At 44.1% G+C, this 72,089-nt stretch overlaps 2 protein-coding genes across 2 annotated transcripts; one reads left to right on the forward strand and one right to left on the reverse strand.

Moving 5' to 3' along the window:
* Window positions 1-21,908: 21,908 nt before the first annotated feature.
* LOC123186669 (vacuolar iron transporter homolog 5) lies at window positions 21,909-23,159 on the reverse strand. The gene has a single exon (XM_044598385.1). It carries the CDS (start codon window positions 23,060-23,062, stop codon window positions 22,430-22,432), a length of 633 nt encoding a protein of 210 aa, XP_044454320.1. The 5' UTR covers window positions 23,063-23,159; the 3' UTR covers window positions 21,909-22,429.
* Window positions 23,160-33,225: 10,066 nt separating this feature from the next.
* LOC123191146 (SKP1-interacting partner 15) lies at window positions 33,226-34,926 on the forward strand. Its single transcript, XM_044603927.1, has one exon. The coding sequence runs from the start codon at window positions 33,313-33,315 to the stop codon at window positions 34,549-34,551; it is 1,239 nt and encodes a 412-aa protein (XP_044459862.1). The 5' UTR covers window positions 33,226-33,312; the 3' UTR covers window positions 34,552-34,926.
* Window positions 34,927-72,089: the final 37,163 nt, after the last annotated feature.

Genomic DNA, 72,089 nt, shown 5'->3' on the forward strand with positions numbered 1-72,089 from the left:
ATTACTGACTTACTTTATGTTGCGTATCTAATCTTTGTTGCGATTGTCTCTGAACAGAGCTCATACATGGATTCCTAAAAGCTCAACTTCCTCCATAAAAATCCGATGGCTTTCAAGTATTAAAAACTAAAAGTAGACAATGAGAGCTCGCATGCAATTTATGGTAACCACCTTGTCTTCTTTGTCTACATCGATATTTTCTTATTTCTGAAGAATCTGGAAGGCGAGTGTGTGGCATGCATATTCCCATGTGATGTCCACATCATACCAAGTCTCTCCGCGTTATAGCCTACGTGGCAGCTTTGTTATGACAAATGCTCCAACCCTCTTTCTTCCTGGTACTCCCCTTGTTCTTCTTCTCGTCCCTTGAAGCAAATTGATCCTTCTTCTCTTTACCTGCAGCTCAACTGTTGAAAAAAATGAATGTACATGCCTCCAGCAATGTGTAGTCAAGCATCACTACACAATTTCATTAATCGATGCTATTTTATGCGTGAATTCTTACCTTGCATTATTGTTTTAGCTACAGTTGTCTTACTTGTTTTTGTTAAATTCTTGCGAACATACCTAGCTGCCTTCTAATGGGTCATATGCGATAATTATGCTGATAGGTGACTACTAGGTGATTACATCCCATTGTAGATGTTTTGTGTGTGTTCTGCTGCTTTAGCATATGACAAAACATTAAATGATTTGGCAAGTTAATATAATTGTATGATGTACTTCCTCATGCAGACTCCGCTTGTGTTAATGGAGAGGGGAGAAACCCTTGTTCAAAATAAAGTTTCGGTATGTACAACTTTTTTAGGCTAGATGAAGTTAGAACAATATAATGCCCAAACAAGCATCACTAACAAGTGAGATCGGAAATAAGATTCGAGGAAAAACTATTGGTTGACACTTCATACATTCTAGAAATCCCTACAAAGCAAGCGTCACCAATAAGAGAGCATGGAAAAAGGATTTGAGTATGACCTACTCGTTGATTAAGTTACACCTGGATATTATAGTCTTGTACTTCAGAATCAATTCTTAAGTTATTCTGTCTTTTTGTAATTCAAAATATTAAGATTTGTAGGTATATAACAATACTATGGGGAAAATATATGTATAATCACATAATGTTGTGTGTTTCTTTGTTTTGATTAAAAGTGAAATACATTGTAATAAAATAGATTTTAACTAAGTAGCTTAGCAATAATGTAACTTAACAGCACTAGAAGATATATATATTAGAATATGCACAACAATAAAAAATAGCACATGGAAAGATAAATACTTTTTTACACATATGGAAAAGATAATTTGGGATGAAGTAAAAAAGTTTGGTATAAATTACATATGATGTGCGCAGGGACCATTTCAGCCCAATCCGTTGCCTCCCATCCGCCGGCCTACAACAGTATAATCCCAAGCATAGTGATACATACCGAACAATGGTTCTCTTTCGGTCATGTTCATCTATTGAAGTGTAAAGTGTTTCCCAATGTGAAGACGTCAAGACTTTCTGAGAGTTACTTTTCATGTATATACATATTTCTCCAAATTCCACCTGAATTCTATAAAGATACCGGTTGGAGCGTTGTTAAATGACACCATCTTTGTCATCATTTGTGAGGCCAGTCGATTTGGTTTTGCGCAAATATTGACCTTTTGTGGGATGCATGCTTATGGAACTCAAGTTCGACTTACCGATCTAATGGGTGATATCATTAGGGATTCTCATGATTTGTCGGTAGGGACACTATTGATATGGTTGTCTGAATTAGAAGAGTCATTGTGCATGGCTGAGAGAGCACGTTACAAGACTGCTGGTGAACTTACGCTCAAAATGTCATGCTCAAGGTACCCAACGGTAACTTTTAGTTGGATATGGTCGCTGGAAGATGTCTATATGCTTTGATGTTTGACAGTGAGATTGTTAGGAATATCCGTATGTGGCTTCGCAACTATGATAGAAAATTCCCAAGTAAGTACTTATGTATGTCTTAGACTAACTCTTTAACTTCCAAGTTTATTGTTCTAATGTGTTGATTATGTCCCGATTGTCAGATGTTTCCTACTAGCTGCTTGATGATGGATCCTCCTGAATATTTAATCTGTTTGATGATGACTCCTTCTGAAGATTTCATCTCCGATGTTGTCTAAGTCCTTTTTGCCCCCTAGCTAGATGACACTGATTGTTAGTTGTTTCCTATTGACTACTTCTTGATGGCTCCTTCTGAAGATTTAATCTGTTTGTTCGTCGCTCTTTGTGAAGGTTTAATCTCTGATGATGCCCCTCTCGTTTTTGGTCGCTCTAGATGACACTGATTGCCACATGTTTCACATTGACTGCCTGCTGATGACTGCTTCTATAGATTTAATCTGTTTGGTGATGGCTCCTTGTGAAGGTTTGATCTCTAATGATCTCCTATCCTCTTTGGACGCTCTAGATGACACTGATTATCAGTTGTTTCCTGTTGACTATTTCATGATGGCTCCTTGTGAAGATTTAATATCCGATGGTGTCCCTCTCCTTTTTGGCTACTCTAGATCACATTGGCCTTGTTGGTTGTGCGCTTTGTCCCTTATGTTCTAGTTGATTCATACTGCTCGAGGCTAGGAGTTTATTGAAGTACTAGCGTTTCGTCATGCCTACTACCTCTATGCTCACTGTCCTTTATGTGTTGTATTTGATATTATTGAAATGATCACTTTGTCCTTTACGGTGGTCCAAGGATATTGAAATACTAACTTTGTGTTATACTAGTAGTTTCTACTTCTTTGTGTGTATCCGGCTACAAAGAAGTTAACTCGCTACTATTTCCGTTTGTCGATAATGGGTAGTCATGAGCCTTTTTATGTACCTATTTTTGCTGGCTGCGTTGTTATTTGAACGCCGTTTATTGCTGCAATTTTGCCGTTGATCAGCGAAAGAACCTACATCATTCCAACTTGATGCACGTCCACTCAGCTATTGATCTGCATCATTACAAATTATCATGATACATGTCCACTCAGCTGACTTGTACTGCTAAATGTATGGCATGTCTACAAATAGAATACCTTGCCCTAATCAAACACATTGTCCTTGTATGTCAGTAATGGAAAATACGACTACATCAGACATGGAACATTAGTTGTATTGCACCCTTGTTTCTTATATGTATGTAATCGAAAATATGATGGCTCCGTGTGTTTCACCCGTACATCAGACATCGTAGACACCAATATATGTGACTTGCACACTGGTCATCTTGTTGCACTATGAGCAGTTGTTGTTACATCTTAAATGTGTTGCTCCATACAATAGTTCTTACCTCTACTTGAATGTCATGCACGCTCCACCGTCCATTAATTAAGAAGTTTGCATTACCCACACCCTAAAAAAGTAGGTTACTACTCTCTCGGCAAAAAAATCCTATTTTTTGGCCTCCATGGCCACCTAAAGTAGAGCTTCATTCTTGATATTGGCAAGAAGAACCATTGGCGGGGCGCTCTTGTTTTGGGAGATTTGCGCATTTCTTTCATTCCAAATAGTCCAAGAGAGAAAGGGAGGCCATCGCTTTTCAGTTGGGGATGGCTGCGTCGGATAGGTGACCCACCATTCTTTGATGGAGCGCATCAAGTGACAAGAGGAGGTGTCAATTCTCGCAAGTTGTAGCCAATCGTTGATCATGCTCCATAACCTAATGGAGAACCGACATGGTTTCTTGTTCGCACTTGCAGAAGGGATAAAGGCCACAAGTTTGGCTAATCTATCAGGAGGCCAAGCCTATTTTGGATAGTAAACCATGCAAATAAGTTCACCTTCGGAGCGCCTATACTTTCCATACTGTGTGCTCCTTGGGAGAGTAAAATATTCCAAAGAATTGTGTTGTGTAAGCGGATTTCGCGGAGCATTCTTGCACTCGGTGAGCTTTCCACAATGTCGTCCTTGGCATCTAAGTTGAAGCCATGAATGGTTGTCCAAAGCACAATGAACTGGTGAATGTGGGCCATGGAGAAGCCTGACCAATATAAACATCAACAACTTCAAATTGGACTCGTTTCCCCTCAACAAATAAAGGCTTGGGTTCAAGGTCAGATGCTTTTTGGGCTTATTTTCTAAAAAATCTTCATTTTGATCGAAAAAACCCGGGGTTAGGCGAATGCATGATCTTGACCTTGGAAACCCAAGCGTCATCCTTCAATGCCTCGTGGACCTTTGGTTGTTTTAGTAAGTTAGTTATATGTTCTTTTAGTAACTGCAATCTAACTGTTTAGTAAATAGAAGATTGAGCTTGTTTAGCAAAACATGGCACTAGTAAATGCTAATGCTTTTGGTTGGCTCATCATACGAAATATATACATGTTTATATTTTGTTGCATTCATCTTAATTACTAAAATGGGTTATTACTAAATGCAAGCGCCTTCAGTTGACCTATCTTACAAAATACATGCATGTTGCTCAGTTGCCGCCTTCAGCTTGATGTCAAGGGCGCAAAAGTCTGAAGAGAGTGTTGATCAATAGCCAATGCCATTACACTAGTTTTTATACCGATAATGGTTTATACACTCTTGCCTTTGAGAACTGTCTTTGCACAATAGAGTTAAGCCTGCAGTAACTATATAATGGATCAGTCCAAGCCACTTTCTTCCGTGTCGGCATTGTGGTAATAGGTAGTGAAGGCCCTGCCTCTCCCACCCTAGTTGTGTTGCTTGATTCTCGTGATTGTGATGGTGGAAGATGCCAAGGCATGTTACCTTGATCAGCCAAGGCATGTTGTTTCTGTTGAACTGCAAACAGTGAGAAAGGATTCTAAAGAATTGGAGAAACCCTGAAAAAGTTGTCATGGAAGCATACTCGGAGTCTGGTGATGTTTATGTGCAAGCTCATGTCATGGTTAGGCCTAAGTTTTGTGCCATTAGAATAAATGTGAGCTTAATGGCTCTAAGGTAAGATTACCATGGCTTGGTCAGCTATTGTTACTTGTTAGCAGTCCTAGCACCAAAATGGTTATTTTGTGAGAGGGATATGATTGATGATGCTGAGGCTTGAATGTTATGAAGTACTCCCTCTGTCCCAAAATATAAGAACGTTTTTCACACTACACTAGTGTCAAAAGCGTTCTTATATGGGACGGAGGGAGTATGATGCTTTGCCCAAGAGGTTCTTCTAGTCTCTGAACCTCTTGCTTCCAGAATCAACTCATCCCTGAAACTCTCAAAGTTTTATGGGAACAAGGAACTTGAAAAGTTTAGATATGGCATGCAGATCATAAGAGGAACGAATAGAGCAGCATGATAAACTAACCAAAGAGTCATCATCCGCATCCAATTACCCAACAAAAAATACTGTACTGTCACCCAGCCTGGAAATATAAGGTTCATTCCTATCTTCAATGCAACACGTACTCAAACAATGGGAAAGTTAATTGTCCAAGCTTAGCAGATCATATCTAGACTGACTATTACTACATCAACATCACATACACTTATCCGTGTGATTACAGGTCTCACCACCATTTCAGAACGCCAAGTTGGAAGAGCTTTGGCTCATCCCTTTAATCCCAAGAAATATACATCATACAGGCTTGATAGCAGTATCATGGTCACAACAAGTCACAGGAGCAGAGGCGCCACAAGCGCGCCGTTGCTCCTTCCATGTGCCAACTGCACAGATCATGCTTCTTCTATAGAACAGGAGACTACAGACAGGTGTGGAGGGGAGTCAGAAAGAAAGCACCCGGTAAGCACCATGTCGACCAACAACCTTAAGCAGCCCCAATCGCTCGGGCACAATGCAAGAACTCGGCCGGCACGCTTGCTGCACTGGCTTCTTCTGCTCGCGTGTCTAGAGAAACGTGCGTGCAGACTCTATGATGTCAGTACCGAAGAGATCTGGTCAATTCTCCACACGTTGTACTTGTCGTACACTTTTTCGTGGTTGTCGCTCCACCATAACTCCGCTTGATGCTCTGCGAATCTTCTTCGGCTACAAGAGAAACGCTTACAGGTCAGGTTACTTAAAGACAACTTGCAAGCCATGGGCGTGGTTATTCATTTCAGGATGGAAACGCCTACCTGAACCGCACTCTTTTCAGCTCTTTGGTTCCATCATGGAGAGAAACCAGTGTCAGCTACACCCCAGGTTCAAACTGTTCTATCCACTCTGACTCAACCTGATTACTGGGTGAACCAGAGTCCCTCGTGTTCCAGCCTTGCAGGTTTATCTGGAACCTTTCTGGGTATCTGCCAACTAAGGGCATCTCCAGCCGTTCGGCCTCCCAGGACGCCTAAAAATCGCCCCCTAGGGGCGCGCCGGCGCTAACCCGCGCACTGGGGGCGTGATGCCCCCCAGTCGCGGCGCCCACTTTTTTTTAAAAAATTCAAATATGGCGCAAACACGACTGAAATTTAACGCAAACATCGGCGAGTTCGTTCAAACTTAAACATATTTTACAAAAAAAGAAAAAAAAAACTTCGGCGGGCTACCCCCGCCGTCCCCCTCGCCGCCCGCCCACGCGGTTTACATGGCGAGGAGGCGGTAGAACCGCGTGTAGTCGCCGCCATCGTCGTCGTCGTCGTCGTCATCGTCGTCGTCGCCGCCACCCCCGCCTGCGCCTCCGTCGTCCCTGCTGCATCCCTCCCCCGGTTGGTGCGGCGGGTTGGACGGTCCGGGGGCGTCGTCGTCGTCATCGCTGTCGAGGACGACGACACCGTGCTCGTCCTCGCGCCCACGCTTGCGGGCGGCGATCTCCTCCAGGGCCCGGCGCTGCCGGACCATCTCGTCGCGGAGGTAGTCGTCCCGCGCCCACCGCAGGGCGTCCTCGTCGGAGATGCCGCGCCGGGCTATCTCCTCGTACTCCGCAGGGAGGCCGCGCTCCGGCTTGGGCTTGACGAGGATGAAGCGGCCGGTGGGTGGGGAGGCGTTGGCGCCGCCGATGCGGACGCCGGAGCTGCGCGTGCGGGCACTGACCGGCATGCCCTGGGGCTCCGGCTTGACGGGACGGAGGCAGGGCGAGCCGCCGGACGACGAGGAGGACCCCCCGGTCTCCATGCGCCTCGGGGTCCAGGAGCTTCCCCGACGGCGTGAGAAGGACGGTGGATCGGGGTACTCGAGGCGCGGCGTGTTGCCGCCCTCGATGTACTCGAGGACGGCCTCCAACGTGCGCCCGGGCACGCCCCACCACCGGCACCGGCCGTTGGAGTTGAGCCTGCCGGAGGGCTCGACACCGTTGGTGGCCTCGAGCTGCTCGGCGTGACGGCGGCGGAAGTAGGGTTCCCAGAGCGGGCTGTCGGGGACGTACCGTGGCCCCTCCCTCGCCACCCGCGGTAGGGACGCGCGGATGCGTGCGATCTCCGCCGCCGCGCCACCCCGGTGGGTGGTGGTGGCACCGGCACGCCGGCGGCGCTGATCCTCCACGCGCTAGGCACCCGCATGTCCGGCGGGACCGGGTACCCGGCCTCGTAAAGGAGGCGAGCCTCATCTTCGTGGAGATGGCGGCGGCCGAAGCCATTCGCCGCCGCGCCGTCACCAGGGAAGCGCTCGGCCATGGGTGGAGACGGCGAGAGAGAGGAGAGGGAGAAACGACGGCGAGAGAGAGGAGAGGGAGGAACGACGACGGCGAGAGAGTGTGGTCGCCGAGCACGCTTGTCCGCGTCTTATATAGGCCGAGACGCCACCCGTACGCGTGGCCGCCGTGTGTACGCGTGGCGGGCGAGGGAGGGCGAGGGATGCGCGTCGTCCGGCCTTCATTGCGCCGCCCGTGAGGCATCAATGGCGCAGGCTGACCGGCGCGGCAGCGCGGCAGCTTTGGCATTGATTCGCCGCGGGAAATGAGGCGATGAGGACGACGAAGGGGCGAGAAGAGAGCCGTGTCGCTGACGCGGCGGGCCCGCGGCTTTTTCGCACCAAAAAAGTTCGCCCGGCGCCCCCGGGCGCCCCCCAGCGCGCCGGGTTCGGCTTGGGTCCGCCGGCGCTGTTTTCGGCCCAAGCCGGCGAAAATCGGGCTCCTGAGGGCGCGACTGGGCCGATTTTTCGGCGCCGGCGCAAGAAAAACGCCTGGGGAGGCCTGCCTGGGGGCGCGGCTGGAGATGCCCTAACGCACATGGTGAGAACTTCCCCCGCGTCGTCCCCCCCCCCTAGAGCGACTCAGGCGGCCAGAAACCTAGCCGCCGCGGCCGCAAACTCCCTCCTCCCCTCCCTCTGCCGTCGTTGGAACGCGCCGCCGGGCTAAGCCCGGGGGCCGAGGGTGGTGGCGGGGGATCTCCTCTCTCGCGCGTGTTGAGTATAACGTTTATTAGGAAAGACGAAATAGACTAGGATTTGTTCTGACTTGTCTTGTACTCCAAGTAGATGATTGTACTTGTATATGCCCACGAGGCTCAAGCAATACAACGAAATATTCCACCAATCCCTCTCTCCCTTTAACATGGTATCTATCGCAAGTCGATCCTAAACCCTAGCCGCCGCCGCTTCCGCACCCACGCGCCGCCCCCGGGACGGTCGGCCTTCATGAAGGCCGCCGGGGGCCGCCCCGCCCGTACCTAGGGTTCGTCCACCGGCCGTGTTGGCCGGCTGCCCTAGAGAGTCTTTTTCCCGAGCCCTTGCTCCGGTTTTTTTGCTCTCTCGCCGGTCGTTTTGATCGGCGTTTTTCTTTTTGTTTTTCTAATCTAATCTTGATCGGTTTGCGTCGCCTGCCGCCGCCGCCGACCCTCGTGCGCCTCTACTCCGACCCCGGCGCGACCAGCCGGCCTCTCCTCTGACCCGGTGGCCACGCGCGCCGAGGCGGCCCGTCTGGGCCAGCCGCCGTCCGCGCGTCGGTCCGCCCGTTGCATTGCGCCGGCCGTCACCGCCCTGCTCTGACCGGGACACCTACATCGCCCCGACCCGGCGGCCTTGCGCCATGCAACGGCCAATCATAGTCGTCGCTCGCGCGCCGGCCCGCCCATCGATCCACGTCACCCGCCTCCGCCGCGTCTGCACAGCGGCCCAGCGGTCTACCTCGTCGGCCTCGTTCTCAGCTGCGTCGGGACGACTACGTCAGGCTCGTCGGCTGCCTCAACTCGGACGCCGCTGCTCCGTTGGTCGCTCGGGCCTTGCTGCCCGGGCGCCGGCGCTGCTTTGGCCGCCTGGGTGCTGGTGCTGACAACCTCGTCCGCGACGTCCCACGGCGTCCGTCGTCGCCGGCTTCATCTCGGACTCCGTCGCCACCACACCTCCACCGAGCGGCGTCCCCGACCTCGCGCTCGATTGGCTTGATCACCCGCTCGCCGCCGTGATCCGCCTCATCTACACCGCGCGACCGACCTGGCCCGTCGGCTATGCGCGCCTCCACATGTCCCGTGAAGATCATCCCCGAGTTGAGCGCGCCTCTCCACCGATCGAGCATAGGGCTGCCGCTACGTCGCCCCGTCGGGCTGCAGCGTCGCCGCCCCGTGGTTCTCCTCGCGGCTGCATCGACTCGTGCATCGCCGCTGCGTCGCCCCGGGTCGTAGTGTCGCAATACGCGGTCCCCCCGCCGCCCCAAGGCCATCCCCGCAGCTGCACCGACTCACGCTCCGCCGTTGCGTCGCCCCTTCGGGCCGCAGCGTCGCGGCGCACGGTCCCCGCCGTCGCCCCGACCTGCCTACCGCCGCTGCTCCGCCCCTTCAGGTCGTAGCGCCGCGGCCCGCGGTCAGCTCCGCCATCACCACGTGTCGACCTCCCGTGGTATGGCAACGCCGTCTTCCTTGGCGCGGGAACGCCACCGTCCGCGTCGGTCTTCGTCACGCTGTCAGGGTTCTTTGCCTACTTCGAGCACCGCCGCCACACTTCTAACCTAGCCGCCGCCAGCGTCGTCAGGCCGCCGCCGCCGCTCTTCTTTGGCCGCTGCCGCGGCTACCTCTGTAGCTGCCGCCGCCGCCCGTCCACCCCGTTCGTCTTCATCCAGCACCAGCCTGTCGCCAGCGTCGTCGTCCTCTACTCCGACCACTTCGTCTACTCCGACCACCCTTGGTGACATCGGCAACGCGCCGATGGACGCCGCAATCGTCGTCGAGTTCTTCTCTGCTAGCCTCTCCGACTTCTTCGACATGGCGTACAGCTCGTGCAGGTCCCAGTGTTCGCGCGCCCGATGATGGCAACACCGCCGCGTGCCTTCGTCCACGACGTGTCCCCGGGCCTGGCAAGCCTGGTGCGGCGCTCCATCAACTTCGTCTTCGTCTATCTATGCATGCCCGGTGTTGGCAACACCGGTGCGTGCCTTCGTCCATGATGTGTCCCCGGGCTTGGCAAACCCGTCGAGACGCGTCGTCAACAACATCTTCTTCCCGGCGCAGCACTACTTTGACACCACTGCGCCCATGCTAACTCGGCGCCCCCTTGCGCCCGCGGCTCCATGGCGACTTCCTCGACACCGGCCACCCCTACTCGACATCGACCACGGCATTATTCGCACGGCTACCTCGACCACGGCTCCACCACCCACGCTCTTGGCTACATCGACAAACGGCACAAAGGGCTACCGCCTGCTTGAGCAACCTCGTTGGTTTCCACTCCAGCCACGACTCCGCGATGCGTCAACCGTTACGACTGTGGGGGGGTGTCCGTTAGCTTTCCTTCGGATTCTTCTCCAGTCTCACCGTCTGCGTCCCTACCGTTGTGACTGCGGGGGATGTTGAGTATAATGTTTATTAGGAAAGACGAGATAGATTAGGATTTGTTCTAGCTTGTCTTGTACTCCAAGTAGATGATTGTACTCCTATATATATATGCCCACGAGGCTCAAGAAATACAACGAAATATTCCACCAATCCCTCTCTCCCTTCTAACAGCGCGTCTCCGGGGTGGGGCGGACCCCAAGGCGTGTGGTGGCGCGACCGATCTGGGATCTGCGGCGCGGCGGATGGCGGCAGGCGGCGGCAGGCCGGCCCGTCCTCGGACGGCGACGGCTTGGCGCGGCGGAGGCCAGGGCTGCGGGCGCTGCTGATGGCCCTTCGGGCGCCGGCGGTGGCTGTGGTTGGCGGCGGTCGGCTTGGCTGCGGTGGCGTGCATGCTGTCTTCAGATCGACGACGGCGGCGTGAAGGGCCTGGTGGTCTCGTCGACGGCACCTCCGATCAGATCTGTCCTGACCGGTGCAGCCGACGGTGGTGGTCATCTCTTCCGTCAGAGGTGGTCAGCCTGAGGCTGGGTGTTCGGATCTCGGGATCCGTCATATAGCACCAGCTGCGAGTCGGGAGACGTAGTTGCCGGTGAAAACCAAGCCGACAGCGGGCGATGGCGGCGTTCCACGTCGTTACCTTGATGAAGGCATCGTCATGTGACTTCCGTCGACCCACTCGTATTGCTCCGGGGGAAACCCTAGGATCTGGTGTTCTAGACCGGACGATGGCGGCACTGCGGTGTCGTTTCTCTCTTAGGAGCGTCGTTTTGTGGACCAGCGCTGGAAGTCAGAGGCGGGAGGTGGAGCGGCTTTGTCTTGCATGGAGCTTCGATGGAGATGTCAAGTCATGCCTGACCGACAGGTGCTACGCTTGGTCATGCCTGGTCCGCAGGTGCTACGCACGACAGATCCTCCAAGGGCTTCAAGTTGTGTCGGCTGGTGGTACGTGGCAGCACGGCGCTGAGGTGTATCAATGGCGACCGCGACATGTACAGCTGTTTGCGCGCAGGGAGGAGGTGCCGTTGGACGCCATGATGGCGTCGACGATAGCTGGACCGAGCAAGGTTGATGCATCAGTACAGTTCTGAAGATGGAGCGGTGGCAGTTGGCGGCGACGGCCTTTGAGAGCACGCCGGACCAGTCTGTGCCCCAGACTCGGCAATTGGCTAGGTTGGGGTCTCAGGTATTAGATGTTAGGCTTGGCTGCGATGTCTGTTTGGTATTAGGCTCAGGCTATCTGCGCCCCTTCATCAACTGGATAGGTGTAACGACAGTTCGTTGCTTAGACGGCGGCTTTAATCTTACTATTGTATGACTTTGTAAGATCTTGTAAAAATAATTAATAAAGTGGCCGTATGCATCGCCCAGATGCAGAGGCCGGGGTCATCCTCATTTTTTTTTTTAAATTCTGGCACCTTTCCGTTTCCCGCCGGTCAAAATCCTCTAACCGTGGACGATACCCCGCCATCCCATCCCACCGTTCGTCCTCTGCTGTGTGGCTGGAAAATCTCTGCTTTTGTTGAAGTTTTCAAACATGTTCTCGTGGGTTTACCTATTTGATGGGCTTGAGGAGGGACCGGTAAATGTGGTTACCACGGCACTACCATAACCAAGGAGTAAACATCACCTGTTTCTGTAACAGCACAAGTATGGAATTTACCACAAAGCCATTATTTCAACATTGCAGGTTGACAATGACTCGAGTAGATGTGGTTGAAAAATGCTTGTGCCAGCCCCAGGACCAAGCCGCCCACTGCATTCTTCTCCCCATGTAAATACCTCTTCTGCCTTGTAATAAGTGCAGCATGCTTCACACCACAAGCCAGATAACTGACATCAAGCATTACATTTGACTTTAGAGGAGTGCACCATATTGTTCAGAAAATATATTGACATCAGCAAAAAGACTTCGAAAGTAAAATATGACCATATTGTTCAGAATATCTTACAGATCTTAGTCCTGACAGAACAGTGGACACAGAAGCTAGTTTTAAACTTTTCTCTTGGTTGCTTGAGACCGAAACAAGAGTTGATTCATCCTGTGGAGCATATAGAAGGAACCATTTAAATACATATAATAACAGTGCATAGAACTCACGTTTTTCAGTACTTGTACAAATTCATCCATTAGAAATTCAAAAACTCAAACTCATTCGAAAACTACATTTTGCTAAAAAAAAACTCATTTGAAAACTATGTTCAGGTGGTAAGCCATGTTACGTCCTCTGCTCGGCGCTACTACTAAGTTTTGTTTGCCCATTTTCCGGATCAGTTCGTAAATTTCCACACTATCCATAGGCATTTTACTCCTCTAACCGGGACCTAACCGATGCTCAATAGACCATAGTGGAATGAAAAAATTACTCGGCTGCCGCAAATCTCCCTATATTTACTCCACCGCTCGACGACCGAGTAAAAAATCTCTCCCTCTCTTCCCCTCCTCTGCGTCCTCTTTTCTCCCCCTCGCCCCGTCGCCGGTGCGTCCCCCACCCTTCCCCGCCGCCCCTTCTCCTCCCAATGGTTGGACGCGGTGGCCGGAAGTCCCCGCTGCCGATCCGCAGTATGAACCGCGCCGCCACGCCCGCGGGTCATCGTCTAGCGGCGCATCCTCCTGCCCCCACCCGATTCGCCGACTCCCAGAGCTCCCCCCGCCGCGGCTGCCACAAAGGACCTACCTCTGCGTCCGGCAACACTCGTGGGGGACATGGGTGGCGGAGATCACCGACCGGGAGACCACAAGTGGGTCGGGTTGTTCCACATGGCGGAGCTCGCGGCAATGGAGTATGACCGGTGGCAAGTCCGCTTCCACGGCCGCGATACGAGGCTGAACTTCTTGTTCAGGACAGCGTCGATCCACCTCGTCCCGACGGAGCCGGGTGTGGTGAGCGCGGCGATGGTGAGGGAGCGCCTCGGGGCGGAGACCGCCGACGAGGCGTACATGGAGGGCCGCCACCACCAGCACCCAGAGCTCGTGGAGGCAGAGCGGGCAATATTCACCGACAATGCCAGGGATGTCATCGTCATCTCCCCCGACGAGGTACAAGGCGGCGAGGAGGGCAGCGAGTAGGAGGAGTTCGACGTCGAGGAGTGGCAGGGCATCTTTCCCGACTGTGACGGTGACGGAACCGACCCGGATCCATGTCTCACCGAGGGTGGCCTGTCGAGGAATGATTGGCTCGACCTCCACTACGGCTGATGAAGATGGGTAGTTTTTAGTGTAGTTTTAAGTTTAGTATAGTTTAAGTTTAAATTTATGTTCAATGTTCGGTTGTCAAGACTATCTATGTTGAACTTATATTTAGCTAGATGCACGCAAATTTTGATCGAAATTAGGTTGAATTTATGCAAATTTACATTTTACTCCGCTAAATTTAGGGGATCTGTTAGAACCGACCGAAACTTAGTGGAGTATAAATACTCCACTAAGGGTACTCAGCCGGATACTCCGCTATTTTTTAAGGGATCGGTCAGAAATGCCCTTATAACAGTAACAATTCAAATCAGCTGTAATTCGCTACCATATGAAATTAAAACAGATCATTCCAAACTGTTATAATGGCATACCAGAAATTAAAACAAATCATTCCAAACTGTTATAAGAGCATACCGGATAATAGAGATCTCAATTATTCTAACTAAACTACACAAGAGTGCGTCTTCTTTACAGCACATCACAAAAGAAAAAAAATTGTGGCTCCAGAGTGACAGTATTTTTGTTGCGCTCCATGTCTTGTGTTGACATGGAGTACAACAAAAACACAAACACTTCATCCATGTCAACACAAGACTTGCATCAGTTTGTCCAACATTAAGATGGAACACTTCATAACAACCCAACTCGCCGGAATTGCAACCAAATAAAAATGATAACTATATAAATCAGCCAACATCTGGACGTAAACTCAAGAGGATTAGTGCAGTTGGCAACCTAAACTCAAGAGGCTTAGTGCAGCGGTTGTTCCTAAGCCTCCTAGGTTGCTTCAGAGCACCCCGTATGTCTGGACATGTCGTTCTCTTATGCCCTTACTTTCGACAAATAGTACAGAACCAATTGTGGGCAGCATGTAAGGGACAATCAAAGATCTAAACAGAAGCAAACAATGAATCACTATCATAATCGGTCCAAAAACATCTGGTAGGTAGATCGTAAAACTGCCAAGATGCAATGTGACTGATAATCTTCCAAGTTGTCAGAATTATCGCTTCAGACATAGAGAACATAGGAGAGAAGCATTCAGTTTCATTATATGAATTCAATATAGGAAGCAGAGTATAGAAGGGCAAAACATAGTGCATGAAAAGTTTCTAGGAGGCAATTATCAGGTCCCAGGAGGCCATTTGGAACCTGCCCATCAATTGGCTCAAGCTTAGAAGTTGAACGCTAAAAAAGTGCAACTCCTTATAAGGACACACACTGCCAATCATGGTCAATTTCCACAAATGCACCAGCTACTATTCCATACATAAAGAAAATTGCAAAATAATAATTTATAAGCAGTCCGCAAAAGAGTAAACTTTGGCTCACTGATCCATAGGAGAAGTGTAGAACACAAGTAGCTACCTCCAACTGAAACCAATGCTAACAGTGGTTCTTATTTCTTACCAATGATGAGATGAGGCAAAGCTTTTGCCTCCGTTTCGAGAAAAAGAAAACAATGCATGGTGCACATCGCAGACACCAAACACGACCTACCTTAGTATCATTATCATGCATGACGCCGTAAAAGACAATGGATAATTGAACTCAACATTTATGTTCCTTTTATGTTGTAGAAGCTTACATGGAACAAAGGAAACAACATAAAACTAAACAGTAGCTAACTAGTGCAACTTAAATGAATAGAATAGTTAAAACAACATAGCTTATAGCTTAACAATTTGTAGTCGATAGACACACAAAGCTTGGTACTTGAACAAACAAACAACCACCTACTGAAAAACATAATAAGTAGATAGATATAACTGGGCAAAGGGTAAAATACCATACTTCATAGAATTCTTCTCTCATAATGTTCTGCAGCATAGCTGAGCACCAAGTTATCATAAGTTAAACAAGACTGATCAGTAGTTCAGGAGCAAGTTGACATGCCTGCATACTGTGTACAACTGATGCCATGTCACTGGTGAAAATTGAGCGCGCAGACCATATTTCTGCCAACTGGCAGAGATTTTAAGCAAGACAAAAAGAAAACTGAGCATTTCGCTGCAGCTCAAGTCCCTCGCAAACCACATCCATTTGATTCTAGTTGCAACAGAATGAAAGCAAATATTATTCTAGAGAGATAAACATGCATATATTAACAAAACATGTATGCATAGTGTGGCTGCTTAAGGTCAGGCAAGGAATACTTCCTACAGCATGACTTGCAAATTATTATAGCAGTATTTTAAGTAGAAATACACCATCTAGACTTGACTTATAAAACAGAGTAGATACACAGAGTCAAACATCTTACATAGCAGATCGATACAGAAGTAGGTTCACATCTTACATAGCTGATAAAATACTTGAGCACCATCGAACATATCCCTCTCATAGAATAACCTTTTTGGTGAAAGCACTGCTAATAATAGGTGACCAAGCAATGGTTATCTTCACCTTAGAGCCGTTGAGGTCACATTTATGTTTACTTATGCCGCAGTATTGAGGCCTGACCATGACAGCAGCTTGCACAGAACCACCAGGAGAGTAGGCTTCTACGACAACTTTCAGGGTTTCTTCCAATTCTTCAGAATCTTCACTCACTGTCCGTAATTCGAGAGAAACAACATGCCTTGACAGATCGAGGTAACCATCTTCTTCGCCTATTGGCATCTTCCCACCAGCACAATAACGAGAATCAAGCAACACAACTTGGGTGGGAGCGGCAGGGCCTTCACTACCCCTTACCACATCTTCCTGAGGTGGTGAGGAGCAAGCAACTCTGCCTCCATAACTGAAAGGGCTTTGACTGCCTTTAACAATGCCGACACGCAAGAAAGTGGCTTGTACTGCTCCACGATACAGTTTCTGCAGGCTTAACTCGGCTGTGCAAAGACAGTTGTCAAAGGTGACAGTATATAAACCATTATCGGTATGGTAACCACCGAAATGGCCTTTTCTATTGATCAGCACGCTGTCTTCAGACTCTGCGTGGCCGCCCTTGAGTTTTAGTTGGACTTCAAACTCAAGAGGGGATTCGGCTGAGATTGCACGAGATGGGCCAGTCAAGCACAGAAAGGGGTCCTGCAAGGGCCATCATTACACACACTGAATGAATTGCAACAAACCGATGGATCAACAAATTAAGAGACATGCATGCAAACAAAGAGGAGATAAAAGGAAAGCTAACAGAATACAGCAGGCGCTTACTTCTTGGGTGATCTCTTGGAAGTTGTCCCTTTGCCGGTGGAAGAGAACGTTGCGCTTGCGATCCACATTGTCTCGTGCGGCGACGACGCCGTACACTTTGAGTGGCCATTGCAGGAGTGGCCATTCCAGGTCCAAACTGATGTTGGCAATCTTGAAGGAGAAGATCTGCAAGGTGATCCCACGAGTAGTATAATCGGATGTCACCTGTCTGGGTGTGTAGTGTGTAAAGTGCATGGGGCTCACTAGGCCTGCACGCACAATTTTGTCAAGAAAAATTAGACTTGCTACAAGGAAGGAATCTGCATTGATAGGAATCATAGTGTAGTAATGAACTGGTGTTGGCAAAAAAAAAGTATATCTTACTTGTGTATCCAAAGTGTCCAACTTTAGATTCAAGGCCTTGAAGGTAGGAATCAAAGACCTCCTGATAATCCTCCATCTGCTTCCTTGCCTCCGTTCTCCTCCGGGGTCGTCTTGTTCTTGATCTGCTGATTTGATTTGCCTCCGTTCATCTTGTCCTTGTGAAGCTCCTCGTCCGCAACCTCGCCATACTTGAATTCCGTCATCTCTGCATCCACATGCCCGCCTCTGGCCGCCATGGACTCAATGGAAGTTTTGTCCTCCTCCACCTCCATCCTCTCGCCGATCTTGCCGTCCCTGGCAGCCATGGCCTCACTTTGATCCTCACAAAAAGTACTCGTAACCATTAAAATATCACACGTTTGAAAAATGTTTGAGCATTTAAAAAATGCTTAAGACATTTTAAGAATATCTCATGAAAATTAGGATTTTATTCGCACAATTTTATAAAATTATTCATGACATACTAAAAACATTGTGACATTCATAAAAAAATGTTCTTATCACTTAAAAATTATGCCACATGTTTAAAAAATCATGAAAAAGTAAAGATTTTACTCTTTATAGGAACATAAATAAATAAAGATTCTCCTCATATCTTCATTTTCCCTTCAAAATTTCTAATGTTTTCTGTTTTTCCATCTGGTACCATGTCACCACTTGTGCAGCTTTGAATAGGGCGAGGGATGAATCTTTGTACTATTGAAATGCAAGGGTTGAAAAGCGAGATACAACGCCCCTTGCCCATTCGTCTCGCTCGGGCGAACATGCGATTAAGGTTCCCATCCTTTCCTCAGCACTGTCACTGGTCTATCTCGTCTTCTGTGGCCTTAGGGCCATGAAGGCGTCGTGGATCGTGACTACTGCCGGCGAGAGGGCTCCTACTCCGTTTTAGGTGTTTCTTTAGTTGGTAGGGTGTGTGTCTTTCTCAAAAAGACAAAGCGGCGCCTCCCCGAAGATGCAGGTTCTTCCCGTCTAGCCCCCGCCCCAATATTGTGTTTAGCATCATTGGAGGGTGTGTGGAGATAAGTCTCCGGCGGATCTCGCGAAATTCGGTGGGTCTTTCTCTTTGGTGGATCTTCTTAGATCCGGTCTTCGTTCGTCAGCCTTCGTGTGTCTTAAAGTTGGATCCTTTCAATCTATGATGACTTCCGACCGTCTACTACAACAAGATTTGCCCGGCTCTGGTGACCGAGGCGATTATGGCGGCGCACCCACTACTGGAATTTCCTTATACATGTAGTGTCGGGCTCTTCGCCGAGAGCCAAACCACGGACACTCCGCAAACACATATACACCGAGAGTAGTACTAGGCAAACACAGGTTCCCGGCAACGAGGTGATATTGCCAAGAAGAAAACACGGTGAAGAAGGCACATCCAGCAAATGTCACAGATGCCGAGAGCACCACACGACAAAGAGATGCCCGTGGCATGTCCGTTTGCATGTGACGGCTTCATGACTTCCTGCTGTCTTTACCGAGAGCTAAAAAGGAACGCTCGGCAAACTACCTGTCACTGAAACATTCTGACATGGCAGGTGGACCCACTTGTCACTGAAATATTTCAAATTATTCAAAACAAAAACAAATCAAGTGAATCCAGAAACGTTTTCTTTGTCGAGAGCTATACAACCCCACTCGGTATAGCACCGTTGACTGGAACGTATTGACCTGACATGTGCTCCCGCGGGTCCCACCTGACAGGGGGTGCTCTCGGAAAAGAATGGCAACACTTGAGTGCTACCTTTACCTAGAGGAGTCTGTTCTCGGAAAAGAATAGCACTGCTGGAGTGCTACTTTTGCCGAGAGACGCCCTCGGAAAAGTTTGTCCTGACGATCAGGTGACCCCTCTTCCGAGTGGCCGGTCTCGACAAAGCCTATATTTCCGAGTGTTGTTCTCGGAAATATGTCCCGTTGCTTATTTTGTCAAGTTGTTTCTTATGTAGTCCCTGCAATTGAAAACAAATACATCATTTTATGCGGTATGCCTATAACTACAGTGCAGAACAACACATCTCATATCAAATTAATATGGGAGCTCCTACAAACTCAGTGAGCAATCATATACAAGTACACATAGCTAGGCTCGAGAGCTACTCTCGGTGAAGGCTCTTGAACTGGAGTAGGCTGCTATGTTAGCCGAGTTAAGCTCTCGGTAAAATGTGTCGACCTCTAGAACCTGACATCTTTACTCTCTAGAACCTGACATCTTTACTGAGAGCCGTGAAGGTCTCAGCAAACAAAATAAACTTTGTCGAGTAAGCTACCGGCAAAGCTTGGACGCGGCATAGGACGTGGGGCCCGCCTATCAGGTGGTGGACACATGGCAGCTCCCTACTTGTTTGCTTTGCCGAGAATAGCTCCCGACAAAGCACGAGTTCAGCGTAGGACATGGGACCGCCTGTTAGGTGGTGGACACATGGCAGTTTGCTATTCATTAGCTTTGCCGAGTTTGGCTCTCAGCAAAGCATGAACTAGACGAGGCCGTGGAACCCAGCCTATCAGTTGGTGGACACATGGCAGTTTCCTATTGGTTTTCTTTACCGAGCGTTGCTCTCGGCGTAGTCCGTGGGGCCCTCCTACAAGGTGGTGAACACGCAACGGTTTCCTATTCGTTTGATTTGCCGAGCACGGCTCCCGGCATACTCTGGGCTCGGCTTAGGCTGTGGGTCCGCCCTATCAGGTGATGGACACGTGGCGGCATTGTGCTTATTGTTGTTTGCCGAGAGGCTTTCCTTTGCTTTCAGCAAAGCTGTGCCACGTGGCAACCGCTGTCTCCTTTGTTGTCCGTGAATCAGTTTTATTTTGCCAAGACGCACTGATTGGCTCTCGATAAACAGTTTGCCGGGTGTCCGTTGGTTCTTGGCAATGTTCTGTTTGCCTGAGAGGCTGAGAGGTGTACGCCGGGTACTCTTTGCCGAGAACAATTCTCGGCAAAGACTTTGTCAAGTGCATTTGGCCATTTGCCGAGTATTTCTGGCACTCGGCGTTATGGCGTAGGGTGTAATTCCAGTTGTACCTTCGGCCCACTCCAGTGTGTAGTCGTCAATAGATGGTCTACGTACCTGGATATAATTTTTGTTACTTTTGGTATTTTTTGTACTGCCTTGACAGTGATGAATATATCAAAATTCCGGAAAAAGTAGGGAAAATTTACACCCATTTGGTAGCAAAGTATTTTTATAGTATTCTAATAATACTATAGTTATTCATATTATTGTAGTTTTATTTACAGCAGGCTGTTTGGCTCCGTCTAAAAACTGTAGTTTTAATACTAGAGTTGCCAAACCATAATATTTTCTCTGCATAATAAAAAGAACCCCAGACCTACTTTTTTTAAACTGAGCACGGTGAGAAAACGGGCACGTTTGCTTCCTTGTTCCCAAGTGGCACAACTCGATCCCCTCAATTCAGCTTCGCTGCATGGTGCGTCGTCGGCGCGGCCGTGGACTTTCCCGTGGTGACCCTCGACGGCCACGCTGAATATGGCCGAGTGTTACGTGCAGCCAGCAGCTTCGCTCCTGGTAGTTCAACTGTCTCCGCTTTTGGTAAGCTGGCTTTGTGCATGGCGGTTCAAGTTCATGTATGGGGCTGTTCGTTGGTTGTCCAAATGTGCAACGACTAGGGAGATTGACACGTGCATGCGTGTTTGCAACTGTGAATAGTTGCTAATTTGTAAGCAATAGCCAAACATGTTTGCAGTATTCTCAGTACTCTAGAAAACTTTTGTATGTCAAAACTGTGGTATCTTGTGCCTATAGGTTAAAATACTGTAGTTTTCAAATACTTTGGGTTTTCCAATAGAGTTACTTTGCTATCAAACAGGGCTAAGGGTCAAAATTGTCTTGTATTGTTTTTGATATAGTTTAGCATTCACTTCGCATGGTTTGTATTGAAGTTTTAGCCCAAAAAATTAAGTAGTTGAAGGGGGTGCGGTTTCTGTTATATGCGGCGACGTTGACGCCCTCCAAAAAGTTGCGACCTCGCCACTTGTGCGTGTCTTTGTGTTAAGCTCGGACCCGACTTAGTGGACGTCCAGAAAAAAAGGGAGATGTACAAGAAGCTTGAAATAATATCTTAGCTCTAGCTAGGTAGCTGTGTGGCAAATTGCGAATTATATGTATGCTTTTAAGTTGACAACGCTGCATCGATCATATCTATATCTACGGTGTGGTGTGGTGTGGTGTGGAGTGACTCACTCCCAGCGATCGAGTCGACTCGTGATTCTCTCTCTCTCTTCACTGTCACGTTGCTACTTATACTGCCTCTCGGGTCTCAAGACATGGCTAGTTTATCAAGCTTACCATACATGCATGACTAGCTTGACTTGCAAGAGAAAACTCAAATTAATCAGTACTTCCTCCGTCTCATAATGTAAAAACGTTTTTCCACTGAAAAACGTTCTTACATTGTGGGACGGAAGGAGTAACATATGTAGAAGTTGCCTTGATGCAACAACCTGATTCTTTGTGTGCACTGCCACACTGCTAATATTGTTCTCAACTTCTCAAGATATATATGGCTAATTAATCATTCAAGATTACTTGAACAATGAAAATATGTATGCAGCTTGACTTGCATGGGAAATTCAAATTAATTAGCTTATATATATATATAGCTTGCCTTTCTTGCAACAACCTTGTCACCTTCTTCCACCTCCCAATCAGGCAATCACTACTAGTAACGTTACATGGTGCAAGTAAAAATACTATAGCATGCATCGCAGAGCCGATGGAGCTAGACTGCATGCATGCAGCAGGCAGCCATGGCATGCATGCATGCAAAGACTAGTAATAGCAGTAGAGAGAGAGAGAGAGAGAGAGAGAGAGAGAGAGAGAGAGAGAGAGAGAGAGAGAGAGAGAGAGAGAGAGAGAGAGAGAGAGAGAGAGAGAGAGAGAGAGAGAGAGAGAGAGAGAGAGAAGCAGAGAATTAACTAGGGAAGAGACGCACGGCCGGGCATGCACATTCCATGCGCGGACGTCAGGCCATCAGCCGGCCGGGGAAGAAGGCGTTGGCACCACGTACGTAGGTAGGATCACGAGGAAAGCATGGACGAGACGACGATCGATGACGGCAACAAAAAAACCTCGTCCACCGATCGCACGTCATATGCCGCTGGCCCGGAAGAGCCGCATGAGGCCGAAGGTGAGCCCCATGGCGGCCAGCCCGCCGACGACGACCCGGGCGGAGGACCTCACCACGGGCGCCCTCCCCAGCACGGCGCCGACGACCCCGAACGCCGCCAGCGCCAGCGTCGCCACGGCCACCACCACGGCCACCCGCAGCTTGTACCCGACGATGAAGCCCGCCGCCAGCAGCGGCAGGAGGGCGCCGACGGAGAAGGCGAGGGCCGAGGCCGCCGCGGCCTGGACGGGGCTGGGCAGCGCCCTCTCCTCGTCGCCGCCGCGCTTGCCGTCGCGGTCGAGCTGCGCGATCTCCACGTCGCGCTGGGAGCAGACGGACACGAACTCCCCGATGGCCATGCTGCAGACCCCCGCCAGCAGGCCCGCGAACCCGGAGATCACCATGGCCCGCACCTCGTGCTTCACCGCGCCCACGCCCAGCATCAGCGACGCGGTGGACACCAGCCCGTCGTTGGCGCCCAGCACCGCCGCGCGCAGCCAGTTGGCGCGGCCCGCGAAGTCCACGTCGGAGTCGGAGTCGATGCCGCCGCCGCCGCCGCGGCACATCGCGCCCGGGTTCTCGGCGTCGGCCAGCTTGGTGTCGTTCACGGCCATGGCTGGCAAGTGATCGAGAGTGAGACGGAGTTGAGATGGTTGGGGGTGGTGGCAGTGGTGGGAGGCAGGTAGCAAGCAGGCAGTAGTGTGGAGGACACACGCTCCGGTGGCGTGCTTTATAGGGGAGCTCTGGTCGATCAGGTGTGGAGGGTGTTGCGTGTGGGCATGCCGCTCTCCCCCTACCTTTTTCTCCCATTAGTGCTGAGGTTCCCAGCTTTCATGCCGCTCCGGGACTGTGTGGCTAGTGCGTACATGCCGCCATGCCATTGACACGGCCCCCTCTCTCTCTATCTTTTCCTCTCTTTTGACATCCGGTGTTGGGCGGGCGCGCGTGGCCACCACGATCAACCACATACCTAGACCTAGATTATTAACCCATCCATTCCAAATTCCATGGTGCTTGCTGAGTGTACATCGATCATACAACGACGACAGCTTAATTATTTAGGTCTTGTGGTGCAACATATGCGCTGATATGCATGGTTAGATCAACGTCCGATGATATACCAGTCTAATTTTTCAGGAGATTGGCGAGTTCACTCCGTAGTGGATCGACAAGGGAACATGTGTGCCCGTTCCATGATGCATGAACATGGCACGTCAATCAGCCTTTGGATTTTCCTTGCACATGTATCGATCAGTATTATTGCCGGCATGCATATGCGTAGGAAATCTAGCTAGGGAGCTCAGACTTTTAGAGTTCCTGTTCCTGTTACGGGGAGCTAGCTGTTTTCCTGTTTGACAAATTTGTGCTGACACAGTGGGCTGGCAGTGCAAGCAGATGTATATGTCACTACTCACTGCCTGTTTTGTGTCTAGTACGTAAGTGTTCATTGAAATGGTGATGATGATCGTGAATATATTTGCAAGCAATGCGTTTGTTTCCTGAAAAGGGGGCTGAAACACATAGAAAGAGCGTATCATCCATCCAGTACATGTCTTAACACACCAACATCAAAGTTGTTCAGCAGTTATGCATGTTGTTCAATAACTAAAATACTGGAGTACATAGACAAAAGAAAAGCTATACAATTTTAATTGCAAACAGTTGTTAGTTTTTCTATAGAAAATGGAAGCTTTCGTTACCTCGGGCCTCGACCAGGCATACAACCAAAAAGATCAATTAGTACTATATGCTATTCAAGCACAACTTAGATGTCAGTTGGTTAGGTTCGTTGCGATGGAACCGTCCTATTCAGGTTCAAGTTTTTAGACTTGCTACAGGTGCTCTCGCACATTTTATGGATTTATTTTAGGTCGTCTGACGCTATTCTTTCAACGGTATGGCGTGCCCGTCAACCATGAGGCATTTGTGGCGACCTCGTCATTCTTATGTATGTCGGCTTAGTCGCTCGGAGTTGTTTATAGGGGTAGGAAGTGCATGTGTGTGTTCATAAGAATGAGTGTGTGTGCGTGTATGTGAGCGTCTACTTTTATACTATGTTTCTAAAAAAAACAATTATGTGGACAAAGGAAAGCTGCAAACTTTATTTAGTTGAAAATTTCCACTTGCAGTTTTCGTTTATATGGGAGAAAAGCTACACATATAGTTGCAACCGATCGAAGTGGCTGAGTGGCATTTATTTTCATGATGGGATAGATGTTGTCGCTAGCTAGCCATGGACATGTTTTCATGTGGCCGGCTATATATAGCAAGTGTGGTTTTTCTTGTGTAAAGCGAGCTAGCCAGCCAACGTACCTGCCGTGACGTAGCTGATTCTCCTTATCATGATGGAACCGTATCATCTCAGGCTCTGAGCTGCAAATCACTTACTAAAAAACACTTTGGAGATGGAGCTGCGTGCACCACGTAACACAAGACAGAAATGAAAGGAGGAGCAACTCAACAAGCATCTCTGTCTTTCTGTGCTTGATTTGCAATGGCATTGGCATCTAGCTATAGATAGCCGGGTAGCCATTTACTCCGTGATGTGTCTTTGCTTGTCATCAAAGAATCAAATATAATCACGAATCGATCGAAACGCCACGTTTATACCCCACATCTTGCCAGTTCAAAAAGGGCGATCATCATTTTACTAAATTATTACTCTGTTGTCTCTTTGCTTGTCAAAGAACCAAACATATCGCGAATCATGGATCGCAGCGCCATGTCTATACTCCGCATCTTGTCAGTTCAAAAATTATAGTAACCATTTAACGAAAAGTAGTACTAGAAGGCAAAACAAAACAAAAATAAATACTCCCTCCGTCCGGAAATACTTGTCCCAGAAATGAATAAAATTGATGTATTTATAACTAAAATAAGTCTAGATACAACCATTTTGAAGACAAGTATTTTCGGACAGAGAGAGTAGTACATTATCTTGGAATGCAAGGTAAATAGTAAAAAAGAGTGAGTAAAAACTAAGTGCGTGCATTGATTGGAAAGTAGATCCAGAGGAATCTAAGTGCATGCAATTTGCATGCATGCATCCCTCTCGTGGACACTGTTTTTCCTTCTTTTGTACCCACAAACAAAAAGAAGAAGAAGAAATAATAAAAGGCACAGTGCTTTGAGCAGACGGAAACTTTGAACGGAAGATGACAAGAGGGCTATCTAGTCCAGGAACAAACACACAGCATCCCGGCTCTGCAAGCAAGCAAAACAAATTTCTGATCACAGCACAACAAAAGCAGGTATAGAAATTGTTCCAAAAACAGCATGACATGAATATTAAGTAAATAAACAAACACACGACACAGGTCAACATATTAGGTACACGTACTCGATGCATGCATGGTAGCACAATTCAAGTCTGGTCGATCGAGCCAGAAAAGGGGGTAAATTATTTACAGTTGGAGTGAGTGCTGAATCGGCGTGCACCATGAGTCCATGCATGATGAACAAGAGAGAAGCTGGCATTTGCGTTTGCATTTGCATTTGGGAGAAAAATATTGGAGGGGAGTGCGGGATAAGCATGCACTCCACACGCCTCCTAATCTCTTTTTATGTTATCTCCATCGATATGATCTTGCTTTACCGAGTGGCCTCGCTTTCTTTCTGCCTTTCTTTCTTTTTCTCTTCCTGCTTTCGTCTCTCTTTCCCACTTCATGATTTGGTCGCTCCCTTTTCCTAATCTTTCGTTGCCAATGTGTGTGTGTGCCGGCTAGCTATAACATCTCATCTCTTATGCCGATCCACCATTCGCATCTGCCACTTACATTCTAAACTACGTACATGGTTTTTAAATATGTATACGACCCAACAAGCAACTTTGACTTCAAATGTTCGACGTTAGTACTACTAGTGTGTGGTTAATTACTATGATTTGAGTATATAGGACAACATATGTATCATACGTGCTAAAAATATATCAAATCATACTACTATATATCAGGGAAAAAAATCAAACAGCAATCATTTTTTCGGATTATACTCCAAGCTAGATAAGTTTGACTGCATGATTTCTGGGTTGTCGTCCATAATGTAGAAGGGATATGACTAATGAACTAACTTGGCTTTTTACCTTTAACCTTTTACACAACCACGTTTACCACTTGGCTTTTGCCCTTTAGTTACACGACTGCACTCACCTGATCACCCCTTGGCTTCTTCCAACAGCCCGTCAACTAATTTAACCAAGTGGATGATCAACTAACCAGCACTAAGTTTACCAAGTTCAACCTGCATTTGATCCCCAAGATAAAATCCCACTCTCGACCACGTGTAGCCTTGAGAAGTTAATAGTTTATCAACGGATATATATATATATATATATATATATATATATATATATATATATATATATATAGACCTTAACTCCCGCCCACCTTTATTTACCCCTCTGCATGCATTTCTCACATCGAGTTGCCATTATGTTCTCTTCCATGTCAACACTCCTAAATGCTCATCGGCATCCTACTTCATACTAACTTCTTCCCGATGGTTATTGCTCCCTTCTCGTGCTTGGCATCGACACATTGCATGAAAAATTGCACTACGTTGGCAATTCACATCTAGTCGGCTTTACCTCTAAGCCTAGAGAGCACTGGTTCTACTCCAAACAACCTTGCTATGAACCCTAACCCCTTAACCTCCCAGTGATGTCACTAATCTCAATGTCCAACGCCCATATCCCTTGCTTGCTTTCCAAAGATCCATTGACTGAGAACATGGTGCATACAGGTTAGAGATGATGCCTATAGCTCGGGATGGTGAGGGGGTCCTTTCTTATGTCTAGCTATAAGATCTGATCTCATGGTCCAACTTACACCTAGTGTACCATAAATGTTTCCTCTAATCCTACTTACAAGTGTCTTGACCATTCTTTTGCCAATATAGAGTGGTGCAATGTCTTTCCTAATACTTTAGTGTTGATTTACATACCATTCTTAGTGATCATGTACCAATTACGTCCATCACTCAACTTGCCATGGTTAAATCTGAAAGGACCTTCAAATTTGAGACGAGTTGCTGGTAGAAAAAATGACTTCCAAAAGGTGTCCAATTTGCTTGATGTAGCTCTTGTAATAAACTATTCCATGTTAGAGCTACTAACCTTGTAGGTTCCTTGAATAAATGGAGCAAATCCAGAATATTCTTTGCAATTGTAACTTGAGTTCTATCCATGCTGAAACTGAGCCAAAATGGTTTTCACGGATTCAATGTGCTATTCCTTTTGCGGGTCAGTGTCAAAATGAGAAAATGGTAAATAAATCAATACAAAGAAGGTGTCACTCTTAAACAACATAGGAAAAAGATGGCAATGTGAAGCATCAATGCATGTCCATGACCACAACTCAAGCCCGGATATTATTTTACAACTAGTAATTAACTTCTAGTGTAGTAGGCACAAGTACAATGTTTTTTGCATACACAAACTACTACGTTTAACTCACACGATGAGCTAATAACTAGACTACCGAAGAATGTCACTTGATTTTCGTTGACCTGAAAAGACAAGATACGAGAATCTAAAGGGCATAACTGAAGATCCACTTGCCTAGATGGGACATTGTGGGACGTTGGAGCTTGGCAGGGAGAGACTCGAAGGAGAAGGAACAACCCACCAGTTACTTATCCCACTCAAGCAGCTAGTTACTTATCCCAATCAAGCAGCTGCCACGGGCAGACGCAAAAGATTGTGGGTTTTGGATTTTGAATGGGGTGTAGCTTATTTTAATTTTCACATGTTCTTGTTATTTATATCGTCGTTTTGGGCCTACTATGCTAATAGAAGATTGATGCTGCTCTCGCATGTTCCCGCTAACATGGAGTGGATGTGATATATATGTTATTGTGCTAAGCCTAAAGTGTCGTTGGTTACCACAATAATAGGAATACCTGGATTCGAGGAGTAATAAACACGATATTGTAGAATTTTGGGTTGAAAACCGCTACATCAGCGTTCTAGCCTGCTACTTAGAACCATGAATTATGAAATCACCCTTCTCCTTTCCTATTGCAAAATTGTAAACAAGAATCCATCTTATTGACAATCACGAAAAAATATATGACCAAGCTTACTTCATTTTTATATATGAAAATGATCTCAAAGGCATTTGGTTCATGTGGTGATAGAAACTCTATTTTTTTCCATAATTATGTGCTTAGTGATATTTAAGCTCTCGCTAATAATATCCAAAGAGCTCCGTATGCTTTAGGTTGAAAGAGTGCTTACATGACTTTCACCCTGCGAGTCTCCAGAAGTTGTCTATAAAATAATCAATAAAACTTTGGCCAATAGGTTGAAAGAGTGCTGCCATGACTATATCCATGAAACTCTTTTTTGACAGGCACCACCAAATATTGTACAATACCTGACCAATTCGTTAGCCACAATATATGAGTACTGTGAACCTGGCCAGCACACAATGATGCTAGCTCATGAGCTGATATGTTACATTCATGAGGGCAATACTCCACACTACCATTAATGAAATCTAGTCGTAAGTGGAACCTTTGCTTCCTGACCACGACTCCTAGAGGTGCATGATCGAAACCATCAATGTTAGTCGCTTGCTTGAGGGTGTTGCAGTTCATGTCGAAGGCGACTTTTCCCGTGCCCATCTGGTCGGCAATATTTTGGGCTTCTATTGGTGTTATTGCATTAGTTTGAATACCCGCACTAGCATGCTCAATGTGTCTGACTACAACAATCAACACACCCCCTCAATGTCTCTTGCAAGGCAATCACAACCACCACAACGTTCTTCCTGGCTAAATGCACCATCGAGTGAATTTTGATCACATCCTCACTTGGCTTCACCCAACTATGGGTTCGTGGGACAACATGCTTATCTTTCTTTGCGTGCGTTGCATCCCATTCCTAATAGATGGTGCAGGAGATGACTGGTGAAAGCATCAAATTTCTTCGGAGATCCTTGATACGTCTCCATCGTATCTATAATTTTTGATTGTTTCATGCCATTATTTTACAACTTTCACATACTTTTGGCAATACTTTATATTATTTTTGGGACTAATATATTGATCCAGTGCCTAGTGTCAGTTCCTGTTTGTGCCTGTTTTTCGTTTCGCAGAAAATCCATATCAAACGGAGTCCAACTGCGATAAAATTTTACAGATATTTTTTTGGAATATATGTCAGTTTTGGGAAAGAGAATCAACGCAAGTCGGTGCCCGAGGGCCCCACAAGACAACAGGGCACACCCTGGTGGGGTAGGGCGTGCCCTGATGTCTTGTGGTCACCTCGTAGGTTGGTTGGAGCCCTTCTTTCTCCGCAAGAAAGATAATTTCCGGAGAAAATCCCCTAAACATTTCAGCCCAATCGGAGTTACAGATCTCCGGAAATATAAGAAACGGTGAAGGGGCTCTAAAAACATACGCGAAACAAAAGAGAAACAAAGAGAGAGATCCAATCTCGGAGGGATTCCTGCCCTCCGGGAGCCATGGCGGACAAGGACCAGAGGGGAAACCCTCCCCCCCTCTCTGCCGGTGGCGCCGGAGCGCCGCCGGGGGAATCATCGTGACAGTGATCTACACCAACAACTTCGTTACCGTCATCACCAACTTTCTCCCCCTTTATGCAGCGGTGTAACCTCTCTATTCTCATTGTAATCTCTACTTAAGCATGGTGCTTTATGCCACACATTATTATCCAATGATGTGTGGCCATCCTATGCTGTTTGAGTAGATTCATTTTGTTCTACGGGGTAATTGTGGTATGGTGTGATTGATATGAGTTGTATGATAATATGGTGCTGTCCTATGGTGCCCTCTATTTTCGCGCAAGCGTGTGGGATTACCGTTGTAGGGTGTTGCAATACGTTAATAATTCGCATATAGTGGGTTGTGAGAGTGACAAAAGCTTAAACCAAGTAAGGGGATTGTTGCATATGGGAGTAACGGGAACTTGTTACTTAATGATATGGTTGGGTTTTACCTTAATGCGCTTTAGTAGTTGCGATATTTGCTAGAGTTCCAATCATGTGTGTATATGATTCAAGTATGGAAAGTATGTTAGCGTATGCCTCTCCCTCATTGCATATGATAAGTATCTATCATGCGAAAATGCCAAACGAAGACCGAGCTCCATGGAGGCCTTTATTGAAAACTTCAAAATTCAAACTTTTTAGTTTCAAAACATTCTGAAAATAAATACACATATACCTAGATACATAATGTACATGTGTGCAAATTTTCAAGTCGAAATACATTAAAATGTGAGCCACACAAAAAAGGCAAATCTGGGGCTTTTTAGCATATATACCGTTCATCTTTAAAGTCCATGGTTTTTTTGTGCAGCTCGCAATACAAGGTATTTCATCCTGAAAAATTTCACACATACACTTTACATCCTTGCGTACATGTGTATTTTTTCAGAATTTTTTGAAACTAAAATTTTGAATTTTGAATTTTTCGGAATAAAGGCTCCATGCAGCTCGGTCTCCAAAATGCCCTACTATGTATCATGCTATATTCAATTGACTATGGACAATCTTTCTCATCGTTCTACAAAAAGTTTTCTACTAAACAATTAATTTTTATTATCTTATAAATTACTCCTAGTTTTATTCGTATAAAATACTTCTAGTTTTTTTTTCTCGCAAACTAGTTTTATTACTTGTTCTAGGTAAAGCGAACGTCGGTGTCCATAGGGTTGTATCAGTGGTCGATAGAACTTGACGGGAATATAAATTCTACCTTTAGCTCCTCATCGGGGTCCCGATGGATACAACAAGGTTTCCGTTATTGATGTGTTGTTTTATCCTTTTCACTAACTAAACTAAAAATTAATCGACTTGATTTCGGTCATTTGGAAAGCTCGTAACGATTTCCCCTTCCACACAAAATATTGGCTAGTCATGCAAATCTATTTTGCCACCAAACCTCTTCTTCTGTAGTTTCGAAGGTATCCTCGGAAGATATCAGTAATCACGTCCTTGTCCTGCCTTTTACTTTCTTTTCATGCGGAACCATGAGCCTTTTTAGATGCAAACTTAACTCTTTCTAGGTGAAGGTTATCGCTACCCTAGGAATATTACTCAAAAACTATAAAACACGTCTTCATTAAGTCAATTTCCTTATCTATTGTCTCCGTGTTGCAGGCCGGCACCCAGGCGATGCTTCTTGCATCTCACTCGATTCGTGCTCTAGCTTGACATAATGTTTCCTTTTCGTAGATCAAAGAACTTCCGCAGATGTTGCCAGGGCGAAATGAAAGCCTTTGGAATCATGGACATTGGAACATTGAACCTCTTGTTGATTTCCTCCGAGCTTCAAGACGAGGATCGGATCGTGCCATCCATGTTTGCTGAAGCTCCAACATTGTGGCACATGCCCTCCCGAGATGTGCATTTTGGGGTAGATATGCTCCAATCGCTCATTTCCGGCGTGCAAGAACCACGATGATTTGTTTTTTGTCTATGTCGGCGAGACTTGCTTTAGAGAACATCGACCTCCCGGGTGGCGATGAACTCCATCTTGGTTGTTGATGAATAAATAGCCCCACTTCCGGGGGAGAAAAGGAATGAAGAAGGAGAACATGAAAAGTAAAAAAAAAATGTTCTGCGGGACGGTGAGATGACCCGATTAGAGTTTTGGGCCGTGGACTCGTCCTCTTTGTTTTTGTACCCATAAAGAAAACTACATACTCCTTTCATTTTTATATACAAGGCCACTATCAAAACAACAATTTGCAGATATACAATGTCACTACTCCGTCCTTTCCGGTTTATAGGGCTCAATTCAAAAATCTCACCAACCAAGGTAGATGGTGAGTGGTGGGATATTTTTTGTAGTTTGCAAAAATACCCAATTAATGCTCTTGTTTTCCTTAAAAAATTATGTTTACCAATGTATTAATTGTACTGCATGCATGCATAAAGTACATGCATTGATCAATTTTCTCTTAATACTTGCATGCAATGATTTAGTGCACCTTGAAATCTAAACATGTGATGGGGAACAACCAAATTGAGCCTTATAAAATGGAAAAACTAAAATTTTGAGATAAGCCCTATAAACCGGAAAGGAGGGAGTAACACTAACCAATGAAATATTAATGATGTTTGTCTCGTAGTACTAGCAAAGAAAGACATTAAACTATCCCTTGCATGCATGCGGTTGTGGGAGGATTGGCTTGATGTGCATGAAAGAGAAGAATACACATTAATTTACACGGCAAACGAGGAGACAAGTTGGCGTGTGACATTGACTTAGAAGACATTAACTTTTGCCTTAATATCTGTAATATGGTTTGTGGCCTTGTATAAAAAAATGGAGGGAATACTATTATTTTTGTTTAAAAAAAAATAAAGAACCAGTCGTATTTCCTATCGATCTCAACGGCCGTGTGGGCCCGCGGAATGATTCTCGCCCCACCCGGCAGGCAAAGGCGCTTCATATCACCGCCGCTAACCACCCGCACCCGACTGCACACCTACCCCGCCGATGCCGCGTACGTCCCACAAGCACCCGGGCCCACGCGTCATCCACCGCACCAAACGTACCCCACGTACCCGCGGCAGTCGTAACGGCTCCGATCGCACCGCCGGCTCCTGGACGCACCGCCGCGCCTACCCGTACCTCCTCCCACGTCTCCCTGACGGTGGGCCCGACACGGCGGCAGACGCCATCTGGCCTCGACGGACCCCACTGGCATGCACTCGAGCCGGGCGGCGGTTCCGGTGGGCCCGGCCGTGGTGTATTGTACTCCACGTCAGGGGAAATGACGAGAACGCCCCTCCGCCCCCCGGATTTCCTTCCCGATATACCACTCTTCTCCCCCTCCCCCCATCTCCTCCTCCTCCGCCTCCTCGCCTCGCCCCACCCACCGCCGGCGACCATGGCCGGCTCCGACGACGACGAGGCGGCGGCGGCGCCGATCCACTGCCTGCCGCCCGACGCGCTGCGGAACGTGCTGCTGCGGCTGCCGCTGCGGGACGCGGTGGCGTGCCGCCCCGTGTCGCGCCTCTTCCGGGAGACCCTCACGGGGCCGTTCCTCGCGCTGCTCCCCGCGCTCCGCCTGCTGCTGCTCCGCCACCCGCGGCCCGAGGGCGGGGGCTGCCTCCACGCCTTCGACCCCGACCGCCGCTGCTGGCTCCGCCTCCCCTTCACCTCCTTCCTCCCGCACCAGGCCTTCTCCCCCGTCGCCTCCTCCGCCTCGCTCCTCTACCTCTGGATCGAGACCGGCCACTCCCCCTCCCCCTCCCCCGCGCCCCTCCCCTCCTCCTCCTCCTCCTCGTCGTCCTCGTCGCCCGCCGCAGCCCACCCGCCCAAGGCGCTCGCCGTCTGCAACCCCCTGGCGGGCACCTACCGCCTCCTGCCCCCGCTCGGATCCGCCTGGGCGCGCCACGGCACCGTCCTCGCGGGGCCCGGCGGCATCGTGCTCGTCCTCACCGAGCTCGCCGCGCTCTCCTACTCCCCGTCCGAGGGATCTGGCAAGTGGATGAAGCACCCCCTCTCGCTCCCCTCCAAGCCGCGGAGCCCCATCCTGGCCGCAGGCGCCCGCGCCGTCTTCGCGCTCTGCGACGTCGGTACCCCCTGGCGCAGCCAGTGGAAGCTCTTCTCCTGCCCGCTCGCCAGGCTCACCGGCGGCTGGGCGCCCGTGGAGCGCGCCTCCTGGGGCGACGTCTTCGAGATCCTCAAGCGCCCCCGCCTGCTGGCCGGCGCGGGCGGCCGCCGCGTCCTTATGATCGGTGGTCTCAGGTCGTCCTTCGCCCTTGATGCGCCCTGCTCCACGGTGCTCATCCTCCGGCTGGATCTGGCCACCATGGAGTGGGACGAGGCTGGGCGCATGCCGCCCAATATGTACCGATGCTTCACTGGCCTGTGTGAGGCTGCTGCACAGGGAAGCGCCATGCCCGCCCCTGTTGCCGGCGGCAACAACAAGGTAAAGGTGTTTGGGGGTGATGGCAAGGTGTGGTTTGGTGGAAAGCGCGTTCGCGGGAAGCTGGCAATGTGGGAGGAGGACGACGTAGGGAGCAGCGGCGGCAAGTGGGACTGGGTGGATGGTGTTCCTGGATATGGTGATGGTGTATACCGCGGCTTTGTGTTCGATGGTGGGTTCACAGCAATGCCGTGACCCGTGAGGCTGATGGAAAAACATATCCCAGACTGGTGCGTGACTAAATGCGCTCAACTAATGATTTTCCATTGATCTGGGACACCCATCACTGCCTGAAGAGGAATTCATATCTCCATACATTTTATTTACATCGTACTTTGTTCTTAGCTTGATGAAATACTTCCAGTTGTTGTACTTAATGAACATGAAATGATCTGTTGGTTCGTTGTTTCAGACATTAAAATGATGCAGACTGTTCTATGTTTAGACGAGAAAATGTTAAATGTCACATTTATAGGAACAAAATTTTACTGTGCTTAACTTGTAACTAGTCCTGCATTTTTTATGTGTCGGCCACATGCTCATGGAACCTTGATATATTAGTGATGTGCATCCGACGGTTGTTAGAACTGTAATAGCCTAATAGTTTCCAATTTGGATGATTAGGTTTTAAAATTTTATCAGCTACCGTTTTGGAAGCTGTGTATATGTTTTTTTTTTGTGATGCCATCTTTATTTTCATATCTAGAGTTGTATCAACTACTACTGCTGTTAGTGCTTGGAGTTCTGTGATATGCATTTTGTTGCCTGTGTCACATCTAGGTCAACTTGATTGGACTTTCATTTGAGACACGACTCATCAAATGATCGGGTTAATATAGGCAACGAGTGTTCATACTGTCCGCACGATTGCAGAGCCATTGCACATGAACTAATTGGACGCACATAACTGTGGCCATTGTTCAATACTTTGATGTTGTAACTGTGGTAGTCATGCATTTCAGTCATAGGAGTCCTGAGGTAGATGCCCTGTTAGAGATTCTGAACCTACATGTAGGGAATCCCGATGGACTTCAAAACTTACCTGTAGACTAGCCACAGGCCAACTCTTGTTCGGGATATGTTTACTTCTGCTAAAAATGATATAATCATTTCGTTACTCTTAAGCTGACTCTTGTGTCTATATTTCCTGTTTAATTTTCTGTAACCATAGAGACTACATTGTAGGGTATGGAATCATCCATTTCGATACACCAAACCCTGTCACATGCATGCAAACTTAAATTTTTGTTGTACTTGATGGATATCAAGGAATCTGTCGGTCCTTTGTTTCAGACATTAAAATGTTGTAGACCTTTCTATGTTTAGACGATAAAATGCTACATTTATAGGAACGACATTAGTGTGTTTAACTCGTAACTAGTCTTCTTTTTGTTTTCCGTGTGTTAGGCACATGATACCTGTTTGTTAGCTTCACCTTTATTTTCTTATTTAGACTGGTATCAATTCTTCTGCTACTGTACCTATAGGAGCAAGGAGGTAGATGCCCCTTAACCTACATGTACAAGTGTAGAGCACCCTCAATGGACATAACTGTTCAAAACCTACCACCAACTCCTGTTTGACAGTTTTGAGTAAGCTAGTCAAGCTTTTAGCTTATCATTTCTACCCAACTAGCTCAGATTTCATTTACGAGTGCATGGTCGGTTTCTACTATTATTATTGACCTTATTTCCAAAACTGAACTTGCAAGCCTGTTTGGGCTCGTAATTGCTATTTATTCCGCCTTTTAGATGTGCTCTTGTAGTATCCTGTGTGAACTAAGACCATTCAATGTACACAAGGATGTTTAAGCAAAATGTTGCACGTTTATAATTTCTTCTGGTATGTTACTACTGCTGAAAAAGATTTAATCATTTGGGTACTCAAAGCCCATTGTTGCGTCTATATTTCTTGTTTAACTGTCGGTAATCATAAAGATTGCATGGTATGGTATGGAATCATCCATTTCGATACACCAAACTGTGTCATACAAACTTGATTTTTTGATCTGTCAGTTTATTTCAGACATTCAAATGATGTAGACCTTTCTATGCTTAGATGATAAAATGTTTGTTTTTTTTCACGTGTTGGGCACATTTTCATGTCACGTTGACAACTTGATATATTAGTGGTGTATCGGGTGATTACTTGGGACTGCAGTAGGTTTAAATTTGTTATGAGCCACATGTATGTGGAAGTACTCACCAACATTTCTGGAGTTGTGGATACTGTTTGTTAATGATGCCATCTTATTTGCGGATTTAGAATGGTATCAACTACTGCCGCTGCTGTAGTACCTAGTTGTTTGATCTGCATTTTGTTATGTGCGTCACATATAGGTCAGCTTGGTTAGACTTTCATTTGACTTATCAAATGGCCGGGTTAAATTAGGCAGCGAGGGTTTTACTGTCGGTACCGATTGTAGAACCACTACATATTAACTGACTAGGTAGCTGTGGTCATATTTCACTACTTTGATGAAATCGTTGTGGTGGTCATGCATTCGATCGAGTCATATGAACCTAGAGGTGGAAGGAATTGTAAACCTACCTGTAGAGTGCCCAAACTGGGCATACCTGTTCAAAACTTAATCTGTACGCAGTAGATTTGATGATAGTCCAGCTTTTGTTTACCCTTTCTAGACGACTAGCTCAAATATCGATTTACGGGTGGTGCATGCTTGGTATCTTGTGCTATTATCAGCCTTATTTCGCAAATTGCTATGTATATATATTCTGCCTCTCAGATGTGCTCTTGTAGTGCCCTGTGTGAACTATTATCATTGAGGTTCTCCTTGGTCCATGGGTTTAGAAAACAGAGGAAAGGAAGATGTATTGGAGTTTAGCTGGTTGGACAGTAGAAAAACTGCGGGACTCTAAAACCTAGGACTCCTGAAGTGCAGGAATAAAAACCTTTGGTTGGTGGAGCAGAGTGCATCTCACGGTTACGGTTCATTGTTTAGCGACGATCAAATAATTAACATTTTTTCTGTTGAAGAGCACTCAACTAGCATAATTCATGAGTTGAATTTTCAATTGCTCACCTCGGGCTTCCGGGCAAACATGCGGTTGGAGTAGATTACAGGATTCCCGTGGAAAGTGCTACTCCTGTCCTGTGGAATGCTATTCATTCTTCATGTGGTGGCAAAAGATAGCAATATTCCTACGGGGAAAACAAATCTCTGAAAATATTGTGAATTTCATGTGGTTCCAACGGGCCCCTTAGTATGCTCAAGGATGTTTAAGCAAAATATCATATGTTTATATTTTTGGAACCTAATATCTGGTTGCCTCACGCGAACATTTCATTCGCTATTGGAAACTACAAACGGAACTCACATGTATGGAGCTCAAAAAAAAAAAAACTCACATGTATGTTCGCTGTAGCGGGTTCCCAGCGCGACCTCATCTGACCAGAAACACCTTAACGGGCTGCAGAAAACAAATTCCATCGCGAGCCTGGATGTTTCTACATGACAAATTGGCATGCTCAACTAAAAAAAGAAAGGAAGTTCTCAAAAAAGAAAATTAAAAATACATAATAAAAAACTGGCACCTTTGAAAATGCCGAACAAAAAATACACATAATTTTATAATTTATAAAATGCCATGCTCTGAAAATGTGTAAATTGTCAAGCTACTTTATAAAACTGCCATCCTCTAGATATATTTTTTAATCTAGATAACCCCCAATAAAAATAGCCATGCCATTAAAAAAAAACCTCTCAACATTAAAAATGCTATCCTCCAATGGTAAAGTGCCATCCTCTGAATATTAAAATTACATCCTGTTATTAATAAAAAATGTCATGCGCTTAGTAATAAAAACTAGATGCCATTAAAAATAAAAATGACATCCTCTCAAATCATAAAAATGCCATCCTATTATTAATAAAAAAATGCTATGCATTTAGTAATAAAGCTTAATAAAAACTGTCATGCATAGAAACGACTTGACTTGTGAACATTAGAAAATATATATTTAAATTTTCCATGTGACATAATTCCAAAATATTATAAAAACTACCTTGTTGATTTCTTTTAGGAAAAATGCCATGTACGTAAGCAAAAGAAAAAACATGATTTGCCATCTTGCAAGAAGAGGAGAGAAAAAAGGAGGGACCAGAATTTGAAGTATGGTCTCCCAAGTAGAGGCTCACGTACCTAGCCAGTGCAGTGTGCAAGTAATGTTTTAATTGGTACACTGTTCGCTAGCTTTTCTATTCACGGCGAACGCGTTAATAAATCTGAAATGCAACGGAACCTGGCGGAAGAGAGCGTGTTCGCCAGATTGGCTCCCGGCGAACGTTCGCCAGTTAGTTTTTCCGCTATATTTTCTTTAGGGAGCCATTTCTTTCCTCCTTCATATTCCTTATAAATGTTGGGGTTGATGGCCAGTTTACACGTAGGCCCAACAACCTTCTATAAGCCCAACAACCTTTCATAAACAAATAAATTCTTCTTAACATGAGAAGAGATATATGCCATTGTGCTTTATTCACAGCGTGGGATCTAAGACGAATAAACAAATGCACTACAACTTTAACATGAGACCAACACACTTGTAGAAGACACAAAAAAAAGATGCAAAAAATGACCCCAACTCAAAATCATGATCTTGGTTTTAGTATCTCTTCACAACTAATTCTCCAATTTCATATCATAGCATAAGAGAGCGAACAAACTGTAATTCCAACGTGGCATTAGATCTTGTCCTCCTACCTGATCGACAACCTTGAGCAATTAATTTACCAATGCCCATTCTCCTATGTTTTAAAATTTGAAATGTTATGTCACATTAAATTTTGCACGCCTCTTACATATTGTTGCACTTCTTTTATTGTGAATTGTACAACAGTCGCATGACATTAGCATCTTTTGACCATCTCCTAAGTCGGTGGTCTAACTCCTTATCTTTCTTATGACTCTGTAGCAACTCATGGCCATTGTACTAGTATTACTGCTAAATGATGTACTAATTGTTTCTTTCCTACTTATAAATGTTGGAGTTGGTGGTGAGTCGCATGTGGGCCCAACCTTCAATAAACCAATACAGTCCTCCCCACATGATGAATATCAACAATTCAAGAGAGATATAATAAGTAATTGTGCTTTATTCACACGTGGGACCTAACACAAATAAACAAATGTACTACTACTTTACAATAGACCAACACTCTTGCAGAAGTCACAAATAACAAATGCAAAAAAGACTCCAACTCAAAATGATGATCTTGATTTTAGTTTCTCTTCATAACTAGTTTTCAAAGTTACATATCATATCATAGTAGAGCAAACAAGCTGTAATTCGACGCGGTGATATACCTTGTTCCCCTAGCCGATCCAGAACCTTGAGCAATTAACTAACTAATGAGCATTCTTCTATGTTTTAAAGTTAAGAGTGTTGTTTCACTTTAAATCTTGCATGCCTCTTAGGTATATTTGCTCTTACTTTATCGTGAACCATGCAACAACTATAGGCACTAGCGTCTTTTGACCATCTCCTAAGACTATGGCTAACTCCTTGTCTTTTGTATGTCTCCATAGCAGCTCATGGTCATTGTCCTTGTATTATGGTTAAAGGATATAGAATCATTTGGGTTCTCCAAGCCCAATTTACATCTTTATTATTTTGTTTAATTATGTGGTCTTGTGCTATTATCAGCCTTATTTCGCAAATTGCTATGTATATATATTCTGCCTCTCAGATGTGCTCTTGTAGTGCCCTGTGTGAACTATTATCATTGAGGTTCTCCTTGGTCCATGGGTTTAGAAAACAGAGGAAAGGAAGATGTATTGGAGTTTAGCTGGTTGGACAGTAGAAAAACTGCGGGACTCTAAAACCTAGGACTCCTGAAGTGCAGGAATAAAAACCTTTGGTTGGTGGAGCAGAGTGCATCTCACGGTTAGGGTTCATTGTTTAGCGACGATCAAATAATTAACATTTTTTCTGTTGAAGAGCACTCAACTAGCATAATTCATGAGTTGAATTTTCAATTGCTCACCTCGGGCTTCCGGGCAAACATGCGGTTGGAGTAGATTACAGGATTCCCGTGGAAAGTGCTACTCCTGTCCTGTGGAATGCTATTCATTCTTCATGTGGTGGCAAAAGATAGCAATATTCTTACGGGGAAAACAAATCTCTGAAAATATTGTGAATTTCATGTGGTTCGAACGGGCCCCTTAGTATGCTCAAGGATGTTTAAGCAAAATATCATATGTTTATATTTTTGGAACCTAATATCTGGTTGCCTCACGCGAACATTTCATTCGTTATTGGAAACTACAAATGAAACTCACATGTATGGAGCTCAAAAAAAACTCACATGTATGTTCGCTGTAGCGGGTTCCCAGCGCGACCTCATCTGACCAGAAACACCTTAACGGGCTGCAGAAAACAAATTCCATCGCGAGCCTGGATGTTTCTACATGACAAATTGGCATGCTCAACTAAAAAAAGAAAGGAAGTTCTCAAAAAAGAAAATTAAAAATACATAATAAAAAACTGGCACCTTTGAAAATGCCGAACAAAAAATACACATAATTTTATAATTTATAAAATGCCATGCTCTGAAAATGTGAAAATTGTCAAGCTACTTTATAAAACTGCCATCCTCTAGATATATTTTTTAATCTAGATAACCCCCAATAAAAATTGCCATGCCATTAAAAAAACCTCTCAACATTAAAAATGCTATCCTCCAATGGTAAAGTGCCATCCTCTGAATATTAAAAATTACATCCTGTTATTAATAAAAAAATGTCATGCGCTTAGTAATAAAAACTAGATGCCATTAAAAATAAAAATGACATCCTCTCAAATAATAAAAATGCCATCCTATTATTAATAAAAAAATGCTATGCATTTAGTAATAAAGCTTAATAAAAACGGTCATGCATAGAAACGACTTGACTTGTGAACATTAGAAAATATATATTTAAATTTTCCATGTGACATAATTCAAAAATATTATAAAAACTACCTTGTTGATTTCTTTTAGGAAAAATGCCATGTACGTAAGCAAAAAAAACATGATTTGCCATCTTGCAAAAAGAGGAGAGAAAAAAGGAGGGACCAGAATTTGAAGTATGGTCTCCCAAGTAGAGGCTCACGTACCTAGCCAGTGCAGTGTGCAAGTAATGTTTTAATTGGTACACTGTTCGCTAGCTTTTCTATTCACGGCGAACGCGTTAATAAATCTGAAATGCAACGGAACCCGGCGGAAGAGAGCGTGTTCGCCAGATTGGCTCCCGGCGAACGTTCGCCAGTTAGTTTTTCCGCTATATTTTCTTTAGGGAGCCATTTCTTTCCTCCTTCATATTCCTTATAAATGTTGGGGTTGATGGCCAGTTTACACGTAGGCCCAACAACCTTCTATAAGCCCAACAACCTTTCATAAACAAATAAATTCTTCTTAACATGAGAAGAGATATATGCCATTGTGCTTTATTCACAGCGTGGGATCTAAGACGAATAAACAAATGCACTACAACTTTAACATGAGACCAACACACTTGTAGAAGACACAAAAAATAGATGCAAAAAATGACCCCAACTCAAAATCATGATCTTGGTTTTAGTATCTCTTCACAACTAATTCTCCAATTTCATATCATAGCATAAGAGAGCGAACAAACTGTAATTCCAACGTGGCATTAGATCTTGTCCTCCTACCTGATCGACAACCTTGAGCAATTAATTTACCAATGCCCATTCTCCTATGTTTTAAAATTTGAAATGTTATGTCACATTAAATTTTGCACGCCTCTTACATATTGTTGCACTTCATTTATCGTGAATTGTACAACAGTCGCATGACATTAGCATCTTTTGACCATCTCCTAAGTCGGTGGTCTAACTCCTTATCTTTCTTTTGACTCTGTAGCAACTCATGGCCATTGTACTAGTATTACTGCTAAATGATGTACTAATTGTTTCTTTCCTACTTATAAATGTTGGAGTTGGTGGTGAGTCGCATGTGGGCCCAACCTTCAATAAACCAATACAGTCCTCCCCACATGATGAATATCAACAATTCAAGAGAGATATAATAAGTAATTGTGCTTTATTCACACGTGGGACCTAACACAAATAAACAAATGTACTACTACTTTACAATAGACCAACACTCTTGCAGAAGTCACAAATAACAAATGCAAAAAAGACTCCAACTCAAAATGATGATCTTGATTTTAGTTTCTCTTCATAACTAGTTTTCAAAGTTACATATCATATCATAGTAGAGCAAACAAGCTGTAATTCGACGCGGTGATATACCTTGTTCCCCTAGCCGATCCAGAACCTTGAGCAATTAACTAACTAATGAGCATTCTTATATGTTTTAAAGTTAAGAGTGTTGTTTCACTTTAAATCTTGCATGCCTCTTAGGTATATTTGCTCTTACTTTATCGTGAATCATGCAACAACTATAGGCACTAGCGTCTTTTGACCATCTCCTAAGACTATGGCTAACTCCTCGTCTTTTGTATGTCTCCATAGCAGCTCATGGTCATTGTCCTTGTATTATGGTTAAAGGATATAGAATCATTTGGGTTCTCCAAGCCCAATTTACATCTTTATTATTTTGTTTAATTATGTGGTCTTGTGCTATTATCAGCCTTATTTCGCAAATTGCTATGTATATATATTCTGCCTCTCAGATGTGCTCTTGTAGTGCCCTGTGTGAACTATTATCATTGAGGTTCTCCTTGGTCCATGGGTTTAGAAAACAGAGGAAAGGAAGATGTATTGGAGTTTAGCTGGTTGGACAGTAGAAAAACTGCGGGACTCCAAAACCTAGGACTCCTGAAGTGCAGGAATAAAAACCTTTGGTTGGTGGAGCAGAGTGCATCTCACGGTTAGGGTTCATTGTTTACCGACGATCAAATAATTAACATTTTTTCTGTTGAAGAGCACTCAACTAGCATAACTCATGAGTTGAATTTTCAATTGCTCACCTCGGGCTTCCGGGCAAACATGCGGTTGGAGTAGATTATAGGATTCCCGTGGAAAGTGCTACTCCTGTCCTGTGGAATGCTATTCATTCTTCATGTGGTGGCAAAAGATAGCAATATTCCTACGGGGAAAACAAATCTCTGAAAATATTGTGAATTTCATGTGGTTCGAACGGGCCCCTTAGTATGCTCAAGGATGTTTAAGCAAAATATCATATGTTTATATTTTTGGAACCTAATATCTGGTTGCCTCACGCGAACATTTCATTCGCTATTGGAAACTACAAACGAAACTCACATGTATGGAGCTAAAAAAAAACTCACATGTATGTTCGCTGTAGCGGGTTCCCAGCGCGACCTCATCTGACCAGAAACACCTTAACGGGCTGCAAAAAACAAATTCCATCGCGAGCCTGGATGTTTCTACATGACAAATTAGCATGCTCAACTAAAAAAAGAAAGGAAGTTCTCAAAAAAGAAAATTAAAAATACATAATAAAAAACTGGCACCTTTGAAAATGCCGAACAAAAAATACACATAATTTTATAATTTATAAAATGCCATGCTCTGAAAATTTGAAAATTGTCAAGCTACTTTATAAAACTGCCATCCTCTAGATATATTTTTTAATCTAGATAACCCCCAATAAAAATTGCCATGCCATTAAAAAAAACCTCTCAACATTAAAAATGCTATCCTCCAATGGTAAAGTGCCATCCTCTGAATATTAAAAATTACATCCTGTTATTAATAAAAAAATGTCATGCGCTTAGTTATAAAAACTAGATGCCACTAAAAATAAAAATGACATCCTCTCAAATAATAAAAATTCCATCCTATTATTAATAAAAAAATGCTATGCATTTAGTAATAAAGCTTAATAAAAACTGTCATGCATAGAAATGACTTGACTTGTGAACATTAGAAAATATATATTTAAATTTTCCATGTGACATAATTCCAAAATATTATAAAAACTACCTTGTTGATTTCTTTTAGGAAAAATGCCATGTACGTAAGCAAAAAAAAACATGATTTGCCATCTTGCAAAAAGAGGAGAGAAAAAAGGAGGGACCAGAATTTGAAGTATGGTCTCCCAAGTAGAGGCTCACGTACCTAGCCAGTGCAGTGTGCAAGTAATGTTTTAATTGGTACACTGTTCGCTAGCTTTTCTATTCACGGCGAACGCGTTAATAAATCTGAAATGCAACGGAACCCGGCGGAATAGAGCGTGTTCGCCAGATTGGCTCCCGGCGAACGTTCGCCAGTTAGTTTTTCCGCTATATTTTCTTTAGGGAGCCATTTCTTTCCTCCTTCATATTCCTTATAAATGTTGGGGTTGATGGCCAGTTTACACGTAGGCCCAACAACCTTCTATAAGCCCAAAAACCTTTCATAAACAAATAAATTCTTCTTAACATGAGAAGAGATATATGCCATTGTGCTTTATTCACAGCGTGGGATCTAAGACGAATAAACAAATGCACTACAACTTTAACATGAGACCAACACACTTGTAGAAGACACAAAAAAAAGATGCAAAAAATGACCCCAACTCAAAATCATGATCTTGGTTTTAGTATCTCTTCACAACTAATTCTCCAATTTCATATCATAGCATAAGAGAGCGAACAAACTGTAATTCCAACGTGGCATTAGATCTTGTCCTCCTACCTGATCGACAACCTTGAGCAATTAATTTACCAATGCCCATTCTCCTATGTTTTAAAATTTGAAATGTTATGTCACATTAAATTTTGCACGCCTCTTACATATTGTTGCACTTCTTTTATCGTGAATTGTACAACAGTCGCATGACATTAGCATCTTTTGACCATCTCCTAAGTCGGTGGTCTAACTCCTTATCTTTCTTATGACTCTGTAGCAACTCATGGCCATTGTACTAGTATTACTGCTAAATGATGTACTAATTGTTTCTTTCCTACTTATAAATGTTGGAGTTGGTGGTGAGTCGCATGTGGGCCCAACCTTCAATAAACCAATACAGTCCTCCCCACATGATGAATATCAACAATTCAAGAGAGATATAATAAGTAATTGTGCTTTATTCACACGTGGGACCTAACACAAATAAACAAATGTACTACTACTTTACAATAGACCAACACTCTTGCAGAAGTCACAAATAACAAATGCAAAAAAGACTCCAACTCAAAATGATGATCTTGATTTTAGTTTCTCTTCATAACTAGTTTTCAAAGTTACATATCATATCATAGTAGAGCAAACAAGCTGTAATTCGACGCGGTGATATACCTTGTTCCCCTAGCCGATCCAGAACCTTGAGCAATTAACTAACTAATGAGCATTCTTCTATGTTTTAAAGTTAAGAGTGTTCTTTCACTTTAAATCTTGCATGCCTCTTAGGTATATTTGCTCTTACTTTATCGTGAATCATGCAACAACTATAGGCACTAGCGTCTTTTGACCATCTCCTAAGACTATGGCTAACTGCTTGTCTTTTGTATGTCTCCATAGCAGCTCATGGTCATTGTCCTTGTATTATGGTTAAAGGATATAGAATCATTTGGGTTCTCCAAGCCCAATTTACATCTTTATTATTTTGTTTAATTATGTGGTCTTGTGCTATTATCAGCCTTATTTCGCAAATTGCTATGTATATATATTCTGCCTCTCAGATGTGCTCTTGTAGTGCCCTGTGTGAACTATTATCATTGAGGTTCTCCTTGGTCCATGGGTTTAGAAAACAGAGGAAAGGAAGATGTATTGGAGTTTAGCTGGTTGGACAGTAGAAAAACTGCGGGACTCTAAAACCTAGGACTCCTGAAGTGCAGGAATAAAAACCTTTGGTTGGTGGAGCAGAGTGCATCTCACGGTTAGGGTTCATTGTTTAGCGACGATCAAATAATTAACATTTTTTCTGTTGAAGAGCACTCAACTAGCATAATTCATGAGTTGAATTTTCAATTGCTCACCTCGGGCTTCCGGGCAAACATGCGGTTGGAGTAGATTACAGGATTCCTGTGGAAAGTGCTACTCCTGTCCTGTGGAATGCTATTCATTCTTCACGTGGTGGCAAAAGATAGCAATATTCCTACGGGTAAAACAAATCTCTGAAAATATTGTGAATTTCATGTGGTTCGAACGGGCCCCTTAGTATGCTCAAGGATGTTTAAGCAAAATATCATATGTTTATATTTTTGGAACCTAATATCTGGTTGCCTCACGCGAACATTTCATTCGTTATTGGAAACTACAAATGAAACTCACATGTATGGAGCTCAAAAAAAACTCACATGTATGTTCGCTGTAGCGGGTTCCCAGCGCGACCTCATCTGACCAGAAACACCTTAACGGGCTGCAGAAAACAAATTCCATCGCGAGCCTGGATGTTTCTACATGACAAATTGGCATGCTCAACTAAAAAAAGAAAGGAAGTTCTCAAAAAAGAAAATTAAAAATACATAATAAAAAACTGGCACCTTTGAAAATGCCGAACAAAAAATACACATAATTTTATAATTTATAAAATGCCATGCTCTGAAAATGTGAAAATTGTCAAGCTACTTTATAAAACTGCCATCCTCTAGATATATTTTTTAATCTAGATAACCCCCAATAAAAATTGCCATGCCATTAAAAAAAACCTCTCAACATTAAAAATGCTATCCTCCAATGGTAAAGTGCCATCCTCTGAATATTAAAAATTACATCCTGTTATTAATAAAAAAATGTCATGCGCTTAGTAATAAAAACTAGATGCCATTAAAAATAAAAATGACATCCTCTCAAATAATAAAAATGCCATCCTATTATTAATAAAAAAATGCTATGCATTTAGTAATAAAGCTTAATAAAAACGGTCATGCATAGAAACGACTTGACTTGTGAACATTAGAAAATATATATTTAAATTTTCCATGTGACATAATTCAAAAATATTATAAAAACTACCTTGTTGATTTCTTTTAGGAAAAATGCCATGTACGTAAGCAAAAAAAAACATGATTTGCCATCTTGCAAAAAGAGGAGAGAAAAAAGGAGGGACCAGAATTTGAAGTATGGTCTCCCAAGTAGAGGCTCACGTACCTAGCCAGTGCAGTGTGCAAGTAATGTTTTAATTGGTACACTGTTCGCTAGCTTTTCTATTCACGGCGAACGCGTTAATAAATCTGAAATGCAACGGAACCCGGCGGAAGAGAGCGTGTTCGCCAGATTGGCTCCCGGCGAACGTTCGCCAGTTAGTTTTTCCGCTATATTTTCTTTAGGGAGCCATTTCTTTCCTCCTTCATATTCCTTATAAATGTTGGGGTTGATGGCCAGTTTACACGTAGGCCCAACAACCTTCTATAAGCCCAACAACCTTTCATAAACAAATAAATTCTTCTTAACATGAGAAGAGATATATGCCATTGTGCTTTATTCACAGCGTGGGATCTAAGACGAATAAACAAATGCACTACAACTTTAACATGAGACCAACACACTTGTAGAAGACACAAAAAATAGATGCAAAAAATGACCCCAACTCAAAATCATGATCTTGGTTTTAGTATCTCTTCACAACTAATTCTCCAATTTCATATCATAGCATAAGAGAGCGAACAAACTGTAATTCCAACGTGGCATTAGATCTTGTCCTCCTACCTGATCGACAACCTTGAGCAATTAATTTACCAATGCCCATTCTCCTATGTTTTAAAATTTGAAATGTTATGTCACATTAAATTTTGCACGCCTCTTACATATTGTTGCACTTCTTTTATCGTGAATTGTACAACAGTCGCATGACATTAGCATCTTTTGACCATCTCCTAAGTCGGTGGTCTAACTCCTTATCTTTCTTTTGACTCTGTAGCAACTCATGGCCATTGTACTAGTATTACTGCTAAATGATGTACTAATTGTTTCTTTCCTACTTATAAATGTTGGAGTTGGTGGTGAGTCGCATGTGGGCCCAACCTTCAATAAACCAATACAGTCCTCCCCACATGATGAATATCAACAATTCAAGAGAGATATAATAAGTAATTGTGCTTTATTCACACGTGGGACCTAACACAAATAAACAAATGTACTACTACTTTACAATAGACCAACACTCTTGCAGAAGTCACAAATAACAAATGCAAAAAAGACTCCAACTCAAAATGATGATCTTGATTTTAGTTTCTCTTCATAACTAGTTTTCAAAGTTACATATCATATCATAGTAGAGCAAACAAGCTGTAATTCGACGCGGTGATATACCTTGTTCCCCTAGCCGATCCAGAACCTTGAGCAATTAACTAACTAATGAGCATTCTTCTATGTTTTAAAGTTAAGAGTGTTCTTTCACTTTAAATCTTGCATGCCTCTTAGGTATATTTGCTCTTACTTTATCGTGAATCATGCAACAACTATAGGCACTAGCGTCTTTTGACCATCTCCTAAGACTATGGCTAACTCCTCGTCTTTTGTATGTCTCCATAGCAGCTCATGGTCATTGTCCTTGTATTATGGTTAAAGGATATAGAATCATTTGGGTTCTCCAAGCCCAATTTACATCTTTATTATTTTGTTTAATTATGTGGTACAGAATCATGCATTTCAGCATACCAAGCCCTGGCATGCATACAAATTGAATTTTATCTCGTAATAATAGTTTTATGGGAAAAGTTGACCCGTGCCACTTTTGAAGTTGCATATCCTAGTTCTGCCACTCAAAATTCTGTATTTCAGTCTGTGTCATTAGCGCGTGTGAAGAAATTAGCTGCATGGTCCTGCACACACCAGTAGAAAAAGGGCCATTTGTCCCAGTTCATAAGGCCCATCTGTCCCGGTTGGGGAACCGGGACTAAAGGGTCGTTACTAATGCCCTAGGCCTTTAGTCCCGGTTCTTATACTAACCGGGACAGATGGGCCTCCACATGGCCGCTCCGGCGAGTCCAGGCACGAGGACTTTGGTCCCGGTTGGTAGCACCAACCGGGACCAATAAGCTTCCACGTGTCAGCATTTCAGGGGCTGTTTTTTTTGAAAGGAGGTGGTTTAGGGGTTTTGGGGGTTAATTTAGGTTGGTATAGGTAGCTAATAGAGAGATGTGTCCTCTCTTATCTCCGTGCTACTGCTACTGCTATGCCTAAACATGACTTAGATTGAAGTGAGACAACATGTGGTGCATGTCGAAAGTAATACTAATCCTAACTTGATCAAGTTTGGATTGTACTACTTTCGACATGCACCACATGCATGTTGCCTTCACTTCAATCCAATCCATGTTCATTTCACCCGCTGATATATAATAACTCTTCATGCTCGCATCATGCATCATCATATGTAATAACAAGTCTACTAATCATCATCATACAACTTCTACTTGTTATTAATAACAAGTCATACGATCATCATCCTCATAGTCATCGAACCAACCCTACTTAATTGTTCTTAGCACATGATCATCAGTATTAGGTAGGACCTAAATACCCTCTTTAAGGTAAAATAGCATAAAACAATATAGACCCTGACTCTCCATTATGGAGAATGGAGATCATCCTGTCTCCAATTCTTGCGCTTCGCTTCCTTTTGCTTTCAAGAACCTCCTTACGACTGTCCATACATTTTTTCCATCCTTTAATTTGCATGTCTCCATTCCTTTTAGAAATCTGGTATGGACAGTTGAGATTCGTAGGATGACCTGGTTGTATGTTCAAAACATTAAGGCTACCTTTCTGATACATCAAATGAGGCACACAATTCTCTGGGATTATCTGTTGAAAACATAGTAATAACTTGATAGTTAGCAATGATGTACTAGTTTTAGAAGTATGCAAAAGATGCACGGATGTTGTAATAGTAAAAAATCTTACTAGGGTATCTCCATGATAGTTACCGTAGTTCAATACATGCACTAGTGACACGTATTGACCATAATGTTGAGGAGTTTGATTGTAGATATTGTAATTCTCAATGTCAGTACAAAATCCGACCAGATGATTTTTCTCCTTGTAAGTTAATTCGGAGCCATCGGTGTAGTGGGTTTTGTCTACCATCTCCCGCACATTCTTTGAAGAATGAAAATAAGTTGTCAACTATTTTTAAATAAACAATATAAATTAGCTAATAACTATGTTTGAGAAACTCACATAGCGGTAGAATTGGAGACGTATCAACAAGGACCCAAATGTCCATATTGTTTTGCTCGACTTCAGGATCACCAAGATCCATCATGACAAGCATACCCTCATCAAAATCATACATCTTGCAAAGTGCTTCCCATTTTTTGCAACCAAAATGGGTTACGCTCTCAGAATTGTACAGCTTTACTTCAAAATCCACATCATGATGAGTTCTTAGGTGAATTTTCTTTGTTTCAAAACTTTCATGGTCTTCAAAACCATCCTCTCCAAGACATAGCGCCTTGTATGGCATGTGATAAGCTACTCGAATTGTAAAAGATGAAAATTACACGTTGAAATAGTTGTAGTCATGCTTAATTACGAAAAAAAAACTTGTCGTCGTTGCGTACCATTTCAACATCGAAGGTCTCCTCAAGCTTAATGCTGAAGCGCCGATCATCGTCCAGGTGAGGCGTGTCGCACATACCTCGATCGTCATGGCACCAGCTGCACTCCCCCGGGAGACTTTCGTCGTCTGATGACGACATTTTCTATGTTCATAATTCAAAGATTAAACTTGTACAATTAAATATATGTACTACAAAAACTAAGTTAGATCATTATTATTCATCACGGGTTGACTATCGGTCTGTCGAGTCTATTCTTGAAAACTCTCAGCTCACGTGGTGTATATATTCGACTCTCGGTGATGGTCGCTCCTCACTTCGTCCCCGAGTGCATTACACCAAAATGTGTAGCACACGGGAACGAAGGATAAGCGACCCCCACGACAACAGTCGGGATTCTTCATCCTCTCATATATATATGATGGAACTCTCCCTCACTGATTCCTCTCTGACATTTGCGACCGTCGGTGATCGTCGTTACTCTTTCTTCCCCTAGTGAATAAAAAAGGTTTAGCACCCGGAGAAGAAGGAGAAACGACCCCCACGACAACAGTCGGGATTCTTCGTCCTCTCATATATATATGGTGGAACTCTCCCTCACTGATTCCTCTCTGACATTTGCGACCGTCGGTGATGGTCGTTACTCCTTCTTCCCCTAGTGCATAACAAAGGTCTAGCACCCGGAGAAGAAGGAGAAACGACCCCCACGACAACAGTCGGGCTTCTTCGTCCTTTCATATATGGTGGAGACTCGACAAACTTAAAGTCAAACCGAAATATCGTTTAATTATCTTTCTAAAAAAGGATTTGGCTGGTCTCACCTCGAGGTCGGAGGGGGTCGATGACGGGGATGACGGCGGGGATGATGGAGGGGGCTCCTAGATTTCTGCGAAAACAAAAACCCTATAAGCTATCAACTAATCATATGCATACGCCTTGCATAGTGCTCTCCAATTTTAGCATTCAAAGTAGGAGTAGTTTTCCAATTTGAACATTCAATAAGAAAAATCAGATCGCAAAATAAAGTAGTATTCAAATTAGGATGCATTCAATTATAAGAAAAACTACATCATCTCTTGCGTCCATACATCGTCGAATATTATCACTAATACACCTCGAATACTATCATACATATAACATCGCTAGTACAGCTAGAACCGTAGCGCCCGGCGGGTATCGGCACAGACGGTGGACACCCAAAGAGAAGGAACCATCACAGGATCGCTCCAGTGAGATCCCTGAAAAACCTGCCAGGTATTGTCGAACCTGCCCTCCAACCCAACCATGTAGCGACGGACGTGCTCGTCCTCCTCGCTGACACGGTGACGTACCACCTCCGCGGTGTCCGGAAGCCTCGGCACCGTCACTGGCCCACGCGACCGCCACCAAACAAGGATTGGGTCAACGACGGGCTGGCTCCTCACTAACCTACGCCCCCCGGAAGGTAGCACATCCCAAAACCATCCCGACGGAGCCCAGTCCCGGACATGGCTCCTCTGATCAAGCCGGCCTTCTTCGCCGAGTCAACGACGAGGATGCGGGATAGGCATCGTCGATGTCGATGCGGGAATAATTGCTTTAACTAAAAAAGTAAACTAGTTCTATTAATTTTCTTGCTAAAAATAAACTACTTCTATAGTAAAATAAACTAGTTTTATTAAATCAAGTAGTTCAACTACTAAGCACTTACTATAAATAGAATAAAGTAGTACTTACTAAAAATAAACTATTTCTATATATAGTAAAATAAAGTAGTTTTATTAAATCAACTAGTTCAACTACTAATTAATTAAGCACTTACTATAAATAAAGTAGTTTTATTAAATCAACTAGTTCAACTACTAATTAAGCATTTACTATAAATAAACTAGTTTAAATAGTTCCACTACTAATTAACCATCTCCGCGGTGTCCGGAAGAAGAAAAAAAAGAGGAGAAGAAGAAAGGATTAATAGAGGAGAAGATTGAAGAAAAAAAAGAACAAAAAAGAGAGGAGAAGACTCCTCTATTCCTTTCTTCTTCTCCTCTTTTTTCCTCTTCTTCCTCTCCTCTTCTTCTCCTTCTTCTTCTCCTTCTTCCTCTCCTGCTTATTTTTCTTCTTCTTCTTCCTTCTTTCCTTCTTCATCTTTTCTTCCTTTTCCTTATTTTACTTTTTCCTCTACACTAACCTAAAATGCATTAAACTAAAATCGATATCTACTAACAATCTAAATAAAAAATTAATACATATATGAAAAAAGGGGGCTCACATCGGGGGCGGCCGGCGAGGGCGACGGCGGCGGGGGGCGCGAAGGGCAACGGCGACGGCGACGGGGGGCGGAGGGCGACGGCGGGGGGTGGAGGGCGACGGCGGGGGGCGGAGGGCAACGTCGGGGGGCCAGGAGCCAAGAATCGGGCATAAGGATTCGAAGCGTATCGAAGACTCGAAGGATAGCGAAGATTTGAAGGTCGTGTTTAGTTGCCACTATGAGTTTGGAACCCTGAACAGACCGCCGATGTTAAGCCGGAGGAAGGAGAGGATGAGGCCAAGTCATCATGCCCCTTATGCCCTGGGCGACACACGTGCTACAATGGGCGGGACAAAGGGTCGCGATCTCGCGAGGGTGAGCTAACTCCAAAAACCCGTCCTCATTTTCCCAAATTTTCCTTTTAGCAATCCTTACATTAGAAGTGGCGCGTTTCGTGATTAAATCGCGAATTACAAATAGCTGAAAAAGCTTTATTGCGTATTATTAAGTATTCTCCTTTAGTTTTTTTCTCTATCTAGAAGTGGAATAGAATAACCCGGTTAAAGGGTAATGATCATACGTCTGTAATGCATTGTATGGCCCAGAATAGGTCCTATTCTTCTACCTTTTCCAGGTAGTCGATGGCTATTCACAGCTACCACCTTAACACCAAAGAAGAGTTCGACCCAATGCTTTATTTCTGTCTTAGTGAATCCGTCGACCGTTTCATTTCATTTTCTATTATATTAGAGTTTTCCTTTTTTTATTATCTGTCAATGAATATTCTAATGGGAATGGAATTTCATAATACTGAAAGAGAAGAGCTAGCAATTCGGAACGCAAATTGCTTGCGAACGTACTCCCCAGACGGGATACTTAATGCGTTAGCTACAGCACTACACGGGTCGAGTCGCACATCACCTAGTATCCATCGTTTACGGCTAGGACTACTGGGGTCTCTAATCCCATTTGCTCCCCTAGCTTTCGTCTCTCAGTGTCCTCTTCCCCCCCACATGGATAAAAGTAAGTAAACAGGAATTAATTCTAACTCCCACATGATAAAAAAAAGTAAAAGGTCTCGCGAAGAAAATAATCCTATTTGACCACTATACATTGCGAGCATCAGGAAATAGAATAATCGCGAATTCCGTGTAATTGGCCAAGATCTTCTTCAGTCTTACTCAAAAGGTCCAATAATGTATGTATATTGGCCCTTTTTAGACAATTATACGTTTTAGAAGTCAATTCTAATTGATCAATAAAAATACAATTCAATGGAATTCCTTTTTTGTTTTTCTTTAGATTAGTTAATCTTTTTTGAAAAGTAAAAAGGGGTGGAGTAAACCTGTTTTTATTTTCTTCAAAACTAGCGCCCTCTTCCTCCGCGTGTAGAAAAGGAAGAAATAAATCAATCAAATTACGAGAAGCCTCATAAAGTGCTTCCTTAGGGGTTAAACTTCCATTAGTCCATATTTCTAGAAAAAGTATCTCGTGTTTTTCATTTCCATTCCCACAAGAAAAAATACTATAATTCACATTTCGAACAGGCATGGATACAACATCTATAGGATAACTTCCATCTTGATAGTTCTTTCTGAGTTTTGTCTGATATCCACGATCTCTCTTGATTTGTAAATCAATACAGAAATCAATGGGCTTTGGGATTCCTGGCATTCTACGACTCTTTTCCAGACTAATTAGGAATTCTTTTCTTGGTCATTGAGATTCGTGGATAATTTAGAGTACTATTTAGGGATAGATCGTACCTCTTTTTTTATCCCCTCGAACAAATCGAAATGATTGAAGTTTTTCTATTTGGAATCGTCTTAGGCCTAATTCCTATTACTTTAGCGGATTAGGGTCGTATTCTATGGTTACGATTCTACCAGATATGTCTTTTTGATTCCGTCGAAAATCTATTTTACGGTATAGGCGCTTATGACCTCCCCCTCTATGCCTTGCGGTAATGATTCCTCTGGAATTACGACCTTTACCACAACCATCCTAAGGTGCTACTAAATGGAAGGATCTTATCAACGTCCATGAATGTGAAATCATAGATCGAACTGCCGAATTGGCAAAATTCGGTGCTATCGCTATCATAGTATCCGCTAAGTTCACGGGCTGGAGATAAGCGGACTCGAACCGCTGATTTCCCCCGGGGGTCTTAATTACCACTGCTTAGCTTTCAATTTGCCTCTGACCATCAAATTAAATGTGAATAACCCGTCCTCCTCTCTTTGAAACATGGGGCGCTTCCGGTTCTGTGTGTGCTTCAAACAATTTTGTCTTCTCCATATTACCATATCTCTAGAGCCAATAATTTTCTATGAGGAACTACTGAACTCAATCACTTGCTGCCGTTGCTCAACAGTTTTCTGTTGAGGTCTATCCCGTAGAGGTAGTCAAATTGGATCAGTGAAGGTGGTTATGTTTATACCATGTATCAATGGCCAACTCTTATCTTAGTACAAGGTTCTCTCGGAACAATTATTACTTATTTCAAGCTATTTCGGATCTTTCTTAATCTTCAAAAAGAACTAAATTCCGTAATGGAATGGTAGGATTAAAAAAAAGGAAGTGTGGAAACGAGTTGCTCTACCGAACTGAGCTATAGCCCTTATCAGAGATATCTTAACATATAGATAATTTCTTGTCAAGATGAATATTTTCTAATGCCAGAGGATACCCCTTTGATCTGTATCTGTTTAGTATTTAGTTTAGTATTTAGTATATAACAGACCAACAGAGCGGTATTGCTTAGAAAAGGGATTCAATATATAATCGATCGAAGTAATGGGTCTTCCTTTGTGGTGACCTGGAAAAGGTAGAAGAATAGGACGTATTCTGGGCCATATAATGCATTACAGACGTATGATCATTACCCTTCAACCGGGTTATTCTATTCCACTTCTAGATAGAGAAAAAAACTAAAGGAGAATACTTAATAATACGGCGAAACATTTATACAAAACACCTATCCCGAGCACACGCTATATGAAAATTGGTTATTTACGATGTACGATGATCCCTGTTAAGCATCCATGGCTGAATGGTTAAAGCGCCCAACTTATAATTGGTAAATTTGCGGGTTCAATTCCTGCTGGATGCACACGAACGAGAACATTCCATAAGTCTATTGGGAACTTTTGTACCAGAAACAATAGTATCTCCAATTATAGCCCCTCTGGGATGTAAAATATATCTCTTCTCACCATCCCCATAGTGTATGAGACAAATGTATGCATTTCGATTAGGGTCGTATTCTATGGTTACGATTCTACCAGTGTTTGGGAAAGTCCGAAGAAAAAAGATTTTGAATCTGCCTTTTCCTTCTTTCCCTTAAAAAAATAACTCAAGAAAAAATATTTTTTACTTCATTTTGTCTAATGCGGATAAGACAACAAGAATTTTTTAACATTTTTTCTTTATATATTTTATACTTTTTTTAATAATATAGAATATATAGAAGGGTTTATCAACAATTTGCTTGTGTAGGTGGGGACCTGGTATTTTCGGAGTCCTTATGCGAGGAATTACAAAAGAATTTTTTTCAACAAATCTCGGTTTATCGAATGATGATACATAGTGTAATATGGTCAGAACAAGGTGTTGCATTTTTAATACAAATCCTGGAAAGAAAGGGAGTCTAATCCACAGATCTTTTTCTGCTCCTTTTCTACCCAATTAGTTTATGTTTGTTCTAATTAAAAAAAATCATTGGCTTATCAAATTCTCTATCGAGTCGTGAAAAAGATTCAACAAAAGACAGAAACAAATCCACTATTGGTTTTACGTCAAGCAATACGTATACCTATATTTGTAGGCCAGGAGTGAGGCCCATTAGTCCCGGTTCGTGCCAGAAATCGGGACAAATGGGCCCAGACAAACCGGGACCAATGCCCACGAGGCCCCGGCCAGCCCCCTGGGCTCATGAACCGGGATGAATGTCCATTGGTTCCGGTTCATGGCAGAACCGGGACTAATAGGCTGGCCAGGCCCAAACGAAAGCCCTTTTTTTACTAGTGACACCGTCTTCGTTTGTTGCTGTCAGTTTGCCGCCATCTTTGGGCTGTTTCCTCCCTTTAAAGGAGTTATCATTTCTTCTTTGCGGGATCAGCCGCATGTCATGTCAACCGCAACGACGACGAACGAGACGCCTTTAACCGTGGCAGCCACTGGGACGGACGGACGGGACGTCCATAATTTCAAATCTCCCGTTCTCACGCCACGTCGGCCTATGCATGCAGCTTTGCATTGAATCCCAGCGACATGCGCATCTACCATGACGGTCGCTCTCTGCCCTCGAGATTTTGGCCATCTATAATCATAAGAGCATGGTTAATAGTATAGCCAACCACTAGCTATATGATGTTGTCACGTTATTTATAATCAAATTTATAGCCAATAAGTATAATAGTTAGATATAAACATGTACTACTTTATTGATATATGGTCCACCTTACTCTTTCATAAAGCCTTTAGAAGAATGTGCTGCAGCTTGCTGTTAGTTTGTAACTCGCTCATCTTCTCTCTCCTTCCCAACTCAGTAAAAACATAATATTTTAAGTCTTACAGCCCACCTACGTATCTTAATATACTTGCTTTAAGATATGCCAATACTAGTAGACATCTCCTGTATATTTGTTGGTCGGCTACATCTAGAAAGTGTCGGTAGCTGGAGCAGCATAGTTGCGACTTTTCCTTCCATTTTTGGTTGCCTCCTCCTTTGTTTTTTGGTCCCCTCCTCCTGCCATGCTATTGTATTTTTTATCTTGCAAACCCATTAGTTACTTGCAAACTTGTTGCGGTTTGGGTAGCAAGGCGATGTTTTGTCAATCTTTCGATAGTTAAGTATTTATGAGACCAAATCGGCACTAGGACTATTTAAGCACAACTGTATGCATTGGTTGTATAGAAAACTGGAAGCGTGCAAAAGCATGCAATGTAAACAAACATAATAAGATTTCAAAGTTGTGATCACGACGGTGTGTTTGTCATTTGAATATGTTTCATGCCATGCTTGACTTTGCTGAACCAAGGCCAGCCATGCGCCTGCCCAGGTGAGCCTATTTATAAACTGAATCTTGCAGGTACAACCATTTTTGTAATGGGCCGGAACAAACAGGGTCTGGTGCGTTGAACTTGAAGAGGGCAGTAGTGTTGGTGGTTTCAGTTTATTGTTTCCCATTTTAACTAATGCTTTGGTGGTGGTTACTAACAAATTAGAAGTAGTTGTGGCATCTATCCAGTTATCAGCGACCACTGTTTCGTGTGCGCTTGCGTCACAGTGCGTTGATGTTTGAGGGAACGGATTTTCTCTAGTTGTAGCGTGCTGAGTTATGTTTGCTTGTTTATGCGCTGCCCTGGTTGCATCCTGAATCCATGCATGGTTTAACCGGTGGGGGTGACACTCTTTTCTTCTCTGTGAACCCATATATAGTAGACCGTTCAATGTTTTAACTGGTCAGATATATAGGTGTCTCCTTCTTCGTCGTGGAATATAGTTAATTGTCCCCTAAACTAGAGACTGGCCGCGATAGTGGTACCCGTCTCCATATCCCCTTGTTGCATGTATGGTTGTTACTTTCTAGTCTGAATATGTACCATTAGAGGGGACATGGAGTATTTGATCCTGAGCTCATATGCTCCTGCATGAACAGTAAAATAAAAAAAATAGTAAAAAAACATTGATAAATTTTCTAATTGCGTGCAACATTTTAGGTTGAAATGACATTTGTGGAGGTCTGGCCAAAAAAGTAAATTCAATGGTCCAAAAAGACTAATGTTGGAAGCATTTTGGAGCATCGATTTGGTTATTTTTGCTCAGACCTTCACGAATATCATTTCGACTTGAAAATTTGCACGCAGTTAGAACATTCACCAATGTTTAGCACAAAAAAAATCAGATTTCTTTGAATTTACTATTTTTTCGATTTTATTGTTCATGCAGGAGCATATGAGCTTAGGATCAAAAGAGCACGTTCACCATTAGAGGCTCATACTCATGATGGAGAATAAGAGGGATCATGTAGTCTCCTTTCTTTGGATGTGTGCACCCTCTATCATGTACTCCCTCTGTAAACTAATATAAGAGTGTTTAGATAACTAAAATAGTAATCTAAACGCTCTTATATTAGTTTACGGAGGGAGTACAATGCAGGGTGCTTAGGGAGGAGCATATGAAAACTAATCAGTTTTTAGTGCGTATAGTTATCAAGTTTATATAATAATACACAGGCTTAATTAGGCACTTCCACTGTAGAAATAAGCTTTGACACTTAAACAAAAATCAATTTATCTTTACAAGCCCCTCTCTAAACACCTTGCATTGTAAACAGTGTTCGTCCGTGGCCATTCCATTTACGTAATGGATAGTTGCGTCCGGTTCGGTGGGAGTCCAGAATGAAAATGAATGGGGTACTTTGTTGCATCGTGGCGCACATGCATATTCTAATCGGAAATGACTGGGCAAAGGATTCTTTCCGATCAGCATCCCCTGTCGGATTCCCGCCACTTGATAACCATACGCACCTAATCCCTGAGTTGCTCCTACTATAATTTTCTTCACTGCCCACTAAGCTTTCGTGTCAGTACTAATCTATAAGTTGGTGCCTGGAGTGCTGCGACCTTCCAGTCGCCGTCGTGGCCGGTTCATCAACGGCTGCTTGCGTTGCGTGCGTGGGGCGGCACATCCATCTCATTAGTGTACAGGTTAGAAAGGCTAATTGGGACTGTTAAATCGCTTTGTTAATCGTCGCTGCCGCTTTCTCTTTCGTAGCACACCACTTGGTTAAGCTGATTAATTAAGCGTGGCTGGCAGCGACATTGGTCGATCGATCTCCCCCGGCGTCACCGTGATCTCTTTCCCTTTCCCGGTGGTGGTAACGAAGCTCCCCGAGCCCGGTGAAAAAGAAAGAAACACCAGCTAGCTATGTAGATCAAGACGTCTCACTGGAATTACCGCCTATCTATGTCCGTCTATGCCAACTACACAAGGTAGTTTCACTGGAATTACCTATGCACGTACGCCAACTCGACGTACGTACTATGTGTTTGCATTTATCTTAGTGATGAGGAGCTAGTGCTCTATCCACATAGGAGTACCTATCTATGCCAACTCGACGAGGTAATTTCAATGGAATTACCTATGTGTATACGCCAACTCGACGTGCTTTATTTATGTAATTATGTTGGTTTGGAGTGCTCTATCCATGGTGATGGGTGACATACTGATGTGACCTTTCACTTCGTCCCGTGGGTTGGAGACCGACCAATGCATCAAGTCGCGGTCTCATGCTTTAAATAATATAAAAATAAACATAAAGTACTTCCTTGGAAAGGTCTTTGTGAGGGTCCTCTTCCTAGATCCGGTGGTTGTCTTCGGCACGGAGTTGCAAATTACAGGCGACGACTTGATGCAAAGGATGGTTGTGCAGTGACAGTGGTCGCATATCGAATGTAGCTGTTGGATCATGGAAAAGAGGTGGCGACAACAAGCAAGTGACGTTGATGACGGTGCTATTCGAGCATCCAGTCTCGAGCTCCGGGGTGAAAGCCTAGGTCTGACCTTCTGTCAGTTATACCTAGCAATGGCGAGGTTTTTACGTCGTTACCTTGTTGAAGGCATTGCTCGGATATGCTCGGACTGATTCTCCAGGATGGAAACCTAGATTCTGGCCATCGATGGTTGGATCCGGTGACGGCGGCGATTGAGCGCCACTACCTTCTTGAAGGCATTGCGGTTGAAGATTTTCATCGTCCGTGTGGTGTCATGAGATGGTCGGTGCGGATATGGTCTTTGTTGTAGTTTGCCGATCACGGTTTGTATCGCTTTGGGGTTCTTTTTACTATTTTCCTTGCCCATGCTTAACTTTGGTCTTACATGACTTCGCTATTTGTCGGTGAGGTTTTTTGTGCGTGTGTTAGTGTTGGCTGTGTGCATCTTAGCTATACAGAGGCCGGATGTGTGCTCATTATATTTGTATCCTCTTGATGCTTCATCTTGAGTCAATAAAATCCACCCTTTATCGAAAAAACTTCCTCCGATCCATAATAAGTGTCATAACTTTGAACTAAGGTTGAACCTTAATTCAAAGTCGCAACAATTATTATGGGTTCGAGGGAGTACGTTTGTTGCTACGGGAATTAATATTTTAGTAGATTAGCCCATTATTTAGGTGTCTATACTAATGTGGTTGTGGTATAAGTCAATAAAAGGTCGGGTGGGTGAAGGGGAGGGGGACATGCATCTTTTCCTCGGCTCCATGCAAGAATTACCAGCATAGTGCTGGGCTAAGTCCTTGCATTCATTCGATGGTTGGCGCAGACAACATGATGCTTGCAGGTATCGTTTCCTTGAAGGCATCATTATGACATGCTCGCTCATCGAGTTGGGGCAACTCCGGAGGAAACCCTAGACCCTGTAAGGGATCAACGATTATGGCGCTTGTGTATCACACCTCTTGGATTATCATTATTTGAGAGTGTACCGGTTGGAGTGGCCAGTGGTAGGTGCTGGTCGTCGTTGATGTTGCATGTATGTATGACATGATCTTGGTTCGATCAAGTGGCTGATAGCCCCTGATGTTCCCGTTTGGAGCCAGGTTAGCAAGATATGATCCTCCTTGGACCACCTCGTTCCCATATATACGAGGTGTTGTTGGGTGGCCAGCAGATGGCCAGCGCTCATGGCTCTTGCCTTGCTTTGTTGAATGGCAATGGAAGTCGAAGACCATCTATGTTTGGTTGATCCAACGAGATCTCTGAAGTCGAGCACTTTCATCTTTAGTCGTTGTTTTTAATTTGTTCCCTCTTCTTCATGAATGACATGCAACATTGCTGCTTTACGTGAAAAAGTCATTTTCTTGTGTTTCACTTGACAGATTCCATAAAAGTGCATCACTTATATTTTTTTCCGACTTTTTTTCTCTTTGTATACACAAACAACATTTGAAATCTAATTTCACATCATAATTATTCAAGCCTTTTCATTTTAATAGATACATGAAAAGAAATGGAATGGATGCGTTCTACTGCACATAATTATACAACATTTCTAATTCATAATTCTGATAATTTTATATCCAAATAAAAATACAACATAGCCTCTAAATACACCAAAAAATCTCAAAAGAAAACATGAATAAACACCAAACTAGTGCTCATGTAGCTGCCATCGAACATTATCAATCTGCAGGGAAATGGAAGAAAAAATAGCAGGCTATTTCACCAAACAACACATGGGCGTCATTGGTGGCGGCCTGCAGGAGCAATCTGGTGGCCGACTGATGTCGAGCACCGCACAACAATGGCCATGGTGATCCGTAGGGATTCCTAGTGACGGCGGTGAAGTGACTCTGCTATGAGTTGCTCGTGGGAGGCGAGGCGGTGGTTGGTGGTTTTAACGAGTGAAAGTTTCTACCCTCCCAAGGTTGGAAAATTTTAGGAGAATGGGTCAGTAGCCCCTAAATACAAGGGCAATTGCTTGTTCAAAGAAAGAAAATATCAGGGCATGTGTGGGAAAAAAAATACCATACTCATAGGGTATGGTATTGAGATGTGTTTAGAGTGGAGTGGAGAGTGAGCTTTGACTAGGGTTCGTTCGAAGGGATGTACGTGGAGTTAGGTGAGCTGGTCCGACATGATAGTTATGCCCTGGCCTTCCCATACCGCCCCGGATTTAAGCTGTATTTGAGGGTGCTGATCAACCCGGACGTCCACCCAGCTTAGAAAGCCTAGCTGGTTCACGGTTCTGTGACCGGGCAAGTCGTCCATCCGATCACTTTGGGGAGCCCGACTGTATCATTTTTTTGGGACGACGATAACTGCCACACGTGTGGCATCTAGTGAGATTGTGCCTCACGTCCTGTGTGGCACGGAGACGACCCCGCCCGCACGACGGTGTCCGGGTGCAGGCAGCCACAGCCTGCACGTCCGGTGTGTGGCACAATCGCCCACAGGTCCGGGCGATCGACCGCGCTGCCCGCACGATCTAACGCGCCCGTCGTCCTGGCCTGCCTTCGAACCCCACTCCGACCTGCCGCCGTCGTCTCCTACCTCTTGATCCCCTACATCCATCATCTTTCTTCTCTAGTTCCCATGGCAACCAGAGCAGATCCCTATCGCATCCCTATCCCCCCACCGCCACCCCCACCCCTCCCCCGCAACGACGAGCTAACAGGTCGATCTACGATCTCCTCCTGTTTCTCATCCTTCTTCTGTCCATAAAATCGAAAATTCCAGATTTCCTACGAAGATGGCGACTAGAACCATGCTGTCATGGCAAACACACCACAGATCTGTGTGTATTCCCCCTTTGCCAACCAACATACGCCAGATTTTCCATATTGTATCCTAGAGTTGAACTAAGCTTCTGGTTTGGGTTGTTGCAAGTAGTTGCTCCAGAAGAATGTGTAGGATTTACTAAAATTAGGGGAAAGAAAGGAGGAATTTGGGTGGTGCGTACAGAGGGAAAAATTTAATTGCCACATATATCTGACGTTAGTTGCCACCTATCTTTGCCGTTAGCTGCCACCATGTTATGTTGTTACTTGCCATCAAATTATCTTGGCTGCTGCCATCTGTTCAAAATGATAGTTGGCATCCAGATTTTAGAATATAGAATGAATGTGCATGACCTACTTTTCATGATGTATTGGTTGTCTATGCAAGAAAATGTGATAAGATTGCCGTGTTTTCTTGTATGTGCAAAATAGAAAGTGTGCATTTTCGGATATTCATACATTCTTGTTCACGCAGTGAGTGAAGGCACATTGGTAGAAAAAAGCGGAAACATGAATCATGAAGACGACACTAGTCCTTGATTTTCTCAAAGGCCGGAGACGCCTCCTTGGGATGCAGCAGAGTACAATCAACTCATTTCCGCAGGGCCGTTATTGCCACTACTAGAGCAGTACGTGAGCATCGGTACGATGCATGATAAAAAAAGGGCCAGTTGTCATGTTTGTGATGAGGAAAATGGCATTCTACTTATGTCCTACAATGTCATTTTCACAGGTTCTTATGACCCAACCACACACACGGGGATACCATGGCCAGTTCAGGCATAGGGCGCTAACGCTGACAGATGTGTGGGTGACCAACTTCAAGTATCCAATGTGGCAAATCAAGGTAACACAGAAAAAGAAACATACTGGTGTGGCCATGAAATTAAACTTGCAAGGATGACAAAGACTAATGAGTTATATGAAAAAATGCAGGACCTTCATGCAGCACGTGGCAACATGCGGCAACCATGTACCTGCCATCAACGTCGTACACAGGTGAGTCGTATAAAGTGATTTTGTGGACAGTGAATCAGGAGAAGGAACATATGTGACATTGGTGTTTACATGGTGACTTGACAAAACGCAGTTGCCGTGTCTGGACAACTGCAGTTGTTGTGTCTAGACAACTGCAGTTTCCATGTCTGGACAACTGCAGTTGCCATGGCAAATCAATTGAAGTTGTCATGTGTAATCAAATGTGATTGCAATGTCTAAGCAACTGTGGATGACAAGTGTGAACAAATCTGCGTGCCATGGTTGAACAACTACATGTGCCATGTTGTACAAACTACAGTTGCCATGCATTGACCAACTACTAAAGTGATCGTAGGCTGTTATGATGGAACCACATCGGCAAACATATCGTGGCAAGCTTCACAGTTACAGGCCAACGCTATTGCAGATAGAGCACACCAAATTGGAATAACAGACCAGATATGATTAGCACATGTGGCACAACAAGGTAAAAATATGTGAACCAGCAAAACAGTAGTGCATTTGCTTTTGTGGAAAAGCATGGGGGTAAAGTGGATTTGTCATAGTGGTGGCGGAAAACAACAAAAACGCTACCAAGTGGAAGCGTGCAAAATAGTGATGTATTGTCTTCTGGATTTGTCAATTGTTGTATGCCTGTGTGCAACATTCGTGATTGACTCCATTTGCCTAGTGAGCTCATACCTAGAATCCAAGTTTTGATGCCAAAGATGTTGGTTGCCATGCCTTGGCAACAATAACTGCCATGTTTGATAGACTGTAGCTGCCATGGCTGAAAAACTGCAGTTGCCATGCATGACGACATGCAGATGCCATGACTTGCTGTATGAATGATGTCATGCCAAATCAGATGCAGTTGCTATATTCCGTTATGATAAACTTGCCATTGAAGCAATGCTTACACACACACATGTTTTTTGCAGGACCTTCAAGTACAATCAACAACGGCGTGGGGACATCTACTGCGGGAACCTCTGAGCACACGGAAGAAGCATTCCACCAGCCAGCCAACAATCCTGCCACAAACAATCCAGAATCAGTGTCGGAAATGGAATCGTTCCAGCAATGCCGACAAGCACACCTTTGCACACCAGCACAAGCAACACTCAAGCAGATGAAACAGCCGCCGATACTGAAGTGAATGATGAAACTGATGAAGAAGTTGGGTAGAGATTTGGTTCATTTGAAGATGCCAGGAATTCTACCAGAGATATGCAATGTCCCACGGGTTTGCGTTGAACACCGAATACCATAGGAAAATAAAAAAAACTAACGAGTATAGCAGAGGTGAGATAAGGTGCTACAAGGCACAAAGGAACAAGAAGAGTAAAGGTGTTGCGCCTATCATGCCGGAATGAAAGAGAGGCATCACTGTCAAAACATAATGCCCTGTCCGGTGTAAGCTAAACGCGGATGGAGCATGGTGGGTGGTCACCGAATATTTCGACAAACACAACCATGAACTCATAAAGAAGTTTGATCTCGTAAAATTTCTGAGCGCCCACAGAGGATTCACCCCCCTCGAGAGGAAATTCATAAAGCTGCTACATGATTGTAACGTCGGTCCATCAAGAATGGTCCAGATACTGTCCTTGATCCACAATGGAGATGGTAGACTGAGTAGCATGCCCTACATACCGGCAGACGTCACAAACCTAAAGGCAAAGTACCGTAGAGAGAGTAGGTTGGATGACATAGAAGACACGATAGCCTACTTCGAAGAGAAAGCAAAAGCGGATGTTGATTTCTTCCACAGGATAAGATTGGACGATGAGGACTATGTCAGAAACATGTATTGAGTGGATGGTGCTGCAAGAAGAGCCTACAAACATTTCCGTGATTGCATTTCATTCGACGCGACATATCTCACAAATATGTACAAGATGCCCCGCGCTCCATTCATAGGAATAAATAACCACAATCAGTCATTGCAGTTCGGTTGCGGACTCGTTCGGAACAAAGATACGAACGGTTACACTTGGCTGTTCAAAACCTTCTTGGAGTGCATGGGTGGACTTGCTCCAATGAACATAATAGCAGACTAGGATTTTAGCATGCGTGCAGGCATAGAGGAGGTCTTTCCGTTGACAATGCACAGGCACTGCAGGTGGCATATTATTAAGAAGGCTGAGGAGACGCTAGGACCATTCTTTGCTGACCATCCAGAGCTGCACAAGGCATTCGAGTTGTGTGTGGACCACCGTTTGATGGTGGAAGAGTTTGAACGGAGCTGGATGACTATGATTGAAACATATCAAGTCCAAGACAATGAGACACTTACTAGCCTATGGGAGAAGCGAATGTACTGGGTGCCGGCCTACTTCATGCAGTGCTTCTTCCCATTTCTGTAGACTACGCAACGCAGCGAGGGGTTCAATGCTGTTTTGAAGCAGTACGTGAGCCTTGGCAACTCATTGCTGCAGTTTGCCAAGCAATACACCGCTTTGCAACAGAAAATACTGGGATCTGAGCTACAGTAAAAAGCAAACACCGCGCTCAAGCAACCTAAATTGCTAACATATTTACCGATGGAAAGGCAGATGAGCAAGATATATACCAACAAGATTTTTAACAAGTAAGTGAATAATTTTACCATTCTAATTTGCACAAGCATGAAGTTAGTAGGTGACATGTAGAAGGCAATGCAGTTGCCAACTTTTTTGACTTGTTGATCTATTGAAAAATAGCCATTGAGTATATTGTAAGCATGTTCTGTAATTGCCATGTGAAATCAACTATAGTTGCCATGTGGGTTGAACTATAATTGCCATGTTTAATGAACTGTAGTTGTCGTGTGAAATGATATGTCGTTGACATGTGACCCAAAACTGCATTTGCCATGTTTTATGAACTACATTTTGTTGGGAACATAGTAATGTCAAAAAAATTCCTACGTACATGCAAGATCATGGTGATGCATAGCGACGAGAGGGAAGAGTGTTGTCTACATACACTCGTAGACCGTAAGCGGAAGCGTTATGACAACGCGGTTGATGTAGTCGTACGTCTTCACGATCAACCAATCCTAGCACTGAAGGTACGACACCTCTGCGATCTGCACATGTTCGGCTCGGTGACGTCCCACGAACTCACGATCTAGTAGAGCATCGAGGAAGAGCTTCGTCAGCACAACGGCATGATGACGGTGATGATGATGCTACCAGAACAGGGCTTCACCTAAGCACTGCTACGATATGACCGAGGTGGATTATGGTGGAGGGGGGCACCGCACACGGCTAAAATATCAATGATCCACTTGTGTGTCTATGGGGTGCCCCCTCCCCCGTATATAAAGGAGTGGAGGAGGGGGAGGGGGACGGCCTCCTAGGCGCGCCCCAAGGGGATTCCTACTCCCACCGGGAGTAGGATTCCCCCCTTCCCTAGTTGGATTAGGAGAGAATGAAGGGGGAGGAACGAGGAAGGAAAGGGGGGGCCGGCCCCCTCCCAATTCGGATTGGGCTTTGGGGGGGGGCCCTCCTTTGCTCCCTTCTCCTCTCTCCAACTATGGCCCAATAAGGCCCATATACCTCCCGGGGGATTCCGGTAACCTCCTGGTTCATCGGTAAATGCTCGATCTCACCCGGAACCATTTCGATGTCCAAATATAGTCGTCCAATATATCGATCTTTATGTATTGACTATTTGGAGACTCCCCGTCATGTCCGTGATCATATCCGGGACTCTGAACTACCTTCGGTACATCAAAACACATAAACTCATAATACGATCGTCACAGAATGTTAAGCGTGCGGACCCTACGGGTTCGAGAACTATGTAGACATGACCGAGACGCGTCTCCGTTCAATAACAAATAGTGGAACCTGGATGCTCATATTGCCTCCTACATGTTCTACGAAGATCTTTATCGGTCAAACCGCATAACGATATATGTTGTTCCCTTTGTCATCGGTATGTTTCTGGCCCGAGATTTGATCATCGGTATCTCAATACCTAGTTCAATCTCGTTACCTGCAAGTCTCTTTACTCGTTCCGTAATGCTACATCCCGTAACAAACTCATTAGCTAGAGTGCTTGCAAGGCTTATAGTGATGTACATTACTAAGAGGGCCCAGAGATACCTCTCCGACAATCAGAGTGACAAATCCTAATCTCGATCTATGCCAACTCAACAAACACCATCGGAGACACATGTAGAGCACCTTTATAATCACCCAATTATGTTGTGACGTTTGGTAGCACACAAAGTGTTCCTCCGGTATTTGGGAGTTGCATGATCTCATAGTCATAGAAACACGTATAAGTTATGGAGAAAGCAACAACAACAAACTAAACGATCATCGTGCTAAGCTAACAGATGGGTCAAGTCAATCACATCATTCTCTAATGATGTGGTTCCGTTAATCAAATGACAACTCATGTCTATGGTTAGGAAACATAACCATCATTGATTCAACGAGCTAGTCAAGTAGAGGCACACTAGTGATACTCTGTTTGTCTATGTATTCACACACGTACTAAGTTCCCGGTTAATACAATTCTAGCATGAATAATAAACATTTATCATGATATAAGGAAATATAAATAACAACTTTATTATTGCCTCTAGGGCATATTTCCTTCAGTCTCCCACTTGCACTAGAGTCAATAATCTAGATTACAATGTAATGATTCTAACACCCATGGAGTCTTGGTGTTGATCATGTTTTGCTCGTGAGAGAAGCTTAATCAACGGGTCTGCAACATTCAGATCCGTATGTATCTTGAAAATCTCTATGTGTCCCTCCTTTAGTTGATCGCGGATGGAATTGAAGCGTCTCTTGATGTGCTTGGTTCTCTTGTGAAATCTGGATTCCTTTGCCAAGGCAATTCACCAGTATTGTCACAAAAGAGTTTCATTGGACCCGATGCACTAGGTATGACACCTACATCAGATATGAACTCCTTAATCCAGACTCCTTCATTTGCTGCTTCCGAAGCAGCTATGTATCCTGCTTCACACGTAGATCCCGCCATGATGCTCTGCTTGGAACTGCACCAACTGACAGCTCCACCATTTAATAAAAATACGTATCCAGTTTGTGACTTAGAGTCATCCGGATCAGTGTCAAAGATTGCATCGACGTAACCGTTTACGACGAGCTCTTTGTCACCTCCATATACGAGAAACATATCCTTAGTCCTTTTCCGGTATTTCAGGATATTCTTGACCGCTGTCCAGTGATCCACTCCTGGATTACTTTAGTACCTCCCAGCTAAACCGATAGCAAGGCACACATCAGGTCTGGTACATAACATTGCATACATGATAGAGCCTATGGCTGAAGCATAGGGAACACCTTTCATTTTCTCTCTATCTTCTGCAGTGGTCGGGCATTGAATCTGACTCAACTTCACACCTTGTAATATAGGCAATAACCCTTTCTTTGCTTGATCCATTTTGAACTTCTTCAAAACTTTATCAAGGTATGTGCTTTGTGAAAGTCCAATTAAGTGTCTTGATCTATCTCTATAGATCTTGATGCCCAATATATAAGCAGCTTCACCGAGGTCTTTCATTGAACAATTCTTATTCAAGTATCCTTTTATGCTATTCAGAAATTCAGTATCATTTCCGATCAATAATATGTCATCTACATATAATATCAGAAATGCTACGGAGCTCCCACTCACTTTCTTGTAAATACAGGCTTCTCCAAAAGTCTGTATAACCATATGCTTTGATCACACTATCAAAGCATATATTCCAACTCCGAGATGACTTGCACCAGTCCATAAATGGATCGCTAGAGCTTGCACACTTTGTTAGCACCTTTTGGATCGACAAAACCTTCTGGTTGCATCATATACAATTCTTCTTTAAGATATCCATTAAGGAATGAGTTTTGACATCCATTTGCCAAATTTCATAATCATAAAATGCGGCAATTGCTAACATTATTCGGACGGACTTAAGCATCGCTACGGGTGAGAAGGTCTCATCGTAGTCAACTCCTTGAACTTGTCAAAAACCTTTTGCAACAAGTCGAGCTTTGTGGGCAGTAATACTATCATCAGTGTCAGTCTTCTTCTTGAAGATCCATTTATTCTCTATGGCCTGCCGATCATCGGGCAAGTCAACCAAAGTCCATACTTTGTTCTCATACATGGATCCCATCTCAGATTTCATGGCCTCGAACCATTTTGCGGAATCTGGGCTCATCATTTCTTCCTCATAGTTCGTAGGTTCGTCATGGTCAAGTAACATGACTTTTAGAACAGGATTACCGTACCACTCTGGTGCCGATCTTACTCTGGTTGACCTACGAGGTTTGGTAGTAACTTGATCAGAAGTTTCAAGATCATCATCATTAGCTTCCTCACTTACTGGTGTAGGAATCACTGGAACTGATTTCAGTGATGAACTACTTTCCAATAAGGGAGAAGGTACAATTACCTTGTCAAGTTTTACTTTCCTCCCACTCACTTCTTTTAAAAGAAACTCCTTCTCTAGAAAGGATCCATTCTTAGCAACGAATATCTTGGCTTCGGGTCTGTGATAGAAGGTGTACCCAACAGTCTCCTTTGGGTATCCCATGAAGACACATTTCTCCGATTTGGGTTCGAGCTTATCAGGTTGAAGCTTTTTCACATAAGTATCGCAGCCCCAAACTTTAAGAAACGACAACTTGGGTTTCTTGCCAAACCATAGTTCATAAGGTGTCGTCTCAACGGATTTAGATGGTGCTCTATTTAATGTGAATGCAGCCGTCTCTAAAGCATAACCCCAAAACGATAGCGGTAAATCAGTGAGAGACATCATAGATCGCACCATATCTAATAAAGTGCGGGTACGACGTTCAGACACACCATTACGTTGTGGTGTTCCAGGTGGCGTGAGTTGCGAAACTATTCCGCATTGTTTCAAATGAAGACCAAACTCGTAACTCAAATATTCTCCTCCACGATCAGATTGTAGAAACTTTATTTTCTTGTTACGTTGATTTTCCACTTCACTATGAAATTCTCTGAACTTTTCAAATGTTTCAAACATATGTTTCATTAAGTAGACATACCCATATCTGCTCAAATCTTCTGTGAAGGTTAGAAAATAATGATATCCGCCGCGAGATTCGATGTTCATTGGACCACATACATCAGTATGTATGATTTCCAATAACTCTGTTGCTCGCTCCATTGTTCCGAAGAACGGAGTTTTAGTCACCTTGCCCATGAGGCATGGTTCGCAAGTACCAAGTGATTCCAGAAGTCCATCAGAATGGAGTTTCTTCATCTTGCCTATGAGGCATGGTTCGCAAGCATCAAGTGATTCATAATCAAGTGATTCCAAAAGCCCATCAGAATGGAGTTTGTTCATGCGCTTTACACCAATATGACCTAAACGTCGGTGCCACAAATAAGTTACACTATCATTATCAACTCTGCATCTTTTGGCTTCAATACTATGAACATGTGTATCACTACTATCAAGATTTAGTAATAGACCACTCATCAAGGGTGCATGAACATAAAAGATATTACTCATATAAATAGAACAACCATTATTCTCTGATTTAAATGAATAATCGTCTCGCATCAAACAATATCCAGATATAATGTTCATGCTCAACGCTGTCACCAAATAAAAATTATTTAGGTCTAAAATTAATCCCGAAGGTAGATGTAGAGGTAGCGTGCCGACGGCAATCACATCGACTTTGGAACCATTTCCCATGTGCATCTTCACCTCGTCCTTAGCCAATCTTCGCTTAATTTGTAGCCCCTGTTTCGAGTTGCAAATGTTAGCAACTAAACCAGTATCAAATACACAGGCACTATTGTGAGCAT

This window comes from Triticum aestivum, chromosome 2A, assembly GCF_018294505.1.
Source record: "Triticum aestivum cultivar Chinese Spring chromosome 2A, IWGSC CS RefSeq v2.1, whole genome shotgun sequence".
Classification (NCBI taxonomy): Eukaryota; Viridiplantae; Streptophyta; class Magnoliopsida; order Poales; family Poaceae; genus Triticum; species Triticum aestivum.

Coding starts and splice junctions, on each gene's coding strand:
- LOC123186669 (XM_044598385.1), bottom strand. CDS start 23,062: ATGGCCGTGAACGACACCAAGCTGGCCGACGCCGAGAACCCGGGCGCG.
- LOC123191146 (XM_044603927.1), top strand. CDS start 33,313: ATGGCCGGCTCCGACGACGACGAGGCGGCGGCGGCGCCGATCCACTGC.